The 71,668-nt window shown below is 38.8% G+C and overlaps 4 protein-coding genes, 1 long non-coding RNA gene and 1 other non-coding gene across 6 annotated transcripts; 3 read left to right on the forward strand and 3 right to left on the reverse strand.

Moving 5' to 3' along the window:
• Nucleotides 1–10,283: 10,283 nt before the first annotated feature.
• Nucleotides 10,284–15,233, forward strand: LOC116326659 (putative ferric-chelate reductase 1). The gene is made up of 7 exons (XM_039601744.1): nt 10,284–10,432; nt 11,033–11,132; nt 12,261–12,467; nt 13,042–13,152; nt 13,404–13,545; nt 13,694–13,848; nt 14,982–15,233. The coding sequence occupies exons 2-7, from the start codon at nt 11,034–11,036 to the stop codon at nt 15,216–15,218; spliced, it is 951 nt and encodes a 316-aa protein (XP_039457678.1). The 5' UTR covers nt 10,284–10,432; nt 11,033; the 3' UTR covers nt 15,219–15,233.
• Nucleotides 15,234–15,741: 508 nt separating this feature from the next.
• apol1 (apolipoprotein L, 1) lies at nt 15,742–19,671 on the forward strand. The gene is made up of 6 exons (XM_039601743.1): nt 15,742–15,874; nt 16,125–16,266; nt 16,415–16,540; nt 16,800–17,446; nt 17,589–17,640; nt 18,349–19,671. The coding sequence occupies exons 4-6, from the start codon at nt 17,386–17,388 to the stop codon at nt 19,328–19,330; spliced, it is 1,095 nt and encodes a 364-aa protein (XP_039457677.1). The 5' UTR covers nt 15,742–15,874; nt 16,125–16,266; nt 16,415–16,540; nt 16,800–17,385; the 3' UTR covers nt 19,331–19,671.
• Nucleotides 19,672–25,990: 6,319 nt separating this feature from the next.
• Nucleotides 25,991–27,895, reverse strand: LOC120434173. Its single transcript, XR_005608964.1, has 3 exons — nt 27,789–27,895; nt 27,119–27,223; nt 25,991–26,090 (listed from the first exon to the last, which is right to left on the reverse strand). It is a non-coding gene; the product is annotated as an uncharacterized LOC120434173 (long non-coding RNA).
• A 174-nt stretch (nt 27,896–28,069) lies between these two features.
• LOC120434172 (telomerase protein component 1-like) lies at nt 28,070–32,063 on the reverse strand. The gene is made up of 8 exons (XM_039601745.1): nt 30,973–32,063; nt 30,553–30,677; nt 30,363–30,462; nt 29,923–30,078; nt 29,490–29,702; nt 29,121–29,177; nt 28,607–28,742; nt 28,070–28,294 (listed from the first exon to the last, which is right to left on the reverse strand). The coding sequence occupies exons 1-8, from the start codon at nt 31,030–31,032 to the stop codon at nt 28,230–28,232; spliced, it is 912 nt and encodes a 303-aa protein (XP_039457679.1). The 5' UTR covers nt 31,033–32,063; the 3' UTR covers nt 28,070–28,229.
• An 8,493-nt stretch (nt 32,064–40,556) lies between these two features.
• LOC116326929 (transcriptional regulator ATRX homolog) lies at nt 40,557–58,887 on the reverse strand. Its single transcript, XM_039601742.1, has 25 exons — nt 57,965–58,887; nt 57,817–57,870; nt 55,621–55,692; nt 54,616–54,681; nt 54,094–54,153; nt 53,904–53,960; nt 52,878–52,946; nt 52,338–52,388; nt 52,187–52,243; nt 51,755–51,820; nt 51,630–51,677; nt 51,443–51,517; nt 50,707–50,778; nt 49,909–49,956; nt 49,548–49,619; nt 49,240–49,317; nt 49,078–49,137; nt 48,775–48,855; nt 47,913–48,002; nt 47,712–47,762; nt 44,444–44,488; nt 43,632–43,709; nt 43,510–43,546; nt 43,054–43,105; nt 40,557–42,322 (listed from the first exon to the last, which is right to left on the reverse strand). The coding sequence occupies exons 1-25, from the start codon at nt 57,965–57,967 to the stop codon at nt 41,380–41,382; spliced, it is 2,385 nt and encodes a 794-aa protein (XP_039457676.1). The 5' UTR covers nt 57,968–58,887; the 3' UTR covers nt 40,557–41,379.
• Nucleotides 52,492–52,610, forward strand: LOC116326958. Its single transcript, XR_004199965.2, has one exon. It is a non-coding gene; the product is annotated as a 5S ribosomal RNA (ribosomal RNA).
• Nucleotides 58,888–71,668: the final 12,781 nt, after the last annotated feature.

Raw genomic sequence — 71,668 nt, forward strand, 5'->3', positions numbered from 1 at the left:
GTCTTTGACCATCCTCAAGCTCTTCTAGAAAAATGTTATGCTGTTCCACAGTTCTTAATGGAAATTCTGTAGGATCAAGAGTTGCAATCTGATGTTTATCAATACTACAAAATCGACAAAACTTGTCGACATTAAAGGACTCAAAAAGCCTGCAAGGCTGTGAGCTAAGGTTACCTGCACAGACACAAAATACAGTTCCCTTTAAAAAACTATTTAAAGATTCAACATACACCCCTGTGCTTTCAAGACATTTTAAATCCTCAATGAGTGGATAAAGAAAAGCATCATACCCAAACTGTTTAACGTCTACACTTTTACCTAGAAGAGCAAGCTGTATTGAGGGCAATGTGGAACGAAACCTTGCAGATAAGTTGAGTACAACCCAATAAACGGCAGTTATTTTATGAATTTTTCGAGATGTTCCTAAAGGGTTGCATATTTCAAAGTCATCAATATACAAAGCTAAACTAATGCTAGTATCTTGCAATCCTAAAAGCTTGTTGTTTTTGAAATACTGCCCATCTCTAAATGATCTGTAACCTTCACTAATTTCTTTATCAAATGCTAACTTTTCAAAGAAACTTCTCTCTTTCAACAAGTTCTCCAAGACCTGGTTTACTGAGACATAAACAAATGTATTTCTAGTTCTCGCTTTGTAGGTGTACTCTTTAGGCTCAATTACATGAAAACTATTCTTGAAATAAATATTTCTCTTGTAACCAGTAGATAATGCACCTTTTGGTTCTGTTGAGATAATTAATGGGTTGGTTTTGAAAAGTGCGTCATTAATATTTTTAATTACATCATCATCTGCCTCAATGTTCTGTTCAGCAAGCACCTCTTTGATTCTTTGAAATGAATGAACCTGAGAAAATTTTAAAATGTCACTAATTTCCTCAATAATTCTCTGCAAAGCACTTTAAGAAACATGTAACAATGTTTGCATGCATAGAAAAAGTCTAGCTATTTTATGTTCAAGACATTGGTAATCTACCAACTCATTGTCCTCTTTATCACTTGATGCGACACCTGAACCACTTGGTAATGTCTCTGGCTCCTGAGAGGTATTTAAGGATTCATCAGGGGAGCTACTTTCACTAGGACATGCATTTGCATGAAAAATCAGTCTAATACAGTTTATGTCTTTTGAGTTTTTGTGCTTTCTGCTTGGGTGTGACGTAAAGGTTGATAAATTGTTGGTAGCATAGTCACATTTTTGGAAAGGACAGGATACAGTCTGATGTTTTTTTAAGTGCCTTAAAATATGTGAAATAAATGTATGCTGTGAGCAGTTTTCCTTAATTAACTCACAAAAATCACAAAAAAATGTTGAGATCTCCTGCCTTTTCTTAGCCCTGCTGTGTGATCTGCTGAGGTGAGACTTCAATGCCCCTCGTGTCCTTAACGAACAGACGCAGTCACTGTAAACACAGGGCAAATGAAATCCTCTTCTATGTCGTAGCTGGTGATGCCTTAAGAGTACTTCTTGGCTTGAACAGACAAAAGAGCAGAACTGGCACTGCATACAAAAACTATAATGAGAAGAGAGGAGAGGACAGTGTCAACAATTCAAAAGAAACCTGAATTAATCTCAAATTACCAAAGTTACATTACCTGATTATGTGTTTGGGGGCGGGGGGAGGCGCTCCTGTTCTGATTCTTCTCCTTACCAACTCTCCATCAGTCCCTCACAAATCAGGACAAGCAAGCAGTGGTCTGGAGTTGGCTTTTAATTCTCTAAATAAATAAAAATAGCAATTAGTTTTAAAATAAAATACCAGCTTCCTGACATTACTTAAGAATGTTTTTCTCCTGTCCTAATTGTTTTGGCTCACTAAACTGAGCTGATTCTGCCTTGTAAAATGCCACGCAAAACAGTGTAAAACAAATAATTTACAAAACATACATTACATCAAATGTTTAATTTATTAAATGTTTCATTTACTTGATTTATTATTAACAAATTGTATTCTACATGGAATGCACCAACAGTGTACTGGGATGTATTATGTATGCCAAGGATAATTTTGTGTGATTGATTTTACAACTTAGAATGACAAACATTGGATTGAGAGTATGAGTGGGATAAAACTCCTGAAGCATTTGTTTAAATTATCAGTGCATTTATTAATGATGCTCCATAAATAAACCAAAACAATGTTGTTTTTGTGCATAACAAAAAGCTCACAATTGTGCAGTCAAAATGTAAACTAAAAGATGCTGAGCATAATAACAAAGACAGATTTCACAGCTGCTCTGTTTCCAAGTTCTACTGCGCAACTGACAGCCTTGAGTTTGAAATCCTCTTTGTAACCGTGTCTCTTACAGGTGCCATTTATGGTCCCTACACACATAGTACAGTAATATTACGTTGAAGCAGAGTACGTATCACTCTGCGAGGCTCCTCGGTAGCCGTAATGCTCCAACAATCCATCAAGCAGTGCAGCTTCATAGCTTACCAAAGTCGTACCAAAACATTTTTGGACAGATTTTTTTTAAACTGTGTACCACATCAAATTGGTTCGAGGTCAGTAAGCACAACCAGAATTCATACATAAGGCACACTGTCGATTTTTGAGAAAATGAAAGGATTTGAGGCCGTGCGTCAACGCGTTAGCCCGGTTAGCTCGTTAACCCTGCCCAGCCCCACACGGGGTGATCCACGGTAACTAGTTAACGGAGATTTGCCCCTTTAATGCAGTTATGGCATTAACTTTACGCTGACAGCACTAAAATAGTAATCTTTAAATGTTTTCTTTTTACCGACCAGCTCCTCTTTGATAGCTGCCGTGTCCATCTTGTTGCCTGCAGGTGAAGCGATGGGGGAGGGGGAGTTGTGTCAGTGAAGGAGACAGCCGAGGCGGAGTAACGTTGCATAGAGACAAAAGTGGACGAAAGAGAGGCAAACTTGAGGCTCCACAAGTATAATTATAATGTAACATGGACTATATCAATATAAACGATATTGTTACATCTCATATCTCGTATAAAAATATATCAATACATTTAGAAACTCGATATGTCGCCCAGTCCTAATCACTTGTTCATCTGTTTTGTTCCAGCTTCATTACTGGATGCATAGTTCTAATGCATCTGTGTTTTTTAAGTTATTTAAAGTCTGTTTGATATGACTCTTGCAGACTCTAGTAGGCCATCGTATTTAAAATACCCCCATATTTACTGCTCTGTAGCTGCTTCTCTGATCTTCCTCTCTCAGGGGTTGCTGCCGTTGGTCATGAGCGAGACAGCCTATTTTGTTTCGTTCGGTGGTATGGCGGCCACAGACTGCACTTCATGAAATACACATAGGGGGTGTTGCGGAGGCTTATCAGATATGAGCGCGCCTCTTTAGTAGCGATGTTTGTCGGATTTTCATTGTTTTGTGACATGGCACGTAGTTTGTGACATGGAATCTTAAATGATATAGTAAACACATACCCATAAGCCACAAGGCTTCTTAGCCTAGAAAGTAATGCTATGCTAAGTTTCGGAAAAATACGAAGAACTTCAGTTGTGATATTTCTAAAAGACAAATTGAGACTGTTCAAACATATATTGTCTGATATAATAAAAGAAACATTACTTGCCTTTAGAAAGTTGAGATGAACGATCTATCCAGCTCCTGGTATAAAAACCCTCATGTTCTCGTTAAGGCAGACGGCCAGGTGGCTTTCAGTCCTTGCAAAAGTGCAAACTAGACCCCGTAGTATCCAAAAATATGAGATGCGCATGCGTGCTCAGGCACAGAAAGGCGCCAACAGTTTCAACTCACGTAAAACTTGAATTCATTCATTTTGCCAGCAATAAATTTCATCTGAGACCAACTTTTGCTCCAAAACGTTAAAGGATTAGTTGAAACCCTTAATGTATTTGAGTTTATGGGGCAACTCAACTTTTATTGTTGAATTGTGAAAGAAATGACTGTAAGCTCAGCAATTGCAAGTTTGATTTTTTACAGTGTATTTATGGGGGAAAGTGTTAACTCTCTGAGGCATGAATCAGTTTGTTCCTACTGAGAAAATTAGCTTGCAAGATTCAAATCAGCTCACAAGTAGAGATTGTAATTTACTATAGTAGAGATTACTATAAAGTGTATTTTAGCTGCACTGGAGCTTAATGGCAAAGAAGAAAAAGCTCAATCAGAATGTCAATACACAGTAAGTTACCAAGACTATGGTAAAGAAATAAAAACATAATCTATGACCAGATTGTTTTGTGGAGTTTGTAGAGTACCTGTTTCTTAGTGTCTCTGTCCCACAGCTTCACTGTCCGGTCGTAGGAGGCTGAGATGATGGTGCTGTCAGTGAGTCTCAACACACTGACCCTGCACTGTGAGCCTGCAGATAAAGCATCACAATTACTAGGAGGAAAGTTGTATATCGTGTCTGCTGTTTGCTTTCTTTTCTCTGTACATTTAAATCAAGATGACCAAATTTGATTTGTCTATAAATAAATTTAAAAAACCCAGAGGAAAAATTGCCAGATTTGGAATTTTACCTGCTGAAATATGAGAATTTTCAGCTTTTTTTGGCAGTTTTCTCTCTTTTTGCTTTGTTTAAAGACCTCAGACATTACTGGGAACTTATTAAGCTTTTTTCTTTTTTTTCTCTGTCAGACAGGCAGAAAATAAGAAAAAGTTTTTACAACAGTGAAGCTTGATATTAAGTGTATGGTCACCATTTGCCCAAATAATCAATGTGAGCCAAAAACTCAGGCTTCAGACTGAATTGTTCAGTTTCATACTGTAAGGACTAAAGAGCCGCATGCTGCTCTGGAGCCGCAGGTTGCCGACCCCTGATCTAAACCTTAAATAAAGGACTTATTTAAATCACATTAACATTTATACTAAATTGGTGACAGTGAAGTAACAGTTAGTTACTGTTGCAGTTGTGCCATTGGTTGAAAGCTGTAATTAAGTCATGTACTTTGATAATCAGATAATAGACTGCTTACACAGAACATAGACTTTAAAATTCCAGTTAGTTTAATCAAACTGTTTTGAATCCTATTGAACCACTGAGACACTTTCAGGTGTAGAGAACATGTATAATCAAAGGGACCTTTATTATTTATGATGCCTTAGAAATTCAGTGTAGCCTTAATCAGCCTTAGTCGTGTTTTTGGTTCTCAGGGCTACACTGATGCCTTGATGTTCTTGGTATGTTTCAGATAACATCACAAATGGTTTATTAGTTTTGTATATTTTAATGAAAAGAGCAAATAAAAAGAAGGTAACTGGACCGTGTTTTGCTGCAGTAGCTGTTTGGAACCCCTAGTTTGCTTACGTTTGTTTCAAACTAGTGAGTCTTTCCATTCAAACGGGCTGCTCCATTAAGCCTTCAGGAATGACTTGGCTGCAGGCAGTGTTAACAGTGTTTTAAAGCAGTAAAAGCTCTTTAGAGCCCGAAGCTACTGACTGTGTACACAGGAACTTAAGATCTATAACATCACTTCTAAAGTGAACAACTTTAGAGGGGGTGGTGTTAACTGCCTGTCCTTTTGTAAATTGTGTTGCAGTTATACATATATTCAGAATTGCATTTCTTTCAGTAAGTAGCAGCTCTTCATGTAGTTCAGTGCAGATGGAAAACATTTTATTTAGTATCCTGTTTTGTTTTCTTTAATTTGTGGTTTTTTGTTTTCCTTCCCAGTTTACATAATTGTTAAATAATATATTTCAAATCATGTTTTCACACTAACTCTAATATTCACAAAACTAAACTATCATAAAGTTATTTAATTTGGTTGTCACTACACTTCAAGGTTTTAACCAAGCTAAGTCTGAACTTATGAACATAAACAGTAGCAGAAAAGGACAAATATGAATGAAACCATTTGGTTTGTAATCATTTTTTTCTCTTTGGTGATTTCATTTTGTCCAGGAGGGTAAAAAAGACCGAGTCATTCTGTCCTGAGAAGATTCGCTTTTATTATTTTTATTAATTGAGAGTCGAGGGTTGACGAGCTGCCTGTACTGTAAGCTCTCATGGTGACAGCTCTGTGGTCTGTTTCATAACAGTTGTATTTATTTTTTTTCATATTCTGTGCTGGCTGAAGTTGATCGTTCAGTGATGGCGTCTTTGTGCAATATTCTGTTCAATATATGTAATAAATGTGAAATTAAAGGTCAGAAACAATTTCTGTTTGTGCATTTTGTTAAGCCTTTACTTGACTGGACATTTCTTCCTGCAAACAAACCACTGTGCAGTTACTGAGTTGGTATTTACTCAGGTAATAGCGATGATAAACCTTTCAGAAATCTCCTCCTGCGCTGTTTGCTTCTATTTAGAGTTTTCTGTGACTGAGCTGAATAGGTGAATTGTGTTGGCTGCACATGTCTCAGCATTTAGAAACCAAAAAGTTGCATTTTTAAAAAAGTGTTGTTTCATAATGTTGTTGTAGAGGATGACAGGCACACAGTATAAATAAAATATTACTTAATGTTAATGCTTTTTTGTAATTAATCACAGGTTTGTCATGGCAACAACGCCACACACTTACACAGAACATAAATCAACTGAATGGATAAATGCATCCCTCGGGTCCTCCAAGTCTTGTTTTTACTAATTACTGACTTTTATTGACTTCCAAAACACATTTTTTGATGGCTGTTGTAAATCTAAAAAGTTACATTCAATTTAATTTAAAAAAAATCTGTAAGGCCAGAGGCTGCAGCCAGTAAATTTCCACTGTTTATTGTTATTATTTTCTCTCTGAAAGTATCAGTGTTTGTTTTTCCACCAATGACAATGATTCAATTTTGACTTTAGGATTTAAAATACTTACATGATGTGAACACATATGAAACTGATGACTCAGAGTAGCTCCCAGAGGCAGGTATCCCTCAAAATGGCCACGCCCCTTTTTCAGGTGAGTTCACATCACTAAAATGAGAAAGGAGACAAAGAACTTACATCATCTGCATCGGGGAAAACCAGGTGAGAAAACAGGAACAGTTGTTTCATAAGTATTTACTGACGCAGATATTTTATATGACGAGAACGCTCCTGATTGAATAACAGATTATTTCCCTGTGATGATTTGAGGTACAGAAGCTGTTCAGGGCATGTTTTGGTTTGTTTAAGATACTTTTTCAACCAGCAAACAAATTTGCCTTTGGGTGGTGTCGAAATACTTGGGCTTACTGAATGAGACAGGCAAGTAGCACACATGAATACATGTGTTGATAACAAGTAAAGGAGGAGCTGATAATAAAAATGATATCGGCGTCATTAGGGATGGGTATCGTTTAGGTTTTATCCGATACCGGTGCCAAACCGGTACTTTTGAAACGGTGCCGGTGCTTAAACGGTGCTCAAACCGGTGCTTAAAGAATGGAGAACACAAAATTGGTCCAAAACCTCTCATGTTCAGCTGTTTTTTGTAAAAAGATAACAATGTTAGCCTTTTCTGCAGCTATAGGGCATATATGGTATCACTCTTGGCTGGAAGCAGTGCTTAAACAATGGAAAAACACAAACTTTGTTATCTTTTACAAAAAAACAGCTAAACATGAGAGGTTTTGGACAATGTTAGCTTTTTCTGCAGCTATGGGGCATATATGGTCTCACTCTTGGCTGGAAGCAGTGCTTAAACAATGGAAAAACACAAACTTTGTCCAAAAACCTCTCATGTTTAACTGTTTTCCACTTTTCTTTGGTCATTTTAGCCTTTTTGGCCAGGGTGAAGGGAGTATCTGCCATCAAACAAGAAGACAGCCACATGTAACTACGACAGTGTTTGCTAGTTCACCTTACATGCATTAATGTAATAATGTGGTTAGCGTACTCAACGTTACACACGAACAACATGAAGCTACTCACGGCTGCTGCTGCCATCATCATCCGTCATCATTTCTGCTACGCTGACAGGGCTACGGGCCAGGACTCTCCTCTTCGGGTTTTTGGGGGATGTTGCTAACTCCGGGTCCGATAACAGGCACCACACCCGCAGTAGATGTGCACGGTGTGAGGTCTTGCAGCAAGCTATCAAACACGGCGCATTTCTCGGCTTTAAAAAAAACCCGCTATGCGTCGCCAGGTGTCTCATCAGATTTGAGGTGTTACCTCCTTTGACAGTGTCACAGTATCAGCTTAAAGCACTTGTTGCAGGCTGCTGAGTTTGCATCTTTTGCTGTGAAGTACAGCCAGACTTTTGATCGCTTCGCCTTGGGCGTTTTTAATCTGTAGCTCTGCTCTAAAAGAACGTATGTACCTGGCCCCGCCTACTATCCTCGGAAACGTAAAATGATTGGCTAGAATTGGCTCAGGAAAAAAAAAACACCGAAATAAAGCACCGAAATGTGCGCTGCTTTTCGGTCTGGTTACTACCGTTTATGTCAGAACACCGGTACCCATCCCTAGGCGTCATTGCATACTTCTGTTTTTAAGGTTGTTTTTGTTAGCATGTGCATCTTTGCTTTTATTTCCTTTTCTATATATTAGAACAACACTGAGTGTAAGGTATAAGGTTTACCTGCTCTAAATTAACAGCACTGGCAATAATTATTTTTTATTTTAATGCTAAAATATAATTATTATTGCTAACCATGAATTTTCAAATGTACTGTTTTAGAAAATAGCAGAAAAAGAAGTAAAAAACGTAATTATTTTTTGATCAAGATGCGAAATTACAGCTATTTATTTGGATTCACTAAAAAAATTTAGTTTTAGTGGAAGTACAACATTATGCTTGATTCATTTCTGAATTCTAAATCTCGCACTTCCCCATATCAATGGTTAACGTGTTATATAAAAAGTCAAGAACTTCATCTGAATCAAATTACTAATGTAATGCCTTCAGCGAATGATAAAACATTACATTAGAAACACTGTTGTCATCATGGAAAGTTTTGTAACGCTGTTTATCGTATAACATAACTTTCATATACAAATGTATAGAGTCTAGACAGTAAAATAAAATAGACAAACATGGCCAAGTTTGTGACATGGACAAAATCATATGAAGTCCAATGAACTGTAGTAAAAATGGAATTTCTCTAGGACGAGAAAAGCAAGAAAGCTCATGAAGTGATGTCCTATATAAGATCCTATGGACTGGTAGTAATTCTAAATCTTGGACTTTTGTCAGATTTACTTTTTTAATTATTCTCTTTCTTTTAAAAGTCACACTAAGCAGGATGACATCGTCCTAATGGTAAACGGACTCATTCTTATACAGCACTTTGCTACTCTCCCAGACCACTCAAAGCACTTTCTACAACACGCCACCTTCACTTTCTTCTATGCTTTGTAAGTGCTTGCTACCTAACATTCACACGATGGATGCATCGGAGAGCAACTTGGGGTTAGTTTCTTGTCCAAGGATATTTGGCATGTACACTCAGGGATCAAACCAACAACCTTCCAATCAGTAGATGACCTCCCCTCCCTCCTGAGCTACACCCCATGTGACACCACATGTGACGTAATGACACACAAAGACTTCCAGAAACGAAAAAGAAATTCCTTGAAGAGGAAATAAAGAACACAAAAATGCAAAAAGTGTAACTAACCTGACAGGAAGGTCAGATCACGATACAACTGTGGTTACACCACAACATTCTTTATAAAGGTACCAAATAATCTGGGTGTTTGACATTGTCTCTAACTCCTTAAACGGGAATTGTTGTTTTCTTTGGGGAAATGTTCCTTTTATTAGTGCAAGCAAATGCGCAATATTGGACTTGCATGTTTAGCAACATAGCAAAAGCACTGATGTTTACTCCATCTAATATTAATTCAACTAATTGTAAAAGTTATACCTGTGAACTGCATTTCCTTTTTTGAATTTATCTCCACTTCTCAGAATAAAGCCCTGCTATAAAGTTCATTCTTGGTGTTTACGTGTATTTGCTGTGTGTCATTGACCTTACTGGCAGTAAAAACCACTTTGAATCTGCTTTATATTAAGAAAAGAAATGCAAAATGATGTTTTACATGTTTATGAAGTTGCTTATCTAAGCCCAATTTATATTACATTGTTATTTTAAGCAGAATCCAATGTGAGAACAATCATACAAACAGTCATACAATGATTGTCATTAATTAATTAATATTTGACTTTTATTTATATTTAATTTAGGTCCGCCAAACTATCTTCTCATGCGTGTTTTCTTTATTTCACAGCGTATTTAGTTATAAGCAGTAAACTTTGAACCAAAGTGAGTCAACTCCTAACGGAAAATCGTAAAAGAAGAAAAAACCAAGGACATTATTTCGTGTCAGCAGCAAGGCTTGTTCTACAGAAACTGCTTTAGTAATGCGAACAACTAATCCACACCCAGGCAGGTATACAGGTGTATTCTTATCAAGCCCCGCCCCTTATTCAACAAAAAGCTACTTCCACATTGTTCCATCACCAGAACTGCGGATCATCCCACAGACAGCAGAAAACAATCCTCCAACGCAGCATTTAAACTTCACAGCATCGAGTAAGTTTCTCCAAACTTTATTTAATTACATTTTAGATTTGGATTCTCCTGGATGCCTGCTTCTATTTCATTTGTTTTCATTATCCTTTAAAGCATAATCAGGTTAATTATGAGAATTCTAGAAATACTATTTAGATAATCTGACAGTCGATTTTTAGTTACACAAAGAAAAAACAAACCCTGCAAAAGACAAGGAACGATGCTCTGTTTTTAAATGAATAATTATTCTGTCAATATTCCAGTACAGATAAACCATAATGTGTTTTATTACCTTTTAAAGGACTGACTGTACTTAGTAAATTTGTGTATAAATGTGTTTTCAGCCCTGTGGACATGGCTTAAATGATTTTTTTTCTTTTCAATTCATTTTTTTTTTTTACAATCTTTGTACTTAACTGTATTTTAGAACAAAACATTTTGTTATAAGTGCTTACATTTACTCTTTTTTTTACATTACAAATTTTGAATTTACAAGTTGTTATAATAAAACTAAGGTAGAATGTAAAGGAGCTTAGTTTGTTCTGAAAAAAAAAAAGAGTCTGCAATCTTCTTATCTGCTCTTCTCTTATTTGCTCTCTCATTGTTTGCTTTCCTGGAAAGAATGGAGCGAGGCCTGAGCCTGCTGATTGCCGCAGTGATGCTTTTTGTGGCTCCGGGTGTCCAAGCAGCAGACAATTTCTCCTTTGCCACTAATGCAACGGTTGGTTTATATTTAACTTTGCCAGCACAATACCACTGTGACCATGGTGATTTACACAGATGGAGTGCATTTGTTAAGCATACAAATGCACTCTATTTAGGAGCTGAAATGAGTTTTACTGTACGAAATAGTGTCAGAATTTACAGCTAATTTTGTCTTTTTAAGTTAAGCATCTACAGTGTGGAGCAGAACAGCGCATGGTTAGCTTGGTTAAACGTTACTTTTATTTATATTTATACATTCTGAGAATTATTATTATCATGGGAGAAGAAGAAAAATGCTAGTGGGTCTAAAAAGTAGCCAGCAGGAGGAGAAGTGAAGAATGAAGTCTAATTATATAGAAATCTATGAAAAATGTCTCCCCATCGATGAACTCAGTAAGCGCGTTCCTTTATGCTTCATGATCTCAGATGCTAAGTTATGACTAATTTAATACATAATGAGTTCAGATCTTCTTTAGAGTAAAAGGCGGGTTACGGATTGTGAAATGGCGGTTGCAAAATGTTCAGAATGAGGCTTCAAGATGGGAGACAAGAATAGAGATGGGTGTGGTGGCTACTGCCATCTTTTACATACAGTCTAACAGTCACATATGGCTAAACAGTGGCGTTTATAAATTGTATAATTAATGGAATTTGTGTGATTTATACGTGTATGTGATTTTTTTTAAGGTAGAGTTTCACTTCCCATAAAGTCTTTAGTAACCTAATTTTAACTAATAGCAGCTGTTCCCAGTTCATGAGCTGGGATGCTGTTCTTCCTATTTCAGTATGTTTAGTTTTTAACAAGATTACTGTCAATACAAAAATAATTTTTCTAATTCACATGAGCGATTCTATATCAACACTGATGGTTTCATTTTACAAATAACTGATGCAGAATGTGCATTTTTGACCACCATAAGTTGTGTGAAATCAGTGGCAAACCCTTTTAATTCATCGCTGTAGCTTTGCATTCTCACGTGTTGAAACAAATATAGAAATAAAGAATCAGTAAGAAGTATTGACTTATTTAAATGCCATCTCACTACAGAACACAGTTAACAGAAGCAGTTTCGTCACCAAAGTGTTGACACAGAAGTTGAAGCTGTCTTGTGACTTGGATTATGCTCATGTGTCTCTCTACTAGGTAAACATTACAAATACAGGTTGTGGGAAGACTAAGCTGTGCATACAGACCCCAGACAACTGTGACCCTGCTGGGAACAGCAGCTGTTTCTTTGCATCAGTGGCTGCAGGCAACACTACAGCTCCTAACGGCACCGAGCTGATGTTCCAGCTCAGTGGGAACTCCACTGGGTACATCGCACTGGGGCTCACCGCCAATGCAACCCAGGTACCACAGCACACAAAACCAGAGCGGTGATTATGTAAAGTTTAACTTAGACCACAGTGTCCTCATAAAAATGTTAACCCAAAACAATTATTCACTGAAGAGTTATACTTATTTACACCTTAACTTTTCAGTAATCATAACTGATTTCCTATGTTATCAATTTCTTTTTTAATTAATTTCATTCAATTACTTTTCCATTACCTAGCCATTAATCCTCTGGCAGGAAATGTTTACTCACTGTCAGAGGGTTAATGAAATATTTGACGTTGAGAGAGGTTTATTTAATGAAAGCTACCACCTTGCTTAGTCAAATAGTCACACCAGGATGTGAAACTTTCACATCAAACTAAATGTAAATACTGTTGTTAAGGTACAAGTGATGAGGCCAAGTTAAGGATAAGGCACCTGGGAAATACTGTACCAAGGTTAATCAATTACATCTGTGTTTCTATAAGCTCACACAGACCTGCTTATGTCTTTATGTCTTTATTGGTCCAGGCCAAAGTAATGAGTTAAAGGTGAGACCAGTGAGTTAAGGAAGTATATAACCCTTAAACTGCTTGCTCTTTTTCAGGGTACCACTGCGCTTTACATCTGTGCTCAGAACAGCTCTAACAATGCATCATTCTTCTTCGCGGCTCGGCAGAGAGACAACATCAACAACACACTCTCTACATTTAATGCGGTGAGGCTGTAACTACTTTTAAAACGTATGCAGATAAACATTACCAAACAAGCTGAAACAGTTGAACGGCTGACAGATGATCAGAACACATTCCTAAAAGCTGCTAATCTAGAAATTATTTAATGCATACTCTGTAATTCAGTCATCAAAGCCCTAAAAAAACACAACAAAAACTGGGGTATTTAAAATGAAATACTTTACCTGATGGTGCTTTGCTGTATTTTAACTTCAAGTCAAACTGTTTTTACCAGACTGTGACAAAGATACGAGGCCAGGTAGTCAATGGAACGATCCAGTGTGAGTTCAGTGTCCCCAATTTGAATGCCACCAACACCAGGAGCGCTGATTCTACCACTTATGTTGTCATCCTTGGGTCTGGAACTTTGAATGGAAGTAAGTCCAGTGAAAGCAGCCTTCAACTATAACTTGTTGTGTACTCTTATCAACATAAATACACACGTTAGATGCTACATTATTTGTGAAGCTGTAAATGAAGGTTAAATTGAATCCTCAGAACTATTTTCAATGTTTTATTCTTCAGACGATTTTGGGACCTTTACAACTAACAAAACCACCGATCCTCTGAACCTCGCCAACCCAAGCGCCAATGTTGCAAACCCCACCACCGCATCACCTACTACTACAAAAAATTCGGCCAGTGCAGCAGACAATTTCTCCTTTGCCACTAATGCAACGGTTGGTTTATATTTAACTTTGCCAGCACAATACCACTGTGACCATGGTGATTTACACAGATGGAGTGCATTTGTTAAGCATACAAATGCACTCCATTTAGGAGCTGAAATGAGTTTTACTGTACGAAATAGTGTCAGAATTTACAGCTAATTTTGTCTTTTTAAGTTAAGCATCTACAGCGTGGAGCAAAACAGCGCATGGTTAGCTTGGTTAAACGTTACTTTTATTTATATTTATACATTCTGAGAATTATTATTATCATGGGAGAAGAAGAAAAAAATGCTAGTGGGTCTAAAAAGTAGCCAGCAGGAGGAGAAGTGAAGAATGAAGTCTAATTATATAGAAATCTATGAAAAATGTCTCCCCATCGATGAACTCAGTAAGCGCGTTCTTTTTGCGTTCACGATCTCAGATGCTAAGTTATGACTAATTTAATACATAATGAGTTCAGATCTTCTTTAGAGTAAAAGGGCGGGTTACGGATTGTGAAATGGCGGTTGCAAAAATGTTCAGAATGAGGCTTCAAGATGGGAGACAAGAATCGAGATGGGTGTGGTGGCTACTGCCATCTTTTACATACAGTCTAACAGTCACATATGGCTAAACAGTGGCGTTTATAAATTGTATAATTAATGGAATTTGTGTGATTTGTACGTGTATGTGATTTTTTTAAGGTAGAGTTTCACTTCCCATAAAGTCTTTAGTAACCTAATTTTAACTAATAGCAGCTGTTCCCAGTTCATGAGCTGGGATGCTGTTCTTCCTATTTCAGTATGTTTAGTTTTTAACAAGATTACTGTCAATACAAAAATAATTTTTCTAATTCACATGAGCGATTCTATATCAACACTGATGGTTTCATTTTACAAATAACTGATGCAGAATGTGCATTTTTGACCACCATAAGTTGTGTGAAATCAGTGGCAAACCCTTTTAATTCATCGCACTGTAGCTTTGCATTCTCACGTGTTGAAACAAATATAGAAATAAAGAATCAGTAAGAAGTATTGACTTGTTTAAATGCCATCTCACTACAGAACACAGTTAACAGAAGCATTTTCGTCGCCAAAGTGTTGACACAGAAGTTGAAGCTGTCTTGTGACTTGGATTATGCTCATGTGTCTCTCTACTAGGTAAACATTACAAATACAGGTTGTGGGAAGACTAAGCTGTGCATACAGACCCCAGACAACTGTGACCCTGCTGGGAACAGCAGCTGTTTCTTTGCATCAGTGGCTGCAGGCAACACTACAGCTCCTAACGGCACCGAGCTGATGTTCCAGCTCAGTGGGAACTCCACTGGGTACATCGCACTGGGGCTCACCGCCAATGCAACCCAGGTACCACAGCACACAAAACCAGAGCGGTGATTATGTAAAGTTTAACTTAGACCACAGTGTCCTCATAAAAATGTTAACCCAAAACAATTATTTACTGAAGAGTTATACTTATTTACACCTTAACTTTTCAGTAATCATAACTGATTTCCTATGTTATCAATTTCTTTTTTTAATTAATTTCATTCAATTACTTTTCCATTACCTAGCCATTAATCCTCTGGCAGGAAATGTTTACTCACTGTCAGAGGGTTAATGAAATATTTGACGTTGAGAGCGGTTTATTTAATGAAAGCTACCACCTTGCTTAGTCAAATAGTCACACCAGGATGTGAAACTTTCACATCAAACTAAATGTAAATACTGTTGTTAAGGTACAAGTGATAAGGCCAAGTTAAGGATAAGGCACCTGGGAAATACTGTACCAAGGTTAATCAATTACATCTGTGTTTCTATAAGCTCACACAGACCTGCTTATGTCTTTATGTCTTTATTGGTCCAGGCCAAAGTAATGAGTTAAAGGTGAGACCAGTGAGTTAAGGAAGTATATAACCCTTAAACTGCTTGCTCTTTTTCAGGGTACCACTAAACTTTACATCTGTGCTCAGAACAGCTCTAACAATGCATCATTCGTCTTCGCGGCTCGGCAGAGAAACAACATCAACAACACACTCTCTACATTTAATGCGGTGAGGCTGTAACTACTTTTAAAACGTATGCAGATAAACATTACCAAACAAGCTGAAACAGTTGAACGGCTGACAGATGATCAGAACACATTCCTAAAAGCTGCTAACCTAGAAATTATTTAATGCATACTCTGTAATTCAGTCATCAAAGCCCTAAAAAAAACACAACAAAAACTGGGGTATTTAAAATGAAATACTTTACCTGATGGTGCTTTGCTGTATTTTAACTTTGTCCAACTGTTTTTACCAGACTGTGACAAAGATACGAGGCCAGGTAGTCAATGGAACGATCCAGTGTGAGTTCAGTGTCCCCAATTTGAATGCCACCAACACCAGGAGCGCTGATTCTACCACTTATGTTGTCATCCTTGGGTCTGGAACTTTCAATGGAAGTAAGTCCAGTGAAAGCAGCCTTCAACTATAACTTGTTGTGTACTCTTATCAACATAAATACACATGTTAGATGCTACATTATTTGTGAAGCTGTAAATGAAGGTTAAATTGAATCCTCAGAACTATTTTCAATGTTTTATTCTTCAGACGATTTTGGGACCTTTACAACTAGCAAAACCACCGATCCTCTGAACCTCGCCAACGTTGCAAACCCCACCACCGCATCACCTACTACTACAAAAAATTCGGCCAGTGGCGCTCTTCACAGTCATGGTAAACACCACACTGACATTTATTCTCAGCTTCAGTTCTGAAGCAAATGCATGATCTTAAATTTGCTATACAACAGAAAGAGCAGAGATAATATGTAATTTTAGCCCCTATTGTCCTGGCTGAATTTTTCTTTAGCAATGACTATGATGCATAATTACACTTTGCACCATGTGGTATTAAAGATCTCTAAACTTTAACCAGCAGAAACCCTGACGGATTCTTTCTGAATAATTGCTTTATTGTCTTTTCTCTCTGCCAGCTTTGACAGTCCTGCTAACTGTCCTCACGCTGTTCATCCTGAAGACAGCTTGAAAGAGTGCAGAGAGGAAGAACCTGTGACCCGGTGAAGATGACTGGTTTGCAAAGCCAGAAAATCTGAGTGTCAAGCTATTTATGACGTGTTTACTGAACTAATAGTGAAATGTTTTATGTTCCCTTTGCACTTTTTGTATCTATTGAATTTGAAGATGTTATGTTGTTCAGTTTCAAAGTAATTGTGTGGATTTAGACACCAAATACATGTATATATATGTTTTATATTCATGCATGTGACTTACATACACACACCTACAAGTAAGCATACTTAGACAAATGGCAAGATGGTTTTGCTTAACAGATATATGTACTGATTGTAAATGATCTCTTAAAAGATAAACTTACTGAAACTGAAGCTAATTATAATAAAGTTAAACTATGGTCTTACCTCATGAGCTGCATCTCTGGACAGTGAAATCAACAAATCCTATCCCTTAAGATACAGTGTGACAATCTTTCCTGGTGGTGATGAGGGTGTGACTGTCTAAATGAACCTCATCTGGTTAAATTGAAAAACAAACATAACAAACATGGATCCTAATGATGTCTTTCAGGATGTGGATCTTATGGAATGGTGGGAAAATGTGGAACGTAAGTTGGAAATGAAATGTTTTGGATTTTTTCACATCCTTGGCTTTTATTTTTCTTAGATTTTGTGTTGGGGTTTGTTGGGGTTTAGGCGAGTAAGATACACAAAATGATGATAAATCCTTCTTTTTTCATTTTTTTTCAGAATGGAAAGACACACCTCAACATGGAGACATGACTGAAAAAGAAGAGGCCAAGTAAGTAAATGCTTTAACAGGTGTTTATGTTTCATTAAATGCTGTTTTTGGTCTTTCGGGGGTCTGTTCTCCTATACTTTTTTTTCTTTTACTCAATAGCTTACTTTGATTTAAATGCAACAATTTAGGGAGGAAGCACATTAAAATGTTTGTGGTGTGTCTCTTAAAAGGATGGTAGGATTTTATTTTGATTTCTTAATTAATCATTAATTCATGGCTGTTAATTCCTTGTCACCTGCTATTTTGCCAGATAGCAAGTCTGCTGGAATGGCTAAAGTTGAGGAGATGAAATAAAAATATTCCTTTGGTATCGTACTAAGTTGCTATATTGTAATCATATTATAATGTGAATAAAATGTACCAAGTGACTCAGGAGCTGCTTAAATATTGCCAGGCCTGCCATTGGATAACGCAAAATTTTGCATCATCAACTCTCACCCAAAAACAACACTTAATTATCCCTCTGCAGGAGAGACGTTAATTCCAAAGAACGGTGGTCTAAAAATTATTTTAAAAAGTCTAAAAGAAATCTAAACAAAAGTTTGTTGATTTCACAATGTTTTGAAAAAACAAAATATTCTACTGGCCTCAAAATCACCAGTTGGATATCAAGATTTTGGTTAATTAACACTTATTCCGTTTGTGTAAATGAGACAAAATGGCTTTTTAAGATGGAGTTACTGATAAGACTTAAATTTCTTTTCTCAGGGCGTTTGCTTTGACCGCTGACAAGCTGCAGAAGGGCATCAGAGTCTTCAACAAACTGTTCACTGAGCGGGCAGAGAGCCTCTGGCAGCACGTCATCGACCTCAACGCCATCGCCGATGGGCTCGACAAGTTCAGCAAGAACACGAAGATCGCTCAAATCACAGGCGGCTCCACCAGCGCCATTGGGGGCGTTGCCACTGTTACTGGCCTTGCTCTGGCTCCAGTCACCATGGGAACTTCCTTGATTGTGACTGCAGTGGGACTGGGCATTGCCGCGGCAGGCGGTCTGACATCAGCAGGTGCCGGCATCTCCAACCAGGTCAACAACACCATGGACCGCAAGAAGGTGGAGAAGATCGTGCAGGACTACCAGGAGAAGATGGAAGACCTGAACAAGTGCCTGACGTTCATCAAACAGGGTATTGAGAACCTGCGCAGGTTTGACCTGATCAAGATGAAGAATAGTGCATACAATCAGGACTTCCCTGCACTTACTAGCAGATTCTATGAAGATGGCGCCATGGCAGGAAAGGCGATCCTCGTCAATGCCAATGAGATCATGCGTTTTGTCCAGATCGCCCATGTAGCAGGTAGCACCGCAGCCAGAGCGGTCCAGATTGCTAGTATGGCAACTGGTGTGCTCACCGGACTGTTTGTAGTTATGGATATCTACTTTGTGTCCAAAGACTCCAAAGAACTCAAGAAAGGGGCAAAATCAGAGTTTGCTGCCAAAATCAGGGAGGTGGCGCAACAGCTGCACGACGGTCTGGTGGAGCTGAACTCAATACACCAAGAGCTGCAGTTCAACTCACCAGAAAAAGACTCTGAGAAAGCCACAGAAGATCTGGACAGTGAAAAGAAAGAGAAGGATGGAAAAGATTTGGACAGTGAAAAGAAAGATGATGACAGCTCAGATGAAGATGAAATCGACCGCATTAAAAAAGCCATCAAAAAGGAGCTTGAGAACCGAGAATATGTTTGACACATAACTAGGAAATACTTTCAGCTTTGCTTCCTTAGACAGCTTATTAGTCACAAGCAAATGTTTTGTATTTTACTGTCTATGAAGTATTTGGTGCCAGATTTTTAAAGTTAAACTGCAATCAGGCGTATTTTAATTGTCCAAAAAGGAGCCTTTTAAAAGTTAAAATATAATGTTAAATATCTAAACCAGGGGTCAGCAACCTTTAACACCCAGAGAGCCGTTTGGACCCAGTTTCCACGGAAAAGAAAACACTGGGAACCGCAAATACTTTTTGACATCTAAAATAAAGATAACACTGTTATTGTTTTTTACCTTTATGCTTCGTATAAACAACTAAAGTGTGTTGCTTATGAAATCCATGAAGTGCTACAGAGAAAATAAAATGTTATTTATGTAATGAACACATTTTGAACTCTTAAAAAATATAACAAAAAGGAAAAACACCCAGTTGAAGGTCTCTTTTAAATGAATTAAAAAGCTGAACTTAAATTATTCATATACCAAACAAAAACTGTAGTGAGCCGTCATCATTATATCACTTTTGGAATTTCGCAGCCTGTAGCGGAGCCTTAAACCTGAATTTTAAAAATAATTGGAAAAAAGCACTATGCTGCTAAAAAATTAAAAATAGATATTTTGCATATTGCATATCTGCATAAATATTTATTTTACGTGGTTAATTTGTGTGGCAGGGCGTGGTCTGCAGTGCATCCACAATCACGCCTCGCCGCCTTAAAGTCTGTGGGGCTGTGAGCTACAAAACTACAGCTGGCTGTGGGTACAGCAACCATGTTTGAAAAGTGGTCAATAAAGAAAAAAGCATGTTCATGCGAACATCGTCGGGTCTGCCGTGGTATGTTGACAATGGGACTTCTGCTCCCGACCGTCTGCGCACAGCATCTGCAGACCGGGGCTGTACGAAGTCGCTAGTAAGCTGTCATCTGTGAGGCGTGAGCAGTGTTTGTTGTTACCATAGTTCATGGAGGAGAATAGCTGCTCACATACGTATGTGGATCCGAAGATCCATACTTGGCCTGCCTGGGGTTGAAAGTCTCCATAAATGCAGGGCATTTTGGCGGGTCTGGTTTATGCGAGTGTGGCGCTTATTTTGAGCGATGAAAAATAATAACATAATTTTATTTTTACATTTCAAGATCCCAATATTCTTCCAATTTAGAACTACAAGTTTAAAAAAGAACTAACACAAATAAAATACACTTCAGTTAAATACTTATAATTTTTTTTTCCAAACCATGTGGAGCAGCAGTATATATGTTCATGTCAGTCACACTCTTCTCTCACTCTTGAACTCTTACAGGTTTTCTTTTGCTCCATGAGGACAGTTCTGGTGGGCGATTGAACCACATGTTGCCCTCTGCATCTCCACACACCACAAAATCTAAAATAGACAAACATTTCAGGTGTGATAGAATCTCCATGTACACATAGAACATGCTTGATATTGCAATGTTTTCATGTGTAAACCAGTTTTGTTTTGTGCTCTGAACTTTTCAGAGTTTGGAAGTTATATGGATTTGCTAATGATGTCTGACTCCTAATGCACGTGTCCAAGATACTCATTAATCAGATTAACCTCAGTAGTCCTCTGATTGGCTGATGGGATCATTGGGACATTTCCTATATGTGTATATATGGTATGGGAGAGCAGAGGTGTTGCCTAGTTACCTTATTTGCTTAGTTACCTTATTAATTTAACCAACAGGAAGCAAAACAGTGTGGTGGAATTCTACTTAACCATCTTCTTATTTACAGTATTTGAATACCCTGCATCATGTTGACCATTATTTTTAAAGCAAGGGTGCAAAACCTAGGCAGTGATGCATAGGAATACAATGTTTTAGTCATATGCTGCAGAAAAGTGAATATCTTGACTATTTTTCTGAGACCAAATTAGCATGAAAAATCAACTGAAGTAAACATCTTTTACTTCCAGGTCTGATGTTTACCGCTATCCATTATCACCGCTGTTATCAGGATCCTCTTCTTCCCCTCCTCCTCTTCCTCGTCACATTTCATGTTCAGTTCACTGAAAGTTGTTTGAAGGGATGTTTTATAACTCATGGGAAACTGAAAATTAAGAGGATATGATTGTCAGCTTCTGTCTTTTCATCGGTGTCTTATTACTCAGTGTTATCACCGGTGCCTCAACGGTCATGTCAGTGGGGGGATCCGGGGGTTTCTCTGTGATTTTCACATTCCTGTGGCAGTGTGCTAGGTGGTTGCTCAGATTTGAAGTTTAAATTTTCGCTGTAGAAAGAAGTTTTCTTCCCACGCAGAGTGTACAGTGGACGCTAATGTTTTTGTCACTTTTTATGGAATCAAACTCAAAGTAATGTCAGTACTTCCACGCTTTAAACGCTGCGTGGTCGTACTCTCTCCCGCACTCATGTTATCCATTGTTGATATACAAACGTCTGTTGCTGGCACAGACATTGCACGCGCTTACGTCATTGTCATGAGACACTCTCACAAACAAAAATCAGGGTTTAGTAACGCAGTGTGCGTACGGGAAAGTAACAGTAATCTAATTACATGTTTTGCAATAGTAATCCATTACATTACTCGGTACTTGAAAAAGTAATCAGATTACAGTACAACAACAATCTTTATTTATAGAGCACATTTAAAAACCAGCGGTATACCAAAGTGCTTAACATAAGAGACAGAGAAGTAACACGAGTATTATAAGGCCTTAGCAAAGTATCAAATATACTCACAGGTCAATGCCACTAATACACAGGGGTAATATAAAATGCATATCAAAGTAAAAACATAATAAAAGCACAAGCCATAAAAATATGTATAAGAAAAAATAGAGTAAGTCTAAAAGTCAGGTGCGAGCATTAACAAGCAGGGAAGGCAAGATTAAACAAATAGGTTTTTAACCGTGATTTAAAAGATTGGATGGAATCAGACGCCTGGATCACAATCGGAAGGTTATTCCACAACTCTGGTGCAGCCAGACAGTAACATGTTACTGCCCATCTCTGCCTATAGACATGTACTAAATCTGTTCACAAGAGATGATGAGTGTCCACGGTTCAAGGGAGGGGATCATTTCCTTCTTGAAAGCACTTTTAGTTTGTCTTTTAGATGAGGAACATGCTCAAATCCAGTTTTTGTTCTGATCTGGGGAACTCACTATAATACAGGAACTAAAGGGGTAATTCTGTATTCAAAATTAATAATATGTACAGTTTTTTGTTTTCATTTATATACGAGACATCTTCCAACTGTTCATAATTTCAGTTATCTTAAATTTTAAAATGGTGCTTGCAGCAGTTCTAAAATACCAATTTTTTTCATCTTCAGAATGGTTTTGATGGTGAATTAATGCTTAATGTGGAGTAATGCTGGTTAGTATACTCACAAGGAAGCCGATGTAAATCTCTCCCTTTGATTCGCCCACCAGCCACACGCTTTTCTTATCATTGTGGATCACGCAGTGAAATTCAACTTCATAGAGCCAACTGATAACAAGAGACAACCCACATTTAGAGTTACCAAAAACAAGCAACAAGGAACGCGTCACAGAGCTGTTGAGCTGAACTGGATTTTGGTCATGCAAATATCAAAAATAAGCATTTTGATCCAAGGTCTGCTACAGTTTCATTTTCTGTCATATAACTGTGCAGCACATCAGAGCTATGATTTAGTTTGAGCTTTATTTGTTTTTTTATTGAAGATACTTCAAGGATGAAACTAAAACTCCATAAAACTGATTAAACATGCAGTCTTCATTAAAATATTCTATTTTATCTACTTTATTTTCTGTCACGTATATAGACTGCGACAATGGTGGGTGCCTATTTTAAGCATGGACAACATTTCAAAGACGGGATTGTTTTTTATATGGTTCAAGTTGGAGGAAAGAAGCTAAAACAGCTTGTGTTAGAATGTAGTCCAGTATGAGAGGATTATTATGCTGAATGGCTAATTTTTTTTAAAAAGCATGAAAAATACATTACTTGTTGACTTTATTGTGCCAGTTGCCCTCACTGTTCTTGGGTGCCACATCAAATGCTTCACCCCAAATAAAGCAGTGCAGTAGAAGAGGTGCACCACTGGTTCACTGACTTTGTAGGTGGTTACCTTCACCAAGCTGGAAGCAACAGAGACAACGATTAAAGAAGAACTAGTTAGTGTGAAGACTGAAACTTGTAATAGCTCATGTGATGTCATACACTCCCTCCACTGCTGATGCTCTGAAGCTCAGCATCAGTACTCAATACAAAACAGCTTTAACATGTCACTTTACCACCATGCTTAGGCAGTCATATGATTTTTATCAAGCAAACTACACAAAATTAGCTTTTGTCATTAACTTTATAGGATTACCTTGCTGTGTCATGTTGTTTATTCCACACCAGCTTCCAAACAGTGGTAAGTTTCACACTCGCCACAGCGATCTGATTATCAGGCATGGAACAGACTGCTGTAATGGGGTCGTGCAATACCTGACACACACACACAAAAAGATGGATGGCATCTTTTTGGTGGTCAAAACAAACACACAAAAAGAGTTAAAAACAATTTTTCTTTCTACACTTCTTCACCTGCTTGTGGCCAACCACTGAGTTGTTTTGCCACAACTCGAGCAAACCAGATTCATACCAGGCGAGGAGCAGGTCATCATTCTGACAGAAGCACAGAGCTGTGACTGAGCCTTTCAGGTTTGGAGGACTTGCTGTGGAGAGAATAAGAAACAGTTTTCATCACAAAAGCCGTAAAATTACACTTAATAACAGTGTAATTACTTTAAATTACATAGGGCACCAGTTTAGCTCACAGTAAGTGTTCAGTGGCACTTACTTTTATATCCATCTAGATCAAAAAATCTTCTTTGATTAGTTCAACACATGAAGATAAGAGCCTCAATTACAATTTCTTCAATCTTTTTCACCAACATTGAATTATTATTAATAATTTACACTTTAAAAAGTTACAGTAAGTTCTTTTGAGGCTTTTTTAATAGAAAAAACCCAATACTGTCCTCATAAATATACATTGATTTGTGTGTAATTGCGTCTTAAACCAAAATGAAGCATTCTCATAAACTTTGAATACAGCCATTATAAATACATAGATGTGGGTGCTGGATTGTGGACACACCATCACATTGCTTTAATATATGTGGGTAAAGATTTCCTGAACTGAAGTCAAGGCTCTAACACATGAAAACATGCATAAACATGCTCATAATTTTCATTTTCTTTACAAAATCATGTTTAAAAATTACATGTGCACTCTAATATTTTATAAGGAGTTTTAAAGACATTTCAGGTAGTTAATCTTCAGATAGTTAATTATTTTTTCAAATATTCATTAACTGATTGCAGATGATAAATATTGACTTTTTAACATAGTAAAAAAAATAAATACTGAGCATTAAATCCATTTTCAAATGCGAGATGTTTCTACTGGCTTACTGTGCCAATTTATGAAAAGCTGGAGCCAAACAGCTCGGACTGAAATAAGAAAAACTAAAGACTGCAGACAGTTAAAGACAGCGACCTGACATCCTCCTTGAGTGAGAATCGATGCTGATCTCACTGAGACATTTTTACCTGTTGTCCATGTCCAGCATCGCAGCGAGCGGTCTTCAGAAACAGGGAAGAATTGTGCTACTCTTTCCTTGCAAACGACTCCATGAATCGCACCGCTGTGACCGCGAAAGGTGCTAAAGTGCTCCACCTGGAAATAAAGAGACACATTCAGTCAGTGAGAAAACACAACTGAAGAAGCAGAGCATTTTAAAAATTCAGAGCATTTTTTATTTGCTTGAGAGACCTGTAAGGGTTTCCACTGTGCCATCATCAGACGCTGTGAAAACGGACATTTCTTCTGACTTCACTTTTTTCCCCTCATCTTAAAAACAAAGAGCAGATTTACAGATATTAAATATTAATATCAAAATATGCAGTACTAACTAACTAACTCACTACAGCGTACTGAATGAAGGAAAGAGGAGGAGACTGTGTGTGTAATCAGTTCCCAGCATGTTTTCTCAGGAGTGGTACCTGTATTTGGGAGGAGAGAGCAGTGGTGTATGCGTGTCACGTGAGCAGAAATATGGCAGATTTCAGTGTTTAAAGGAGCTTGGAAAGAAAAGCGTCTGGACTTCTTTAAGTTGCTTGAAGACGTTTCACCTCTCATCCGAGAAGCTTCTTCAGTTCTAAGGTCAAATGGCCGAGAGTCCCAGATTTAAACCCAGTGGGAGTATCCCCAAGGAAGGACAAAGGACCCCTGGTGATCCTCTAATCACATGCGCCAAGGTGTGAAAGCGGGTGTGGGACCTAATCAGCCAGGGTTTCGGGTGAGCTCATTGTGAAACCTGGCCCCACCTTGTCATGTGAATTCCTGATGTCAGATGGCCCAGGATGTGAGTGGGCGTTAAGGCGTCTGGGGAGGGAACTCAAAACTGGATTATAGATGGCAGACAGTTGGTGTCGTAAACCGCCGCCTCTGTTCAAAGATGGTCGCTCACAGTGGACATAGATGGCCTCTTTCACTCCTCTTTCAAACCATCTGTCCTCTCTGTCCAATATGTGAACATTGGCATCCTTGAAAGAGTGACCTTTATCCTTAAGGATGCCAAGCTTGTTTACTTAAAGCTGCATAAGTGACTCACCAGACAGCAGACAGAGGTAAGTGGACTTGTCCAGGAGATTTCCCTCAGACACTGCCCAGCCTGAAGGCCCCACAAACAAAGTCTGCCATCGTTTGAAGAGCTTAACTGGAACAAAAACAAAAAACAAACTTCTCAAAGCATTGCTATGTTATTTAGATATAATGAAGTGGGTCTGTGTATTGCTCCCATAAAGTATGGATGCAACTTGCCCACCAAGCTTAGCTGATGAATTAGCCCAAATATTTGCACTTCATGTCCAAAGAAAAGAAAGTGAAAGTAAAAAAGAAAACAAGCACACACACAACCTTCTTCTACATGTGACAAATTTTCCTAAAATTCTGTGGATCTGTTCCACAGTTTCTCACATTGTAGCTGTACAAACAGTCTAACTATCATGAACACAAAACATACAACTGGAGAATTTTTACACGAAATCTCGTGACGCCATCTGCTGCCTTTCCTTAGTTGCCCTGCTGAATTTGATCTTATTGTACTGTGGGGTAGCAGTGCAATATGGAGTCAGATGTGAGATTTTTAGGGCCAGTGACCCTAAACAGGGTAGAAAAATTTCAAAGCAAACCTCATAACCCTGACAAGGATCAGGCATAGGACCTGCCACTATTTGTATTTTTCCTTCTACTGGCCTACGATAACTATGATTGTTGTAAAGAAGGTCCCCAATCCCTGGGCCACGGAGCGGTACCGGTCTGTGAGTTGTTCGGTACCGGGCCGCGAGAGTTGAGGCTCCGGTGTGAAATTTATGATTTTCAGGGTTTTTATTGGTTTTTAGCATTAACGTGGTTTCCCTGGGTCTTTTCCCATGTGTTATGAATAAATCTTCTTCTTTTTGATACTTGTACTGGTTTTATTTTGTTGTATTTATCTGCGACACCTTAAAGGCTGGTCTGTGATTTATATTGTCGGACATAAACCGGTCTGTGGCGCAAAAAAGTTTGGGGACCACTGCAGTAAAGGACACAATATGCTTGTTTGGTTGGTCTCGACATGCCCCCATCCCCATTTTAATATTACATCACAGCTTTGTGTATATAATTATTTTGATCCCTTCGCTGTGGGTCAAAGATCCCACTTTCAGAACCACTGGTTTATGACACAAACAAAATAAGACCCACCACACAGTCTGGAGTCCAAACGCAGCCTGTGATCCAGTCTCGGTGAGCATGAGGCAGAGTCTTAGAACGAACAGCAGGAGCAGTCACATCCCACACCATCAGAGCCTGAAACAATCAAATGTTTATGATAACAGGTGAAGAGAAAATCAATGTAGCTCTCTACAGAGGTGGAATATAACAAGTGCATTTAATCAGCTACTGTTAGTGTTTATGTTTTATGTACTTTATTTTTCTGCATTCCACAGTGAAACACTACACTTTTAATTACACTACATGAGTTTTAGTTACCTTATAAGGTAATTTAAGTGTACCAAAAAAGCTCACAAGTTTAACTCCATGATAAAGGCACATATGCACACTGTGCCAAATTGGGCAGTATCCCTAATCTGAATCTATGAAGCACTGCAACTACATGATATTATTATTATTTTTTATTTTTTTAAAGTAAGAATAACCCAGATTTCATGATTTCACCTTCTCAAATGAGACAATGTTCTCCCCACTCTCATAATGAATTCACAGTTGTAACCTTTTATTGAGGTACTCTCAGGAGGTTCAACAAAATAAGCACTGGTTTCACGTCTCTGGGTAACTGTGATGGCATTTCTCAACATTTTCTGAAAGCCGAAGGGGGAAAAAATCTGCCAATTCCTTCCATTAGCACAGGTACCTGATCTTTTCCACCAGACAGCAGCTGTGCACCATCTGGACTGAAAGCCAGACACGTGACTCCTCCACTGTGGCCCCTCAGTATTGAATTTGGCTGGATCGGAGGGCCACAGGTTAGATCAGACAATAACCACAGTCCAATGGTAAAGTCATCTAATTGAAAGAGCAATATTATAAAACATTTTTAGACATAATTCAAACTGACTGGAACTTGAGGAACTTTTGATAATGCATCACTACCACCAATCACACCTACCTGAAGCTGTCGCCAGATACGTGGAGTTTTGTGCCAGTGCCTGGATGGTGCCCGATTGCACACCAAACATTCCCACCATTTCCAGGACTTCCATCATTCCCTCCTCTTCTTGTTTTCTCTTCCACAGCCGCAGACATTTGTCACTTCCTCCAGACACCAGCAGATCGGTGTCGGTCTGCTCTGCTTCTAAAACGACCCACAGCATGCACGGTACAGACACGTCCAGGTCCACGGAGGACAAAGCTTCTCACCTGAAAAATTGATTTTGGTACAGTTTGTTTCTTTAATAGTGCACACACTTAAAAAGAGCAAGAAAGGAAAAAACCTAGAGGAGATGCTTTGAATTTTAATGCCAGAGATGTCTTTTTTCAGCAACTGGCCCCACTTTATATACACATATCTATATATCTATCTCTATCCATCTATATACACACACATACATATATACACACACACACACACACACACACACACACACACACACACACACACACATACACACACTTTCTTCTAGTGATTCCATCTGTTAAAGATTTCTGAAACATTCGTAGCTCATAACACACCTGATCTGAGGCTGAAAAGTTTGATGCCATCAGCGTGGTATCCCACAGCAACATAGTCTCCATTCACAGCCACACACAGAGCAGCAGGCTGAGACGTTACAGCCTTTAGCTTTTTCAGAGGAGGTTCCTGCATCCACTAAAAAAAAGAAAGAAAAGAAACATGAACATGAATATGCTAAAAGAGGGCATCTCCACTAGAACATGTAGAACTACATGAATATATGAATGACCAGGTTTTTCCTTTAATAGAGCCCCACCTTAACACTTAACATCATCAGTACAAGATCCTTGTAAATGTGCAAAATAAACAATAAAAGGTGAATCAGATGGACCATTACGGCAAGGCTGGGATGGTCCATTTGGTAAAGTAAATCCGTTGGGCATCTTTCTTTGCCTTTAGACAATAATTCTGATGGCAAAAGAACCAAACGGGACAGGTTTAAAAAAAAAAAAAAAAAGTAAATGTGCAGCATCATTAAAGTTAAAAGTGGTCCAGCAAAATATTAGAACTTACATCATCACATTTTAATACAGTGACAGAACGTCCAAGTCCTCCAGACCAGAGGTTGAGCTGTTTGAACAGAAAAAACAGAAATGGGAGGTGGTGATGATTAGCTTTATGATCACTGAAATCTTTGTTTGTGAGAAGATGCTGGTGCCTGTTCCTGCACTGACTTTCTCCTGATAACTGCACTATGACTGCTTCAGAGGTGGTGCTTTTTGAGGTCGTTTTTGAGAAAATAAACAGCAGTGTCAAATCAATTATCTCAGATAGATCAGAAAACAACCAAAGCCTATGTTATACAAAATAAAATGGTGATTAAAATAAGCAACATTTGAAGGGAAAAGAAGAAGCTTTATTATGTGGTGACTGATGTCTCACCATGTGATCAGAGCCAGCGCTCAGAAGCATGGATCCTTCCTCCAGGAAGGTGAGGGACTCTGTGGCTTCACAGTGAGCCTGGAAACATCCCACACAGGTGGAGGTAGGCACTGACCACACCCTCACCTCCCCAGACATGGAGCCAGAGCAGAGCATGGAGGAGTAGGGAGAAAAAGAGAGGCTGCGCACTGATCGTGTGTGGCCGCACAGGGGCTGATGGAGAGAGAGAGAAACAGTGAGTGCATTATCTGAAATAGTTCTTCTTTCAGCTGTTCTCTGTCTCTCTGTTCAGTTATTCCATAACTAAGTTATATTTATGTATGTATTATATTTATTCTCCTGAAGATTTTTAGCAGAACTGATTCATGTATTTTTAACATACATTCATTGTGAAAATGAAATAACATGCAACATTCAGCAGTATTGAGCTCACTGTTAGGTTTTTATTCTTGAGCCAGTTCCACATGATCACATTTCCATTCCAACAGCCAGCAGCCAAAAGGTGACCCTTAGGGTCAAAGGTCACACAATTCATAGGGCTTCTGCGGAGCACGGAGGACACTTCAGTACCTTTATCAGAAGACCACACCTGAAGAGCAGAAACAGGTTTGGTTAATACAGTCAAAGAACAATGTCAAACCTGGCACTGCAGCATCAGGCTGTAAACCATGACAAAGCAGCTGCACGAATGACTAACAACACATCCCTCAGGGAGACAGACTAGAGTTGGAGAACAATTTCAACTTCCAATGATTAGGAAAAAAAAGAAAGCAAAGTTACTTTTTTATGAGGTCCTATTTCAAATGATACTGAATCAAGAAAGAAGTCGAGGCAGAAAAACACAAACATGAAGAGTTTTCTTTTTAGTGTTACTTTAATCATGCAGTCGAGGGAAACCGTGGCAAGGTGCTTCTTGTCTGCAGTGACATCACTTCCTGTTATTGTATTAGTGTGGCCATCAATAAGAGCAGTCCTACACAAACACAAGTAAAATGATTTTAAAGATTCGGTGCTATATTTGGAAAGTTTTAAATCTAAACCTTTCTTTTAACCCTTCTCTCACCTGCATCCATTTTCAATGTCCCACACTTCTATTCGCCCATCAAATGAGGTGGTAGCAAGATGTCCGTCCTTCAGGAAGACACAGCTCGAGATGCTGTCACAGCTGCTTATCAGAGACTTCACCTCCTGCTCGCAGCCAGGAGAAAGTACATATTAGACATTTTTAAAGGCTTCTTATTCTCAGCAAGTGTGACAGCACATTATTTATGTATTAATTCATTTTGTTTAATCAGGGTAGAAAATGTCTCAGCTAGAAAAAACAGCAAACGCATAAAGTTCACATTAATGACAATAAATATCAACTGGAAATTAACTACACACAAACATGGACAATGACTCCAGTCAGCTACTGATCTCACAAATTCAAAGCATGAATACAAGCTGCTGAGTTGATCCATAACATTATAAAATGTGTTTGTACCCGTCCAGTCTGCGTGTGGATGAAATGCAGAGTTCCCTCTCCGGTGCCAACCACCATCATCTGGTCATCCTGGCTCACAACCAGAGAGGTGGGCTCCGAGGGGAAGGTCGACAGCAGCTCACTGAGTTCAGGAGTTAAAACGCACAAGAATTTCAACACAATAAAACAATATAGACTAGATTATCCTACATATACATTCATATTATATGTTTTGTACTTCTGCATCCCACTGCTAGTACCACTGATCCCCAAGTGCATTTACTAATGTGAACTACCAATATTACTGTGAAGTAAATTTTTTAGGTAATTTATTATAATATGAGCATCCACAATTTACAGTATATGTTGCAGAAAGATGATTTTACTTAACCCCCATAGAAATATGTACCAAGTTGAATTAAAGGCCCTGCGTATAGGATTTAAGGTCAACTAGTGATGAATTTATAGATTTCAACCAACGGACTGAGAGTGACCGTTTCAAGTATTTGACTGTCCCTTCCCAGTAGTAGTTTTCATATATAGTAAACTACTTCGAAGCACGGAGCCATCACATCATTTAAGTCTAGAGTGCTTTTAGCACGTCCACAGACGCCACCTATCAGCCACCTACAATGCAATCTTCCCAGGTGTTTCAGGGCCCACTCAAACCTTGACCCATGTGGCCTGAATAGCTCAAGTGACAGTAAATACCCAGGAATTTCCATAAGTTGTTTTTAAAACTGAAGAAGCCTATTGGATGACAGAAAAAAGGTCTTCACAAACAAACAAACACCAAACAAACAAACAAGTCCAGTTGCCTTTTTGTTGGTATGCTGGTGACCTCTAGTGGTCAGGAGATACCATCAAGTTCTGCAGAGCTACTGCAGAAACATGGCAGTACAACACAATCGATTGGCCTTTGTAGATATAAAGCTTGTTCCTGGAAACCAAAACACTTACTTATTAAATTATTATACTCCAATTAAGACAGAAATATGAACATTATCTTTTATTTCTGTATACGTCTTAAAAATACTGCATAATGTTCTTTTAAAGCAGGGGTCGGCAATCCTGGGCGTGCGCCAGAAGGGTTAACTGATGGCACGACCATAGCTGGACTGGCCATGGTGGCTGATGGTGATTTTTCGTTTTTATGGGCCGATGATTTTTTTTTTTTGTAACGGTATACACAATGAAAGGTGGTGGATTGGCCAGATGCTGGCCGATGTGTAAAAATAAGTCAGTTGTTTGGAGGTGGCTATGGCGGAGCTTCCACAGAGACCAGCAGGTGGATGAGGGAAAGGGGAGGCAGGAGGAGGAGAGAACCAAGTGTCAGGTGAACTGAACTTCAGGTAAGAAGTTATGACCTGCAGTCTATCTGGGTCAGATATAAACCAAGTTTAGGTGGAGTTTATTTTCGTTGTGCTGACTTTTTACAGTCAGTTACAATAACTCGTACTGCTACTAGCTAGCATGACGGAGTTTCTGTACAGCTGGGTGGGTGCTATGATGTTACTGAGAGTAAACTTTATTTTATTCATAAGGTTAGTTAGTAGAGTTGTCAACCGTCCCGTAAAAAACGGATTCGTCCTGTATTCAGAGAAAATATTACGCTTTTCGTATTGAGCTGAAAATGAACGCAGTTTGTCCCGGACTTCAGCTAGGATGGAAAAAGCCACAAAGCTGGAGTTATTCTGTCGTTACGCTGCACAGCTGCCTCTTCTTCTCTCATTCTCCCCCCCCTCCCTCTCCTGTTGCTACTTCAATCATGACACTGATCAATGATCAGCTGATCAGTATTTCTGTTGCAAGTCTCTCTTGCTTGTCTATCGCCCACTTTGCGCCAGAAAGAAGAAGCGGATAAACAACAGCAGCACGTTTAAGCTTGATAAGCTGTTGTTAGAATTTATTTAATAATATCGAGTATCAGCTGATGTTTGCTGGAGCCACAGCTGTAAAGCTGCTGGTCATGATATCGGTTTGGATATGTGGTGAGAGGGAAACATGAAGATGAAACCAGGAGATGTCCTTACTGAATCTTCAGAGCTGAACAGGTGATGGAGAAACAGGTTTACCTTTTAGGTGACATGAATGAGTTGAAGGGAAGTTATGAACTGTTTCTAAGAGACAAATAACACCAGGGCCCGTATCCCTAAAGAATCTTTGTGCAAAAAGTGGCTCCTAGCGGCCAAATTCTAAGAAAATTCTCAGAGTCATGACGTTTTCTTAGAATTTCCCCAAAAAGTGACACGACAATCCCAGTTAATATAAAAGCTATTCCTCAAGATCCCTAGCGCTTAAAAGGGCTCCTAAGGCGAGATCTGCTAAGAGCAGGGAAGAGGACTTTTAGTGGCTTAGGAGTTCCCCTAAGCAGCTGCACAAAATGGCCAACAGAAGAGGCAGGAGAGATGTCCTGCAAACACTGGATGACAGGGAATTATTGAGATGCTACAGATTGGATCGTGCAGGAATCATGTTTGTGGTGGATCTCCTTAGAGATGCAATTACTTCACCAACTCGACGCCACAACGCTATTACACCGGAGACGAAAGTAATCACAACCCTGAGGTATTTGGCAACCGGGAAAATGCAACAATGCAGCAGTGATGACTTGGGTCTGTCCCAATCCTCCGTCAGCAGAGTCATCACCCAAACACTGACAGCTTTGTCACAACCTAATATTGTGACACAATTTGTTTCATTCCCGCTGGATGCCCGCACTTTACACACACATAAAGGGCATTTATGGACATTGCAGGATTCCCTGGCGTTGTGGGTGTAATTGATGGAACACATGTGAGAATAATTGCGCCATCAGAGGACGAGGCTGTCTTTGTTAACAGGAGGAATTTCCACAGCATCAATGTGCAAATAGTGTTCAATGCGGCCTGTAAGATTTTGGACATTGTGGCGAAATGGCCAGGCTCCACACATGATGCGAGAATGCTCTCCGAGAGTGGCATCAGACAGCTTTTGAGAGACGCTATGTGCCAGCTAATTGCCACTTGTTAGGGGACAGTGGCTACCCATGCAAACCATGGCTCCTTACACCTTACCTCCAGCCATGCCAAGGGCCCCAACTAAACTATAACAGGTAAGCCAAACAATACAAAAATCATGGAAATGAAATGCAAGCAATATGTTAGAGCATCCAAGTAGTGCAATATTTCCATCAAATAATTAAAGGTCTCTGTATTCTATTGTAGGGCCCACAAGACAACAAGAGCGGTGGTGGAGCGTGGCATAGGCCAGCTTAAGAGGCGCTTTCATGTTCTCCACGGAGAGGTGCGGCTGAGGCCTGAAAAAGTCAGCAAAGTCATCATAGCCTGTGCAATATTACACAATATTTGCAAGGTTAGACAGATTCCAGAACCTCTGGAGGATGGCAATGAGGATGAGGATGAAGACAACGATGAGGATGGTGGTGAAGAAGATATTTACATTCCACAGGGGAACCTAGCCCAGAGTGGACTGCCTTACAGGGCAAACTTCACAAATTTACATTTCAGGCAAGCTGTAGCCCCATGTCTTTTGAGAACTTGTGATGGTATTAAGAACTACCACAGTTTTACTGCACATCACCTGCAATTGTTAAATGCAAGACACAGAACACAATCTGTAAATGGTTTATTTTTTAGGTGTTCAATTTTAAGGCGGTAGTACTCTCCTGAAGGAAAAGGACTTTTGTTGTTGTTCAAACACATCAATTGTGAGTTGCAATCTGCTCTCCTGCAGGGATGCTGACGGAGCAGGTGCTGCGGATGGGAATGGTGTTTGATCCGCCGGGCTATCCTGAGTAGCAGCTGCAGATGGTTCAGGCGGCAATCTCATCGCCAAAGCTCCATGCTACAGAAATACATAGGCCTAGTTTAATTATTGTTTTGATTAAATTAATTTGATACAATGAGCATGGATAACACATTAAATTGCTTCTGCAATGAATATACACTGTAGATATGAATAACCCTGTGTCCTACCTTTGCTGCACTTCAAGGGCCTGCATCATTGATGTGTCAGTGCCTGTTGGCAGCCCGGTGACACTGACCTCAGAGTGTCCCAGGACTTGAAAGACAGTGTCGGCCACCTGGGACAGCCGCTTTGCGGGTGGTCCACCCCCTAGAAAGAAACAGTCAATGAACACAGTACTTGGGCATGTAAATTGACTTTGCCAGCAGGAGCAAGTTGCCAGATTATGTGGTAGGCTATAATATTTTGCTCACCTGTGAGTGAGGATTCCCGCTTGTGTGCTGCAATCTCGTCTTTTGCCTTGGACTGTAGCACATACCACCTTTTCTCACAATCGTCGCCTGTCCGCACCACCAGTGGAAAAGAGGCATTGATTGTTTGGGATATTGTGTCCCAGGCGCGCTCTTGCCTTGGCTAGTGACAGTTGGGCCAAATTTTCCTCGTAACATACCTTTATGTTCGTTCACCAACTGGGCCAGCAACAAACCTTGCTCCTCAGTCCAGTTCGCTTATGAGTCCTTTTTTTCTCCATTTTCTGTGTTTGTAGGATATTTGTTAACAAGCCTTTATAAATAGACCAGCCAGCAATGACAGACATTGATAAAAGCTGAGCCGTGTTACCCTCGTTAAGACCACACTGGACTTGTAACGTTGTGATTTCTACTTCATTAGGGACAGCCCCTTGAGATAGGCCATCTTGTTTTCAATGGGGTCCATATGGGAGTGAAAGTACAAAATATGCCAGCTAGGATATTAATATGAGCAAATAAGACACGAATCATTATTTGAACAGGGTGTAATGAGTTTAAGTTTTCACATATTTTAGATTCTAATGTTAGGCTATAACCCCTACAGCTTACTATTCATTTTCCAGATATTTTCTTGAATGTGAAATATTATTTACAATTAGTCAGCATAAGATTAGAGTGTATAATTATGTTTATTGATTTGAGGGTACATCCTTTGCTCATTCTCACCAAAAGCTCATTTCCATCAAACTTGTAGGATCAACCAATCACGGCTTTTGAAATGATGACTCATACCTAGCAACGGGGTCAACCACACCTCCTCACTAAGATAGGATTTTCCATCCATTCCTTGCTCAGAGTTCACTGAAAATGGCAGGGAGGTTGTTCCATCCTTGCAGAAGTCCACTCTGCAGGTGGGGGAGAGACACAGGAGAGGTGGAGAATAAACCTAACCTGGGTGTCTGTTGTCTTGTGTAGTCTGGAGACGATTGAATGTTGGGGTGGGTATAGTTTCCTCTGCGGTGGGGTGGGGTGGGCTTCCCCAGGTCCTGTGGGGCTTAGCGGCCCCGGTCTGGATGGGCCTGGGCTCCCTTGCCTTGGTGGGTACTAGAGGACGGGGGTGCCTACTGGGGTCAGCGGGGAGCTGGCCCTAAGGAGGCATCTTGCCCTCCCTTCTTTTCCTCCCATCCCCGGCTGCCTCCCTCTTCCCGCTCCGCCACACCCACCCACACAGGTAGGGCCTTGGGGTGCGGGTGTGTCACCAGGGTGCAGGGGAGGCATTCCCCCCCCCTCTGTCCCCTTCTGGCCACCTGTGCCTCAATTTTATTTCACAACTTAGACATCCACATTACTCACACTCTCATAACACACACACATATATATATAGGGCCTTGGGGTGCGGGTGTGTCACCAGGGTGCAGGGAGGCATTCCCCCGTCCCCTTCTGGCCACCTGTGCCTCAATTTTATTTCACAACTTAGACATCCACATTATTCACACTCTCATAACACACACACACACATATATATTTAGGGCCTTGAGGGTGACCACGTTAACGGCGTCCAGAGGACGGTCTGTGTATTCAACCCTACCTCTGGCGCCGGTGCCCACCTCTCAATTTTAAAATCCATGTAGACATTGAGGGTTCTCGGGAGGGCCGTGCTAACACCTGCTGCTCTCTGGCAGCAGCACCATGCCCTCCCTTGTTTTAAATGCACTTTAGAACAACACGCAGCAACACTACACATGAGCGGGAGGAGGGAGGTATGGGGTCTTCACACACCCCTGCTCTCTACTAGCCATCGGGGCGGGGGCTGGGAGGAGGTGTTGGCTGTCCGATTGGCCTCCCTGCTGCTGCGGAGCCTGGGCGGTCTGCTTGCCTCCACCCCGGGAAAGGGTCACATCTCTTGGGTCTGGGTGCCGTTTAAGCCCTCCGGGGCGAGTGTACCTGGACCCGGGGCATAGAGTATGTTTGGGAGTATGATTGTGTGCACATGTCTATGTATGTCTGTCCCTACGTTGGGTGAGTGCTGAGTGTTTGTATATGTGTGCATGAGGGTGGGAAAGCATGTTTGTGTCTGTGTGTGCCTGTTTGTCTGTGTCTATATGTCAGGTCGGGTCTTAGACTCCACCTCCTGGGAACACCCAGGCCCTCCAAAGTGTGGAGACCTATCTCCCTCACCACACTCCCTGCTGGTAACTGATGCCCTCAGGGGTTAGTGCATTGGTGGTTCTTGGTGTCCGGGCTGGGCGCTCAGGTATACACCAGCTCACTCCCGGTGGCTACTTGGCAGGGCCTGGTGCCTGTCGCTCGGTCAGGCCTCTTCCGGGGCAAAGGGGCCTCGGCCTCGGCCTCGGGCCTGCAACTCGGTTCACTCTGGCACAGCTGGCTGCCGGCAGAGCCGGCGGGCACGCCAGTGCAGCCCTCTCTGGCTTCTGCTCCGTGGCTACTGGGTGACCCCTCGTCTGGGGATCTCCTCAGCCCTTCCCAGGAAGGTGGCACGGATGCCCCTCCGTGGTACTCCTTGGGCTCGCACTCTGGGGCCTCTGGATGTCTGGAGCCTGGATCTCCTCCATGCCTACTTCATGCCCTGGGGACGGGGCTATGGCCTCCCACACCCTCTAGCAGACCATTACCTGGGAAACCTTTTGTATACAAGCGCTGTTGATCCACACAGGTGTGCACACGGTGTTCACTGTTCGTAGACATAAACTACACCTTTCATAGCTGCTAATTCAAAGCACATTGTGCGCTGTCTGTCCTGCGTGTTGCACAACAACTTTCAATATTTAGTATTTACTGCTGTTCACACTTAGTTAGATTAACGTGATGGTGCTGTGTTTAGTATGTTGCTTTGTTTTTGTTTGGTTTTTTTTTGCTTGCTTGTCTTCTCTTCTTTTCTCTCAACAGGTGATCCAGGAGATTTTTTTTTTTTTTCTTCTCTTTCTCTTTGTAAATGCCCTTTCTCACTGTCCCTTTTTCCTTCTGTTTTTCTTTTCCTCCTTCTCTTTCTCTCTCCTTTACTATTCCCCAGTCATGTCTGTCCCATCTGTAACAACTGAAAATAAAATAAAATAAATAATAACGACAAGGTTGATCAAATGGACCAATACGGCAATGCCATGATGATCCATTTGGCAGAATAAATCCATTTGGTGTCCTTGTTGGTCTTCAGACAACAATTCTGACGGCTAAAGAACCAAATGGGACAGGCAAAAAAAAAAAAAAAAAAAAAAAAAAAAAAAAAAAAAAGAGTTCACTGAAAATGTTCTGGAATCACTTCTAAGCTAAAACTCCTGGCAAGGAATTTTTAGGTTAAGTTAGGAGCTCTCTGAGAGGATTCTCAGAATCTTTAGGGATACGGGCCCAGGATCCTTTTCTAAGTAGCTGACAGCTGGTAACTGTGCAGGGGCGGGTCTAGCAAAGTTTTGCCAGGGGGCCAGGTAGGGCATTAACAGGGAAAGGGGGGCACAAAGAAATACTTTTCTTTCTTATTTTCATTTAAAATGTTAAATAATTATCTGAATCTTACAACCAAACTTTTTATCTGATGTAAAATGTATAGAAATTATACATATACCAACAAGACAGTGTACATCACTGTCACAACAGTGTTTGCTTTCATTCAAAGGCTTTATGGCTTTTCCTATAATACATGGTGGGCCGGTCTCTAGTCAAAAAGCTTGGGCCGATTTTTTGTCCCAGTCCAGCCCTGGGCACGACACGCAGTGAATTAATCTGAGAAGCTGCATTAAATAAATAAATGGCCGGGCCAGCGGTGCACATTGCAAATTAGCTCGCATAGTCACATTAGTTGTGCCGCTTCTTAATGACGGTATCTTAGCTAACAACCCCAACTACCAGATTCAACTTGTAATTGGCTAAAAATAACCGGTGAGAGGGACGTTGCTAGCTGGCAGTTTTTTCAAGTGATGTTGAAATTTCCACATTCCAACACTTCAAATGTTTCAGGAGCTGTCCGCTCAGCGCTGCATCAGCACCGCAGAAATACACGGATACATCCGTAGACTCGAGACTGATCAAACCAGAAAGCTTTAATGAGCAGCTGGATTTGTCTCACATTAACTGGCATTAACTGGCTGAGTTAATGCCAGTTAATGCGACATCGAAATGCAGCTGATTGAACTGAAAAGCTCGACTCTGTGGGGGTCAAAGTTTGCAGAACTACGAACGCAGCTGGAATCCATAGCTGTGCGTGTTCATGGAGCTTGCATTTTCACCTGCTGGACATCACTACCTGACAAGTTTAACTGTCTTCAGAACATTGCAGAGGCCTTATTGACAGTACTGGGCTCTACATATCTGTGTCAGCAGATTTTCTCTCACATGAACAGTGTCCTCAGGTAGCCGTCTGAATGCTTGGAGACCTGTGTCTCCAAGTGGGAGACCAGAGATCACATTAACATGTGTATCTCTGTATTAACAAACATGCCATATTGGCCCAGTTTATTTTTCTTATCATTGTTGTGAGGAGACCATAAATAGCATTTACATTTTCAGTTGTACAGTTCATTTGCTGTTATGGAGTTCTTGTTATGGATAAAAAGTGTCTTTTTTTGTTTCAAAATAGCTGATAACTATTCGCTGATAGCTGCAAACATCTGCAAACAAATATAATTCTATAAAGTTGTTCTATATAGTGTGTAACTGTTAATATAGAGTGTTATTAAATTTATTGCTAATGCAATCATATGGCACATTGACTTCTGAGGAAATTTTAGATGGCACTCATCATCAGAAAGGTTGCTGACCCCTGATCTAAACTATGTTAAAGTTAATATAGTTTTGCATGAAAACATGATTTGAAATATATTATTTATCAATTATGTATACTGGGAAGGAAAACAAAATACAACAACAACAACAACAAAAAACTAAATAGAGAATTAAAATAAAATTTTTCCATCAGTGCTAAACTGCATAATACCAACTGAAAGAAATGGATTTCTTAATATATGTATACCGTATTTTTTGGAACATAAGGCGGACCGGATTATAAGGCGCAGTAAGCAAACAAAACAGTCAGATAAGTCAAACTTTACTCAACTCATTCTTCTTGCTTCCTCCACTTCCCTACTATTGTTCATTAATGTTGAATTCTCTCGCAGCTGCTCTATTCCCATGTTCTACTGCGTGACTGATAGCCTTGAGTTTGAAATCTGCTTAGTAAGTCTCTTAACATGTGCCATTTTGTGGTCCTTATACACACAATATGGTAATATTATGTTGAACCACAGTACATATTACTCCACGAGGCTCCTGACTACGGTAGCCGTAATGCTCCGACAATCCATCAAGCGGTGTGGCTTCGTAGCTTAGCAAAGTTGTACTAAAACATTTCTTGACAGATTTTTGAGCATCGTGTACCATATAAAATCGGTTCGAGATCAGTAAGATCAACCAGAATTCATACATAAGGCACACCGGATTATAAGGTGCATTTTTGAGAAAATTAAAGGATTTTAAGTGCGCCTTATAGTCCGAAAAATACGGTAACTGCAACACATTTACAAAAGGACAGGCAGTTAACATATCACCACAACAACAACCACCACAAATTGTTCGCTTTGGAAATAATGTTATAGATTGTAAGTCCCTGTGCACACGCTCAGTAGCTTCTAGCTCTACAGAGGTTCGACTGTTTTAAAACACTGCGAGCAGCTAAGTCATTCCTGAAGGTAAATGGGGCAGCCAGTTTTTATGGAATGACTCACTAGATTGAAACAAGCTATAAACTTAAGCAAAGTCCAAACTAGGGTTTCCAAACAGCTGCTGCAGCAGTACAAAATCCAGTTACCTTTTTTTAAATTAGCTCTTTTCATTAAAATATACAAAACTAATAAGCTATTCTTGATGTTATCTGAAACACCAATATCATCAAGGCAAATGCATCTTTAAAGAAGTCGGATCCTTTATTGCAGGTTTAGATATTTAACTTAATATTTTAACCTTTAAGGGCTCCTTTTGGACAATTAAAATACGCCTGATTGCAGTTTTACTTTAAAAATCTGGCACCAACCACCTCATAGATAGTAAAATACAAAACATTTGTTTGTCTTTTGGGAATTGGACTGAGTTTTCCTTTAACCCTTAACAAGGAAGCAAAGCTGAAAGTACTTCCTAGTTATGTGTCAAACATTCTCTGTTCTCAAGGTCCTTTTTGATGGCTTTTTTAATGCGGTCGATTTCATCTTTATCTGAGCTTGTCATTGTCCTTCTTTTCACTGTTCAAATCTTTTCCATCCTTCTCTTTCTTTTCTTTGTTGTCTTTCTCTCTTTTCTTACTGTCCAGATCTTTGGTGGTCTTCTCTGCATTATTTTCTGGCGAGTTGAACTGCAGCTCTTGGTGTATTGAGTTCAGCTCCACCAGACCGTCGTGCAGCTGTTGCGCCACCTCCCTGATTTTGGCAGCAAACTCTGATTTTGCCCCTTTCTTGAGTTCTTTGGAGTCTTTGGACACAAAGTAGATATCCATAACTACAAAGAGTCCAGTAAGCACACCAGTTGCCATACTAGCAATCTGGACCGCTCTGGCTGCGGTGCTACCTGCTACATGGGCAAACTGGACAAAACGCATGATCTCATTGGCATTGACGAGGATCGCCTTTCCTGCCATGGCGCCATCTTCATAGAATCTGCTAGTAAGTGCAGGAAAGTCCTGATTGTATGCACTATTCTTCATCTTGATCAGGTCAAATCTGCGCAGGTTCTCAATACCCTGTTTGATGAACGTCAGGCACTTGTTCAGGTCTTCCATCTTCTCCTGGTAGTCCTGCACGATCTTCTCCACCTTTTTGCGGTCCATGGTGTTGTTGACCTGGTTGGAGATGCCGGCACCTGCTGATGTCAGACCGCCTGCCGCGGCAATGCCCAGTCCCACTGCAGTCACAATCAAGGAAGTTCCCATGGTGAAGGGAGCCAGAGCAAGGCCAGCAACAGTGGCGACGCCCCCAATGGCGCTGGTGGAGCCGCCTGTGATTTGAGCGATCTTCGTGTTCTTGCTGAACTTGTCGAGCCCATCTGCGATGCTGTTGAGGTCGATGACATGCTGCCAGAGGCTCTCTGCCCGCTCAGTGAAGAGTTTGTTGAACACTCTGATGCCCTTCTGCAGCTTGTCAGCGGTCGAAGCAAACGCCCTGAGAAAAGAAATTTGAGTCCTATTATACAAAGTAACTCCATCAAAAAAGGCCATTTTGTCTCATTTACACCAACAGAAGTTAGTAAGTGTTAATTAATCAAAATCTTGATATTTAACTAGTGATTTTGAGGAAAGCAGAATGTTTTGTTTCTCAAAGCATGACAAAACATCAAACCTTTTTTTAAAGATTATTCACGCCACTGTTTTCATTGGAATTGATTATTGATTATCATTCTGCAGGAGAAAAGTTAAGTGTTGTTGTTTCGGGGTATGAGCTTCTTCAGTTCTCCATGGTGGATGTTTATGATGCAGATATATTATAAATTTTGTGGCCTAGCAATATTTGAGCAGCTCCTGAATAACTTTTTACATTTTATTCACATCACAATATGATAACAATATGGCAACAAAGAAAGATACCAAAGCAATATTTTTATATTCAACTCTTGAATCTTAACCATCAGAGCAGACTAAACCTTCTGGCAAAGATAGCAGGCGACAAGGAATTAGCAGCCTCGATTTAATGCTTAATAAGGAAATCAACATAAAATGCTACCATCTTCTTAAGAGACACCGCAAAGACATTTTAATGTGCTGCCTCCCTAAATTGTTGCATTTAAATCAAGATAATATATTGTAAAAAGAAGTATAGGAGAACAGACCCCTGAAAGACCAAAAACAGCATTTAATGAAGCATAAACACTTATATTAAAGCATATTAAAGCTTACTTGGCCTCTTCTTTTTCTGTCATGTCTTTATGTTGAGGTGGGTCTTTCCATTCTGAAAAAAAATGACAAAAGAATGATTTATCATCGTTTTGTGCATCTTAGCGGCCCAAAAGTATGTGAATGCAAAACTATTACACTCATGCGTGATATTAATCTGCTGCTATAACAGCATCAACACTTAAAAAAAGACCTTCTACCAGATTTTAACATCTGGCTGAAAGAATTTGGTCCCATTTCACCACAAGAACATGAGTGAAGTTAGTTTCTAATGCTGAGGGATAAGAATTACTCAGCAGTTGATGTTTCAAAAGGTGCTTAATGGGATAAATCTAGTCTAAAATAATTTCTTTGGTTGGTTAAAAATTAACAAGCAAAAAAGCCTTCACATTCTAAGAAAAATAAAAGCAAAAAAAAATGCCCCCCCCCCCAAAAAAACCCATTTCATTTTCAACTTACGCTCCACAGTTTCCCACCATTCCATAAGAACCACATCCTGAAAGACATCATTAGGTTCCATGTTTGTTATATTTGCTTTCCAAATAATGAGTGAAGACTGCACTAAAATGTCAAAAACCTACATTACTATCTTCAGCTGAGGCAGTGCCAATACGGTAGTCCTCTAGCTGGTCAAACACAGACCTGTTTGCACCTTCACTCTGAGATGAAAAAAATAGTAAATAATAAAATTACATATCAAAACCACCATTTTAATCATAATTACTTCAACAAAAGATTGTGTCTGCAGTGAAACTGAAAAAAATACACAGTACTTGAGCATGAATGACATTATCATGCAACACATTTGGTCAGTTTCATTTTTTACATGGCTGTTGCACATATAAAGAGGAGGAAGTTTTGGTGAAAGGGATTCTGGGAATAATGACTTATTTCTGCTGTTTTTGCAGAAGTTAAATGACTCAACAGGGGAAAAGGAAGCAGAGAAAGAAGTCTGGGCATATTGTAGCCTAATCTCATCTCATCTTCCATGGTATAGACATGCACAAACACTGCGCGGCTGTTGTGTGTGGGTTTCATGTCAGCACTGGAAAGGGGAAAAACATGTAGACTACAATAGAGGCTGTTGGAAGGTGAGCAGACACTCTAGAGACAAGTTCTGCAAAGACTGTAAGTCTTTGTTTTCAGAGTGGAGGAAGGAGGCATTAGGTGACAAAAACAGGCTTTTTGTAATGGTAATTTGTAAGTCCTGAACAACAGTGGTTAAACCAGCAAAATGTCAATGTAGTGGGCAAATACAGTGATACTCTGAGATTTTAAAAAAAAGGTTAAAAAGTTACTTTTGGTTTTAAAGTTTGATGTGCGAGGGCTGAGAGGGAGAAGGAAAGAAAAGAAAGAAAGTTTCTTGATATATTATTTTGATTATATTGTCTACCTCTGCTTGGGCTGTTTCTTGTGCACGTCTCTGTATCAATTTGGCCTGAAATAAACAAACACAGACACACAGTTCAATCATTTGTAATACCAACACAGGACTTATCTGGACGTTTTATGATCTTAGACATAAAATAAATAAATAATTTAAATAAGTAATTTTTCTTCAAGGAAAAAAATAGCTGAAAAAGGAAAAAACATACAACTTCTTCCTTTTCACTTTCTTTGGTATTCAGGTTTAAGACTAGGTCAGTGAATTGCTCAAGAAGGCAGGCCATGGAAATTCATTTATGTAAGCTTACCTGCCAAAACAACACAGAAATACTCCTTTGCTTAAGAACAGCAGAGAAATTTGGAGCTAGTTTGTTTATTCATTTCTCAAAGAAATAAATAAACAAATTCTGTTTGTGTAACAGTATATCAGAAGGTCTTTTTACCACCTTAATCAAAATTCTTTATGAGCTCAAACAGAGTTCAGTGCTCAAGATTTTAAGGGAGAAGCAATTTTGGAGACATCGTAGTTAGAGCCAAGTTACACGATTCTATTTCTGTCTTTGGGTCATTTTTATGCCATTCAAAGCTCATGCAAGATTGAAAGCTTGGGGGAAGCTTCACCACTTGTTAATAGCAGAGGTCACTGGGGTAGTTGAAAAGCTCGCTGATGGCAAGGCAACAGGTTTAGATGAGATCTGCCACCAGATACAGGCTCTGGACCAGGCGTCTCCACTCCAGTCCTACTAGAGTAGTCCAGCTATAGCTTTTAGATGTATCCCTACTCCAACACAGTTGAAAATGGGAAAATGGTCGAATTACCTCTTCAGCATGCCATCAAGTTTGGCAATGGCCTGGTAACAAGCCATTCATTTGATTCAGGTTTACTGGAACAAGGATGCATCTAAAAGCTGCAGGACAGTAGCTCTCCAGGACTGGAGTTGGAGACCCCTGCTCTGGACAATGTAGGGCTGTCTTGGTTGACCATGCTTCTTTAACTTTATGTCACAGTGCGGTGGTGGTTTTCAAAAAGGGGTTTGGAGGGTGTGGTCTAGTTATTGGGGTATCACACTGTTCAGCCACCATAGCACAGTTTATTTCAGAATGTTGCACAGGCTAACTGTCAAACCTTGGATTTAGGAGGAGGAATGCTTATTCTGTCCTGGACATGGAACAGTAGACCAGATCTTTACTATCGGACAACTTCTAGAGGGATTGTGGGAGTTTGACTTAGACTCTATATGTGCTTTGTAGACCTGGAGAAAGTTTATGACTGGGTTTGTCTCAGGAACCTGTGGAATTCTTGGCAGTATATGGTTTCAGATCTGTTGTTACAGGCCATTAGATCTTTGGGAGAGCTGAGAACTGTCAGTCCCTGACATAAAGTCAAGCATATTTTCAGCTATCTTGATGCATGCTCAATTATCTAGGTAAGTAAATCTCAAAAGGTAGCGCTTTCAGTGGGAGAAACGTTTCGTTACTCATCCAAGTGACTTCTTCAGTCTCAGCTGACTGCAGGTTTCCCCAACCTTATAAACAGTACATTTGCACAATGACTGCAACTAGCCCACTGAATGAACAATGGGCTGTGAGGTCAGTTCCTTGATCATTAATATGCAAACTGTCATGATCATTGATCAACAACCACCAATCAAAGACCACTGATCATTGATCAAAGACCATTGAGCAATGGCCATGAGTACCATTCACAGAGAGCTGGGGAATGGCTGCAATCACAGCATCCACTGGAGCACAAACTGGGTGTCATCAGGACATCAGGACAACATAGAGCGAACCACAGACACAGCGGCCAGGGAAGCAGAAGAACATCACATTAAGAAGGCCCTGAGTAAATGTGGTTACCCCATCTGGACATCTGTCAAAGCTGGCAAATCAAATTCAAATTCAAGTTTTATTTGTCACACACACACACACAACCATACACAGCATGACATGAGGTGAAATGCTTATTGCTGTGCCCGACAAGTGATAGTAAGAATTGACAGTAATATTTACAGATTAACTTTTTACAGCACGATGTGCAAATAACAGTTTACATAAGAAATTATTAATAAAAAGAAATTATAAATTGTACGAAGTGTGCAAAAGGAAAAACCAGACTGCGTGTGGAGATGAGATGTGTAAAAGAGTCCAGTCCTACAGTGATGTGATGTGTGTGGGGGGGTTCAGTCCTACACCTGGTTCAGTGCCCGAATAGCCTGGGGAAAGAAGCTCCTCCTCATTCTCTCTGTTTTGGTCTTAAGGGCGCGGAAGCGCTTCCCAGACCTCAACAGTGAGCAGAGTCCATTGTTGGGATGGGAGAGGTCCATCATAATCTTCCTGGCTTTGGTCTTGCACCACTTGGTGTAGATGGACAGCAGGTCAGGAAGCTCTGATCGAATGATGCATTTGGCCGAGTGCACCACTCTTTGCAGATCTCGTCTGTCCTGCTTGGTGCTGTTCCCAAACCAGGTGCAGATGTTTGCCGTCAGGGCGCTCTCAGTGGTGCAGGATTAAAAGTTTTTAATTACCCTCAGTGGCAGATGGAAGTCTCTAAGTCTTCTGAGGAAGAAGAGACGCTGGCGGGCTTTCTTAATCAGGGTGTTAATGTGGCAGGACCAGTGATGGGAATAACGGCGTTACTAACGGTGTTACTTTTTTCAGTAATGAGTAATCTAACTAATTACTATTCCTATCGTTACATGTAATGGTGTTACCGTTACTAACAAGAAAACTATTTTTCAACAAACAGACGGTTGAAGCTGTGTTCAGCTTACTGCACCTTATATCAGTTGCATGGAAGTAGCTGTCTACGTAAGTAATCTGGGCGCTACAGTTTTAAGCAGCTGAGCGCGCTCCCGCAGACGGCAATCACTTTCTGGCAGACGATCACTTTTTTGCACAACACCTGTAGCTAAGAGGGCAAAACAATCGAATGAGTGCTGCTGTTTGACTGAGGAAGAACACAGAGTAATATAGTATTTGCTGTTAAGTGCCAGGAGGATTGCCATTCTGATCATTAGATTTCTCTAATGATAATTAGCACAGAATAAATGGGTGGATACGCTTTTCATGAAAGTGGCATGTAGCATGATGTCAGGTTGGATCAGTCTGCTCAAATTCTGGTTTCTCCAGCTCAGTGTCAGCTCCACAAAAGGTACAGAGCCATTCTCGTGACGACCCCCCCCCCAAAAAAACCTGACTGATTAGCTTTGGTTGTGCTGTGTAAACCAAAATGGAAGAGAACTGTTTGTGCATGTTGCATGTTTGAATGTTACCTTTACATCAGGCATGAACGGGTTGTGCTTCTTTTTTTTCTTGACTTTGGTCTAAAAGAAAAAAATAAAATAAAAACAAAAAAGATCTCAGAATTATTGTAAAGGTCAAATACTGAAATACTCCTGCAGTAAAATGAATAAATGTTTGTGCCAACTAAAAACAAAAGCTGTTCATGAACAGAAGGAATGTAGTTTAACAACCTCCATTTTTTCCTTGACCTCTTCTTCATTCTTTTCCTCCTTGGATGCAGATTCCTCATCTGCATTCACCCCTACATCATCCGATGCAGCCTGAAGTAAAAAAGAAAAACAAAACAAAAAGGTCAACATGAGCATGAAATAATAATCATCACGTCCTGGTTTTTGCTAGTCACAACCCCAGACCTTTCTATTTCTCTACTGATGAGTATAGATATAATTCCAATTCCTAGGCCGCATCCTTCGGAGGCCGCAATTGAAGGCCTATTACGGTACAGCGACGTGACGAAGGCCGTCTTTGGCTACAGCAGATTCAACTCCTTTTACACCTTCTTCACCTGATGGTCTCTGCCACAAATTAAACTAATCAGTTAATTGCAATGTTTTTTTTTTTGTATTGTGCAGGAATGTACTGAAGTAGCAGATGATGATATGAATCAGGTTAGCCAAACGTTCGATCAGTTATATCTTATCCCACACGTTTGCTCACATGCTAAAATGAAACGTAAGGAGAAACTTCAATTCTTCACAAGAATAAAGACATTTCTGACTAATTTCATCTAAGTTTTTCATCTTTTTTGTAGCGGCGATAAGAAACAACCATGCTTCATAGTTAACTTCTGATAATCAGTTGATAATCAATACTTCTCTAAAATAACATTAAACCCTTTTTTAGAGTCTAATCGTTGTACTGTATGAAAATGTTAATACCCGTTGGTTGTTCTGCTCTTGTCGACTGTGTCTAATTATTCTGTTCAGCTCCGAAAATAAACCACAGTAGTTTTCTAAACGATAAGGGTTTAAAGTAGTGCTTTAATACACATCATCACAGACAGAAACTATTCCCTAAACTCAGGGAGCTCACCTCTTCTGATGGTCGAGCAGGAACTGCAGGAGGCTTAGCAGGTTTTTCTTTCTTCTCTGTGGAGGTCATGTCTTTGCCTTCCTGTACAGGACAAAAATAAAATACTTGTTTCAAAGCTGAAACTGAATGTGAAACAGCCAGTTAATGCCAAGTACTGGCTTTCTATTTATACAAAGCAGTGCATTTTAAACATTTTGATTCTTTAAAAGCCACTCAAATGATCTAACAGTATTCTAACAGCTTCCCTCAAACATAATAAAACTCTGGGCAATTAACGTAAAACCTGAGAAATGCAAACCGTACATTGTTATCCTCACTTCTTCTTGGTTTTACTTTGTCATGTGACGACGTCCCCTTCACCTCCTGCTCAACAAAATCACATCAACAAAGAGAGCAGAAGTTAGAATATTCCAACAAAGGCCACACGTCACAAAAAGAGGCAGCTGTGTTTGACTGCATGTGAACCTCCTGAGTTGGTCTGGATGGGACCAGGATAGCTGCACTCCTTTCCCTTCTTTCGTACTGGTTCATGTTACTTTTGACCTCACACACACACACACACACACACACACACACACACACACACACACACACACACACACACACACACACAGTGTAACTGAAGGCACTAGCGCATGACGATGGGGAGGTTTCATAAGAGGAAGCCATGCAGGGAGGAGAAGAAGGAAGTGGTGAAAGGTATGGAATAAGAAGAAGTCTGATTATTTTTGACTGCATGTATGTGGGCGGGGGGGGGTAAATTGAGGACTCACGGGTGATGCATTAAATTTTTCTCCCACTTGTTTTTCATTCTCCTTGAGTGTTTTTGCATCTTCTGTGTCTTTCTGAACAAAAGGAAAATAAATATTAGGCTTATGAATATAAAAATGAGGTGGCATTTTCATGAAATTAGGGAACCAATTGGAAAAAGTACACCCCACACCAGCACTTTTTGTAGTCTGCAAAATCTGTGGGATAAATAGTACCATCTACCATCTATACCACTGCCACCATCCCTAATGTGTGCAAAACATTGTTACTGCTAAAACTGAACAATCACCAAAAAACAGCCACGATCACAAGTGCCTCAGTAACACCTTGACCAACATCAAACATATTTAGCAGTGTAGTTACTTTTTGGCGGAAAGATATCAGTTTGGACATGGCTCCAACCACGGCATTCTCGGAGGGAGAAAACATCAGGAGAATATTGAAGCTTAAAGTTAATAAAGCTTTTATTTGTGTGGTGTCTGAGACTATATTTAGATCTCCATATTTAAATTCTGTGGAAGCCTTATGGCCACAGCAGGGTGGCATTCCTGGTTTTGTTTTATCTTAGTCCTTTTTTTAAATCATATTTTGAGGGGGACTTTTAAGCCTTTTTTGAGACAGGACAGTGGAGAGAAGACAGGGAATAAGTGGAGAGAGGGCAGGGGAAAGACATGTAGTAAATGGCCTCAGGGCACTACCTTTATAAAACATGGGTCACCTCCTCAACCCGGTGAACTACACCTCTTTTGTTGTCCTTTTTTTTCCTAGTGAGTGAGTTGTTGTAAATGAAGGCACAATAAATGACAAAAATGGTTTGAGAACACTGAGTCTGGCTGATTACGGATATTCAAGAAGTTTTGTCTCAGCAACATTTAATTTAAAGACTTAATGTAGGAAGATCTCAACAAGCCTGACAGGAAAAATGAGGCAGGACTGCAGACAGGGCCTATGGGAACAACTGCTTGTTCCCATAGGCCCCACCACCATATTTACGTCAATGGTGGTGAAACTAAACCCAACTTTTGACTGAATCAACAGGAAGCAGCAAGCTTCCTACTAAAAAAGGCTTCCCCTCAGTGTCTGTCAAACGTAACTTGAATTAAATAAACAGAAATGTCAAAGAAATGTACTTTAAACATGGAAAAATATCTATAACCGTACCTCCTTTTGGCCTGATGACTTCTTGTTGCTGACAGTTGAATCTTCTTCTATTGAGCCCGCCTCCTTTTCATTCTGTTCATTCAGAACAGACAGAAATCAACGGACGAACGCTGCTGTACAATCCTCAGATTTTTTTCCCCCAAGGGTGAATCAAGAGCATCCTTACTTTGTTTGCATATCGAAATGGATTCAGCTCCGTCATTCCCACTGTTTGTTAATTTTATCTTGTGCTTTTGTTTTTATTGTTCTTCATTTTGTCATCTCTATTATGTGTTTTATTCTATTGTTAAGTGTCCTTGGATGTCTTCAAAGGTGCTTTTTAAATAAAATGTATTATCATTATTATTATTATTATTATTACTGTTAATAACCAACTTTTCACAACACTGTAATCATTTTAAAATGCTTTTGAGGCATTCGTTCTCTCCATGTCTCACATATTTTAAGCGATCTCTCACCTGTTTGTCACTGTAGAGCATGCTCTTCATCATTTGACTGAAACCATTATGAGGTAAAACAAAAACAGCTACCGTTTAGAGTAAATCATCAAGCCAAACTGTTGTTTTTCTTACTTCCAAAAAATTAAAACACTGTTATATTCGTGCATCCTCTGATTAAGCACGGGGAAAGGTTAAAATAATGAGGTCAGTGTATATCATCAATCACTGTGAGGCAAAATCTCAGGGTTAAGGCTCCTTTAAAGAGAGCTTAAATTCAGCTTGGTGAAACAACCAACCTCCTTGGTTTTGGGCTTCCCTGTGGCAGAACTGTTCTCCTGTGAGTCTCCTGAGTGGCCAGTCTTTTCTTTATCCTGGTAACATACAAAGTATGTATATCACAAACAAGAAAGCATAATCACATGTGCATCGCACAGGCAGGTAGAGTACGTGATATGACGTGATATTACTGAGAGAGGAAATAACCTGAGAGGAGGAAGTGAAGGGACTCCTCAAGACCTTTGCAACGCCACCCTGACAGAATTCAGAGCAATTAAGGTTAGAAACTGATCGTATTTCCTGTATATTGTAACAGTAACATTATCACTTACTTTTGAAGACTTCTCCCCGGCACTGTCATTACCAGCAAGGAGTTCATCATCGACAGACAAATCATCCTTAACAAAAGGGAAATAGTAATCAAACAAAAAAGTCAGTCAGACAAAAACAGCAGTGTTAACTCCAAAACAACCCAGCATCAAAATGATTCATCGTTAAAGTCATACAAGCAATGTCCTTACATTTGAGCCCTGCAACAAATCAACAAATCACTTTTGAAAATGAAACAAAAGTGATCAATCTTTTTTTCTAATGCCATGCTTTGTGTCTGGCATAAAAAAAGAGCATTTGGGGGTCGACTATACATAGTCTTAAACATGACTGGAGTGACAATTAGTGACACCTGTGTCACCTTATTTACTTATGGTAGCTAACCTTTGTTTTGTTTGTTTTTTTCAAACAGGGAAAAAAAAACAACAACTCACCTTTGCGTGGTTCTTGTCATTGCTGCCAGAGAGCTCATCTGGTGCAGCAAAATCCTCCTGAAGGTCAGAAAAAAAAGTTTAAAAACTTTCTCAATGACAATACTCATAATAGTCCAGAAAATGGACTGAAACATTGCTATGAATCTCTTACCTGAGGGTTTGGGGATTTTTTAAACATACTGCTAAACATCCCACCTGCCTCCTAAAGAAAAAAATCAAATCATATTAAAATTGGTGTTTGGCAAGGATTTGACGCTGCGCGCTACCTTAACAAGAATCACTTGGAAGCATCACGGCGTGGTACGGCTTACGGCCATACCACCCTGAACACGCCCGATCTCGTCTGATCTCGGAAGCTATGCAGGGTTGGGCTTGGTTAGTACTTGAATGGGAGACCGCCTGGGAATACCAGGTGCTGTGAGCTTTTGGGTGGCTGTAGCTCAAGAGGTAGAGCAGGTCATCTACTGATCGGAAGGTTGGTGGTTCCAAGACTGGCTCTGCCATGACAAGTATCCTTGGGCAAGATACTAACCCCAAGTTGCTCTCCGACGCATCCATCAGAGTGTGAATGTACTTAGAAAGCACTATGTATAGAGAAAGTGATTGGGTGAATGTGGCATGTTGTATAGAGCGCTTTGAGTACTCTGGGAGAGTAGAAAAGCGCTATATAAGAATCAGTCCATTTACTCACCTTAGTGTTGCTGTTCACAGGCAGATTGTCGTTGCTGCCTGAGATCTTAACGGTTGTGGACAAATCCTCCTAACAAGAGAAACAAAAGCTTTTGACCACTTATTACTTATTTCAACATAGGTGAAACTAAGAGGAGTGAGACCCCTTTTGGAGTCCTTTTTTACATTTTTTTTTTTTTAAATTCTACTTGTCATCCACCTGACTCCTAAAAGTAACAAAAAGAGATGTGCAAAGATATATAAAGAGTTGTATAAAAAAACACTTTTTTCAGTTTTAAATGAATAAAGTAGCAGTTATCTTTGTTTAAACTGGCGCATCAGTCACATGGACAGGGAGGGTTCAGTGCCCCAAACATTTGCCAGCACTTTTTCCACATAGCTGATGCATGCAGGTTTTTCCCCCTCGTACAAACACACACAAAAAAACCTGTCCACTCAGGCACACAGCTACTGTAGCTCAAAATCACCAACGTATTGTAAGTCACTAATAAAGCACATTTTGATTTTCCAGGGGATGATACTAGAAAAATCATACATAAAGATTTCAAAACATAACCATTTCATAAATCTCTGAAAAACATGTTCTTGCCCAGTACATTTATCTGTGGTTAAACTGAAATTTATCAGGTCGCTTTTTTCCTTTGGTGTTTGAAGTTACCATTAAAATTCAATCAAATAAATTCATTCATTCAGCTTGGATACTTTTTTGTATTATGAAGTGTTAAATGCACTTTTAATAACAATCGACAGAGCCTGTTAGTTAACTGGAGAAATAATCAGTAGAAGGAGGCATTGTCATTCCCTATACTGTTATTTAAATGATAATATTACCATTTTTATTAAGATGTATTTCTTTGTTGCATTTCTTATGTTGTAGAGTTTTGATTGTATCTCTTGTAGAGATTTTGACTAATGCTTTTTGATGTTAGCATGGACCTCTCATCGATGTAATGTAGTTTTGTTAATAAAGACATAAATGGGAACTTTAAAAGGGAATCTCAAATTGCTGTTTGCTGATCAGACCTACCTTTGCATTGGTGTCCTCAGACAGATTGTCATTACTGGCTGAAATGTCCTTTAGATCCTGAAGCACACAAGAATGCACAGTAAATAACAAATAACACAATAATACACAGTTTAGCCAGTTAGCCATTAGTAGTATTTCCTGCATGAACCTCCAGTGAGTGGAGGACATGTAATAAAAGATTGTGTTTAACCTGCACATGTCTTGGTTTGGGAGATAGTTTCTGTAATCCACCCAGCACACCTGATTTATCCTAAAGAGAAATGTACAGAAAAGAATTTCAAAACATAACACTAGGTAGGAAATCCACAGAGATTACATGAATTTGGGTAGTCGTTGTTCTCTGTGAAGTACAACTAAAACCCAAATCATTTATATGTATTAAATATTTAACAGTCCAGCTTAATGATTGGCTAAAAGCAAATCATAGCAGCAGCTATTTTAATGAACTACATTGCAATTATTTTTAAATAATGTATTTTTTAAAACTCTGTTTCATTGTAGCTTTGAAGATTTTCCCAAGTTATAAACATTTAGTGGAGTTTTGTAGCTTTAGTTTATACATATATAAGATCTGCAGGTAATTAAATAGGGACAGGATTGAAAACTAGCAATTGCTATAAATTCTGCACATCATCATTTCTATGCTTATGTTAAACTACAAGCAAAATTTGAATTAAAAAATATGTATATCAGAGAGAGAGAGCAAATTTACCTTTGACTTGCTGGTTAAACTGTCATTGCTGGCAGACAGTTCAGGATTTTGTAATGTCAAGGCGGCCTGCAAAAACAAAAAAGGTGTTTTTGGTTATATGAAACTAAGAAAATTAAAGCCACAAAGGCAGAAAACTTTTATTCCCTGTTATCTTATAAATATTTAAAAACATGACCAACAAAACAAAGAGAAACCTGAAGCAAAAGAGGAAACAAACAGGAAAATATTACTTTTATCAATGCATGTGGTACTGATTATCCAAACTTACTGTTAGGGCTTAATCTTTGACAGTTCAAAACATCCTCAAACTTTTGAAAATAGTTTATCTTCCTTATTCTATCTTTTATAAAACGTTGTATTTTGAGGGGGGGGGGGTCATTTGACCTATGGAAGATTTTTTTGGTTAATTTTTTTTTCCTGATAATGCTAAATCCTTTTGACATTGAAAAGACTGTTGTTCATCAATGTTTGCTTGTTTTGCTCTCTATATTTTTTTCTTCTGTATAAAAACTTAAGAACTAATTTTGGTTTAGAGAAAGTTCCTGTGGGATCATTTTAATTACATTACTTGTTTGGGATATTCATAACATAAAGTTTTGACTTGACAGGATTTGTATTTGTAGTATAATGCCATATCTGATCCTCTTTGGCAGATTTTTAGGCATTCCTTTAAGCATTCCAGCATAATTACAACCACAAATATGAAAAAAACAATAATAATAATAGATTTTAAAACATTACTCACTGAACTAATAAATTAAATATCAAATTAATGAATAATATGGTTCATTAATTGGACATACAAGTGTGTAATTATTAAAAAAAAGTTGTTTTAAATTTAATTACAAATACATCAATTTGATTGTTTCAAGTTAATTAATTAAAATTAGTTACAGCTAATTGCTGCAATCTGTTGGAAGTCAGTCCTCGATCCAAGCTTTTGAAAAGACAACAAAATAAATAAACAAATAAGCACAATAAGGATAATTAAAGCTGCAACATTACCTGTGCAGATGGAAGCAGTTCTTTAGACTTGGAGGATTTTTTGAATATCCCACTGACTAATGAGGCTTTTTGCTGATTGAAAATTTTAAAAAGAGACATTCATTTACTGAAATCCATCTCAAAGTAACATTGCCATTAAAAGATGTAAATCTGCAGTATAAAAAAATGCCTCGCTGATTACAGTTCTGCTGTCAGGACTCAAAACTGGAAAGATTTTAACTAATGCAATTGTTACTAATGCACTTACACATTTTAAGGATCTCACTCCAATCTCACGTTTGAATGTAAAATCTGGAATTGAAGCTGATTTCATGTCTGGACTTGGAAAACATCATAAGTGATTTTTATATTTACAGCATGTGTAGGTACAAGTTAAAAGTAGACCACAATGCTTCTGGCTTCTGACCACTTAAGTGAAGCAAAGTCTTCCTTTGGGCCTCACGGTAAACTTGCAGAGCAGCTCAGACATAATCAGATTGTTTAATATTTATTCCAGTATATTACAGGTGACATGTCAGAGAAAAGTTAGTCATTTTCTGTGTTTTGTACCACTTTGTTTAGTACAGAACTTCATACTGTCCAGGTTGTGCATTACACTAGTAGCACATAAAACCATAAAAGTGTCCAAAATCAAATATAGTATAATAAAGTCTTTGACTTTGAAAGAAAAAAAATAATAATAAACAAAAGAATTAATAAATTACTAACAGTTTTTGTTATAAGTTTAATTTATTTTAACTTAAAATCCTTGTTAAGTAATTTGTATATATCTATATCAAATATAATGGACACGCATGTGTTAGTATATTAAAGACTAGAATGTGAATGTACTACAACTATATCTCAACCAGTCGTGGGAACATGCACAGTCACCACCCCAACTTGGAGTTTTGAAAAAGTCTGATAAGGGAAATGGGCATTATTTTACACAGTATATTTTACATAGTGCTGGACATGAGCCCAGTGGATCTACTCGAATGTTCTGGCTGAAGAAAACAGCAGGCCTGGAAATATTCTTCTACGTCACAGGAAAAAAAAACCAAACATGTTTGTTCATTATTGTGAATGTGCTCTTTGTAGATTAGTTGGGGCAAGGTCCTTCTGGGCAAGTCATGCTGTCTTGGTGACACATTCAGGCAGTTATTTATTCCAGAGGGAAGATATTATTCCAAGGTCAGCTGTTGTAAGAAACTGGCTTTATTGGGCATGACGCAGGATCATGTATCATACAAGTGCCACCTTTTGTGATAGTCACCATAGATTTGGACTGCTATTCTTTAAGTTAAACATCACTAGTTTAGTGAATGGTACATACTCACTGGGGTAATGTTAGAGGACATTTAAATCAACGTCTCAGAATTGTAGGAGTAGGGGAAAGAATTGATTTAGAACAGTATCACGATATTTTGCATGGAGATCTGGTATTGATGCAGGGAGACCAAACATCAATATTTTATTAAATATATTAAAATAGTACTCTGTGGATACTACGAACAAGGGAGCTCATTTTGGCTGACAGACAACTGGTTGTATTATGGTCATATTCCTATAGAACAGAAAGGTTGCTGTGTACAAATGAGACAATTCATGTGAATTTCTGTTAAATGCAAATTTATGTCCACATAGCAAGATGTGATTTTTTTCAACAAATAGTTTATATCTAAATTATCAGAAACAGATTGTATGCAATTGCTAACTTGACCCTGTTCAGTTGCGGACTGATAGCAGACCACTGCGTCTTGGTGTTGGTGTGCTTAACAATCTCTCGTGTAAAAAAGTGAGAAAACTTTTGAATTTAAAAAAAAAAAAAAAACGTATGTTTGAGCTTTGAGCAACCTAAGCAGATTTTTCTTTTACCTTTACTCACTATTTTTTTTAATGAGTTTTATGAGTTTGTCCTAGCGGACAAACCTGAAGTATGGCAGTTTAACAGTGAAAGGCAGAGCTAACGAGAGATCCGGAGGGTTATTTTCGCCTTCGATCACCCGAGTAAGTTACAGTCGCTTAAAAATAAACCCTTAAAGTAACCTCGCAGGGGTTACTTTGAGGTCTCTTCGCGCTGAAGAGCAAGCGTGAACTCTCCGCATACTTACGCGTGTTTGCGGTCGCACAGTTTGCGGTACAGTGTTGAACATGCTTACTGGCTGACTTCAGGAAGAAACAAAACAAACCTCGACAAACTAAAGTTGTACTCACAGAGACAGCTCCTCCATCACACTCCAGGTCCAAATCAAGGTTACCGTACCGCTCCTGTAACAGACAGGAGGTTACATATTTACTGTATCAACGCTATTTTTATAAAGGCGTTCACCATAAAGGGCGAAACGTGTAACGGCCACCGTACCATTACAGGGAACTGCTGTCTCCGTTACAGTGAACTTGTCCCGTTTGTTGTCAGAGGTTAGCGGATATAAATATAAAAGTCCCTCAGAAGGACTTTGTGTCCTCTACTTGTTGTCTGTCGGTTGTTTTCACTCAGCGAGCTGCGCAGGTCAGGATCCTCCTTCCTTTCTAGGAAAACAAATTACAAAACAGAAGGAAAAAGAAACTGGCTGGGTATACTTCCCACAGATCTGGGTTATCGCTTGAAACTGGCGGAGGTTGTCCGCTTCACCTATACCCCGTTGTCCAGGTGAGGGTGAGTCTTCGTCTCATCTGGGAGCGGTCAACCCGATTCTGCTGCATTCGGGAGCAGTTCGGAAATTCCCTTTACAGCCTTAGGGTATAAAAATACAACTAGAAGGATATCAGCAGGTTAAGTACTTAAGTTAATGTCTCTCAAATAACTGTAAAAAAAAAATTGTCTGTGTACTAAAAATAAAAGCACCTATTATACCATCAGCAGCTTTGGCAAGCACGCTTACTGTACATTTTAACCCTTTTCTTAATCAATATCTGACATTTAAAGCTATATTCAAACAATGTTTGGAGTTTTAGAATTTGTGTAAATTTACAAAAATATAGCTCATTACATATGGTGCGTTTTTTTAAACTTAAACTTTCAAACTTAAAACTTAGATACATTTAGAGAAAATCCCTTCAAAAAGTATAGTCTGTGTTGAAAACCATTAATACCGAAACCACTTTTGATCCCTCTATATACTGACTCTTTGAGGAGGTCAAAAGAAGTCACTGTACAAACATTAATTAAAAATATCCGGGGGTCTCTGCTAGAATTGTCATTAAAACGTGAGTAAATAAAATGTGTTTCTTTTTTTAATAGGTAAAACAACTGTGAAACTAGAAAAATTTGCATTTCCTGCGAAAATGCAGTGTGGATGCTGGAACGCTGAAGCTGTCTGCTGAAACTAGCAGAAAAAGCTGAAAAGTTGCAGAATTTGTAAAAACTTTGCAGAAGCAAAGGAACTTTGCTAAAATGTAGTAACTTAGCAGAACTGCAATATCTTAGAGGAAACATAATACTTGGCAGAAATACAATAGCATAGCAGAACTTAGCAGAAATATTGTAACTTACCAGAAACACGATAACTTCTCAAAAATACAAGAATTTAGGAGAAATAGTATAAGATAACAGAAAGAATATATTTAGCCAAACATTCTTAAACATTACAGAAATACTATGATTTAGAAAAGCAGTACAACATAGCAGAAATGCTGCGATTTACCAGAGACACTGTAATTTACTATTAATATTGAAATTTAAAAAAAAAAAATACTATGTTTTAGCACAAATACTGTAATTTGACAGAAATACTATCATTTGGCAGAAATACTATGTTTCAGCAGAAATACTCTGGTTTAGCACAAATATTATAACATAGCAGTAATACAATTATATAGCAGAAATGCTATATTTAGAAAGAAAAATATAATATAGTAGAAATACTATGACTTAGCAGAAATACTACTATTGAGCAGAAGTACTAAGATGTAGTAAAAGTACTTTGATTTAACAGAAATACAATTATGGAGGAGTAATACTTTAAAATGGGAGAAATATTGATACACACACACATTCACAGAGCCTAAAGGGAAGAGTATTTGTGCCATGGAGTGTTAACAAGAATCTGAGGTCCATATTAGAAAAGCTGCTAAAATCATAAAAGTTGGCAGAATTGTAATAAATGATGAATATGAATTAGTGGTCTGTGATAGTGTATTAATTTGTAGGGAAAAAACACATGTTGCCCAAGGTGTAATTGAACCCACGACCTTTGGGTTGCAGACCTGTGTCATTACCAACTGCGCCACTGGGAAAGAGAGCGGCGCCTGGAAAACAGGCTGATGAGCAGTCAGAATTAGATTGCGGTGAGAGGCGAAAACGCTGTTTTTGGAGTTACAAAACGTCGTGTAACTCAAAAACTAGGTGGACTAGAAGCATAATTTTGTACTGGGTGAATCAGCGGACTTTGGTGTACTTTGACTGTGATTGGCATTGCTCTTTGTACATCTGTCGCTGAGATATGACGAGAGAAGAAAGGGCAGACCTCAGATATGATTGGCTGGCTGGGAAGCCGTGCAGGCCCTGATATGTAAATTTTATATGTATCAGTCCTCACAGAGGATTAGCTGCCTGGGGACCTGGCAGAAATATATACAAATAGTATGATTAAGCATAAATACTACATTTAGTAGAAATACTATGTTTTAGCACAAATACTATAAAATGGCAGAAATACTATAATTAAGCAGAAATACTATATTTGGCAGAAATACTATATTAAGCAATATAAATATCCTCTAAAATCCTATAAAAAGCAGTAAAACTGTACTATGATTTGGTAGAAAAACCCTAATTAATCAAAATACTAAATTTGGCAGAAATAGCAGAAACACTATATTTAGCACAAATCTTATGAAATAGCAGAAAGAGTATGATTTAGCAGAAATGCTGTATTTAGCACAAATTCTGAAAAGCAGCAGAAATGCTATAACTCAACACAATAGTAATAACTTAAATAGAAAAATTGGAAAAGCAAAGTGGACAGCTGAAAGAATCCTGAACATGCTAAGGGTCCCTCAAATGTAATTGTTAAATGAAAAAAATCAGCAAAAAAAAGTATAACAGTGACACAATCACAAATATGGACACATATGGAAACACACATGCACAGAGAGACACACACAGGATCAAATTCAGTCAACCAGTCTAAATATATTGAATTTAAATCATATAATAAGATGCTCCCATAAAACTCTCTCTCTCGCCTCCTTTCTCTCTCTCTCACACACACACACACACACACACACACACACACACACACACACACACACACACACACACAGGGAGAGACAAGCAAGTTTCTAGGTCAGTCAAGCAGCCTGGGAGCTGCTAAATTTGAATCCACCAATCAGAGAGGCTGTGTACTTTTTCCCGCCAAAACAGGTGCAGCCGTTTTTACACACTCAGCACAGAGAGACAGGATTTCTGCAGTGTATTTCTCATAGTGAGGATTCCTCTCAAACAAATGGCCATAATTTCCTAACCGTAGGGGCTAGAACGGTCATTCTTACACCGTTTGTTCAGAAGAGATGGGGAATCTTCAAGTGTTAACAATTTATCATTAAAATATGAATTATTAAAGATATTTGACTTGTAATGCACCATAACTGAGTAGAGGCGAAGCAAAACTGCCTTGACCTGCCCTCAAACAACGCTTTCTAACTCAAAATCTATTTGGAGTATCGATATAATTCTTTCACCGTAAGAGACAGCAGGCTTTGGTGAACAGTCATGGAAATTTTCAGGTCTTTGTGGAAATCTATCAAAAGATATGACGAGAGAAGAAAGGGCAGACCCCAGATATGATTGACTGGCTGGGACGCCGTGCAGGCCCTGATATGTATTTGTATGTATCAGTCCTCACAGAGGATTAGCTGCCTGGGGACCTGGCAGAAATATATAGAAATAGTATGATTAAGCATAAATACTACATTTTTTAGAAAACTATATTAAGCACAAATCCTATAAAAAGCAGAAATACTATATTAAGCAATATAAATATCCTCTAAAAATCCTATAAAAAGCAGTAAAACTGTACTATGATTTGGTAGAAAACCCTAATTAATCAAAAATACTAAATTTGGCAGAAATAGCAGAAACACTATTTAGCACAAATCTTATGAAATAGCAGAAAGAGTATGATTTAGCAGAAATGCTGTATTTAGCACAAATCTCATAAAATAGCAGACATAGTATGATTTTGCAGAAATGCTGTATTTAGCACAAATACTGAAAAGCAGCAGAAATGCTATGACTCAACACAATAGTAATAACTTAAATAGAAAAATTGGAAAAGCAAAATGGACAGCTGAAATAATCCTGAACATGCTAAGGGTCCCTCAAATGTAATTGTTAAATGAAAAAAAATCAGCAAAAAGTATAACAGTGACACAATCACAAATATGGACACATATGGAAACACACATGCACAGAGAGACACACACAGGATCAAATTCAGTCAACCAGTCTAAATATATTGAATTTAAATCATATAATAAGATGCTCCCATAAAAACTCTCTCTCCCCCTCCCTTTCTCTCTCTCTCTCACACACACACACACACACACACACACACACACACACACACACACACACACGGAGAGACAAGCAAGTTTCTAGGTCAGTCAAGCAGCCTGGGAGCTGCTAAATTTGAATCCACCAATCAGAGAGGCTGTATACTTTTTCCGCCAAAACAGGTGCACCAGCTTACACACACACACAGAGAGAGACAGGATTTGTGCAGTCTATTTTCCATAGTGAGGACTCCCCAAACAAATGGCTATAATTTCCTAACCGTAGGGGGGCTAGAACGGTCATTCTTACACCGCTTTTGTTCAGAAGAGATAGGGGAATCTTAAAGTGTTGACAATTTATCATTAAAATATGAGTTATTGAATATATTTGACTTCTAATGCACCATAACTGAGTAGAGGCGGTTTAAAACTGCCTTGACTTGCCCTCAAACAACGCTTTCTAACTCTAAATCTATTTGGAGTATCGATATCATTCTTTCACCGTGAGAGACAGCAGACTTTGGTGAACAGTCATGGAAATTTTCAGGTCTCTGTGGAAATCTATCAAAAAGATATGACGATAGAAAAAAGTGCCTCATTTCAAGAGTTTGAAATCTGAAGAAATCTGAGCGAGGGACAAATTTCCTACCCTCAAACAAACCCAATTCATGGCCAAATGGTAATAGATGAGAAAAAAATTCTTGAATTGTGAGCGTCAGGAGTGTCTGAAGATATATTGGCACAAGCCTCATGTCTTAACTTCGCTTTGTTAGGGAGATATGACGATTCGAATATGCCTCTCATTACAGAAATCCAGCGGTGATTTTGAACAAACTCTCCATTGACTTTCTATGGAGATTTTTGAGACTTTGTGTTGGTCTGAGGAGATTTGCCAAAATTCTATAAATCTCACAACAATGATAGTGACATTTTCTGAAAGCCAGCAAAAATACCTACGTTTTGATGTATAAATTGTGGAAGTGGAGTGAAAATTGAGGAAGTAGCAAGAAGTTGTTCGGACATGAAGAGAAAATTGCCAAAGGTACAGTGGCTCACTTAGAACCAAGTGCATAGCAACCATAACAACGCATGTATTTTGTGAAAAATCACAAAAATGAAACTCAAAACTTAAAGAGGGACAATATGAAAATGGTAACACATATGAAAAAGCTGAATCATTCATGAATAGCCCAATAATTTGTGAACATTTTAAAGTTTGAATGGTTGTTCTAGGTGAAAGTAGGAAAAAGTAGTTAAGTTTCAAAAACAAGCAACTTTTAGCAGAATTTTGGAAGTTTTCCATTCATTTCAATGGGACAAAAAATTGCATAAAAAGCTTAATATTTTAAAAAGTATAACAGTTAAAAATACCAAAAGTCATAGCAGTCGTTAGCAGAAAAAGCTGAATAGTTTAAAATTTGAACGGTGAAAATCGGCTGAAAATTGTTTAAGTAGTTAAAGTCCAAAAAAGCGTCACGGAAGCAACTAGAACTAGAAAATTTGCATTTCCTGCGAAAATGCAGTGTGGATGCTTTAAAGCTGAAGCTGTCTGCTGAAACTAGCAGAAAAAGCTGAAAAGTTGCAAAATTGTAAAACTTTGCAGAAGCAAAGGAACTTTGCTAAAATGTAGTATCTTAGAACTGCAATATCTTAGAAGAAATAGAATACTTGGGAGAAATACAATAGCATAGCAGAACTTAGCAGAAATATTGTAACTTATCAGAAACACGATAACTTCTCAAAAATACAAGAATTTAGGAGAAATAGTATAAGATAACAGAAAGAATATATTTAGCCAAACATTCTTAAACATTACAGAAATACTATGATTTAGAAAAACAGTACAACATAGCAGAAATGCTGTGATTTACCAGAGACACTGTAATATACTATGAATATTGTAATTTTAAATAAATACTATGTTTTAGCAAAAATACTCCAGTTTAGCATAAATATTATAACATAGCAGAAATACTACTCTATAGCAGAAATGCTATATTTAGAAAGAAAAATATAATATAGTAGAAATACTATGATTTAGCAGAAATCCTACAATATAGCTTAATAACAATGATTTAGAACAGATACTATGATTGAGCAGAATAGTAATAACTTAAGTGAAAATATTGGAAAGGTAAAATGACAAGCTGAATAAAAAGTAACATGATTAAGTTCACTCAAAACTAATTTTTGTTCAATTGTGAAAAAATAAAATAAAAATACATTTAGAAATACAAATAAGAACAGCCAACAGATACACACAAAATCAAATATGGATACACAAATTAACAAATACACACAAAATCAAATATGGATACACAAATGTACAGAGAGACACACACACACACAGGGTCTATGCCAGTCAACCAGTCTGAATATATTATATTTTTATCCAACAATGAGATGCTGCCCTAAAAGGGTCTTTGTGCGTGTCTTTCTCTCTCTCTCTCTCTCTCTCTCTCTCTCTCTCTCTCTCTCACACACACACACACACACACACACATTTAGGCTCGCACACACACACACACACACACACACACAGCATCAGCAAGTGAACAGGGGCTGTTAACAGCATGTTTCTAGGTCAGTCAAACAGCTGTGAGATTCTCAATTTGAATCCACCAATCAGAGGGGCTGTGTGCTTTTTCCTGCCAAAACTGGTGCATCAAGTGCAGGCTTTTACAGCACAGAGAGAGACAGGATTTTTGCAGTCTATTTCTCATAGTGAGGACTCCTCAAACAAACAGCCATAAATTCCTAACTCAGGGGCTAAAACGGTCATTCTTAGACCGTTGTGTTCAGAAGACATGGGAGAATCTTGAAATGTTGACGATTTAAAATAAAAATATGAAATATCATAGATATATGACATAGATGATTGGTTGTCTTAGAAGCCATGAATGCCCCAATATGCAAATTTGAATGTGCAAGGCCTCAGATATGATTGGCTGGCTGGGAAGCCATGACGGCAACAATATGCAAATTTGAATGTGCAAGCCCTCGGATATGATTGGTTGTCTTAGAAGCCATATAAAAAGCAGTAAAACTGTACTATGATTTGGTAGAAAACTATAATTAATCAAAATACTACATTTGGCAGAAATACTATATTTAGCACAAATCTTATGAAATAGCAGAAATAGTATGATTTAGCACAAATGCTGTATTTAGCACAAATACTGAAAAGCAGCACAAATGCTATGACTTAGCACAATAGTAATAACCTAAATAGAAAAATTGGAAAAGCAAAATGGACAGCGGAAAAAATGCTGAACATGCAAAGGGTCTCTCACATGTAATTGTTAAATGAAAAGAAAAATCAGGAAAAAAGTATAACAGTCACACAATCACAAATATGGACACATATGGAAACACACATGCACAGAGAGACACACACACACAAGATCCAATTCAGTCAACCAGTCTAAATATATTGAATTTGAATCTCACAATGAGATCATCCCATAAAAAGGCTTTCTCTCTCTCTCTCTCTCTCTCTCTCTGTCACACACACACACACACACACACACACGATCCAATTCAGTCAACCAGTCTAAATATATTGAATTTGAATCTTACAATGAGATCATCCCATAAAAAGGCTTTCTCTCTCTCTCTCTCTCTCTCTCACACACACACACACACACACACACACACACACACACACACACAGATCCAATTCAGTCAACCAGTCTAAATATATTGAATTTGAATCTTACAATGAGATCATCCCATAAAAAGGCTTTCTCTCTCTCTCTCTCTCTCTCTCTCACACACACACACACACACACACACACACACACACACACACACACAAGATCCAATTCAGTCAACCAGTCTAAATATATTGAATTTGAATCTTACAATGAGATCATCCCATAAAAGTCTCTCTCTCTCTCTCTCTCTCTCTCTGTCACACACACACACACACACACACACACACACACACTCACAAGATCCAATTCAGTCAACCAGTCTAAATATATTGAATTTAAATCTTACAATGAGATCATCCCATAAAAGCCTTTCTCTCTCTCTCTCTCTCTCTCTCTCTCTCTCTGTCACACACACACACACACACACACACACACACACACACACACACACACACACACACACACACAGATCCAATTCAGTCAACCAGTCTAAATATATTGAATTTAAATCTTACAATGAGATCATCCCATAAAAGCCTTTCTCTCTCTCGCTCTCTCTCTCTCTCTCTCTCTCTCTCTCACACACACACACACACACACACACACACACACAAGATCCAATTCAGTCAACCAGTCTAAATATATTGAATTTGAATCTTACAATGAGATCATCCCATAAAAAGGCTTTCTCTCTCTCTCTCTCTCTCTCTCACACACACACACACACACACACACACACACACACACACACACACACACACACACACAAGATCCAATTCAGTCAACCAGTCTAAATATATTGAATTTGAATCTTACAATGAGATCATCCCATAAAAGGCTTTCTCTCTCTCTCTCTCTCTCTCTCTCTCTCTCTCACACACACACACACACACACACACACACACACAAGATCCAATTCAGTCAACCAGTCTAAATATATTGAATTTGAATCTTACAATGAGATCATCCCATAAAAGGCTTTCTCTCTCTCTCTCTCTCTCTCTCTCTCTGTCACACACACACACACACACACACACACAAGATCCAATTCAGCCAACCAGTCTAAATATGCTAAGGGTCCCTCAAATGTAATTGTGAAATGAAAAAAAAATCAGCAAAAAAAAGTATAACAGTCACACAATCACAAATATGGAAACATATGGAAACACACATGCACAGAGAGACACACACAGGATCAAATTCAGTCAACCAGTCTAAATATATTGAATTTAAATGACAGACAGACAGACAGACAGACAGACAGCAGCATCAGAAAGTGAACAGGGGCTGTTAACAGCATGTTTCTAGGTCAGTCAAACAGCTGTGAGCTTCTCAATTTGAATCCACCAATCAGAGAGGCTGTGTGCTTTTTCCCGCCAAAACTGGTTCACTAAGTGCAGGCTTTTACACATGCAGCACAGAGAGAGACAGGATTGTTGCAGTCTATTTCTCATAGTGAGAATTCCCCTCAAACAAACAGCCATAAATTTCTAACCATAGGGGCTAAAACAATCATTCTTAGACCATTTTATTCAGAAGACATAGGGGAATCTTGAAAAGCTGACCATTTAAAATAAAAATATGAAATATTAGAGATATATGACATAGATGATTGGTGGGCCTAGAAGCCAATGAAAGGTCCCAATATGCAAATTTAAATGTGCCAGGACTCAGATATGATTGGCTGGCTGGGAAGCCATGAATGCCCCAATATGCAAATTTAAATGTGCCAGGACTCAGATATGATTGGCTGGCTGAGAAGCCATGAAGGTCCCAATATGCAAATTTAAATGTGCCAGGACTCAGATATGATTGGCTGGCTGGGAAGCCATGAATGCCCCAATATGCAAATTTAAATGTGCCAGGACTCAGATATGATTGGCTGGCTGAGAAGCCATGAAGGTCCCAATATGCAAATTTGAATGTGCCAGGACTCAGATATGATTGGCTGGCTGAGAAGCCATGAAGGTCCCAATATGCAAATTTGAATGTGCCAGGACTCAGATATGATTGGCTTGCTGGGAAGCCATGAAGGCAACAATATGCAAATTTGAATGTGCCAGGACTCAGATATGATTGGCTGGGTGGGAAGCCATGAAGGTCCCAATATGCAAATTTAAATGTGCCAGGACTCAGATATGATTGGCTGGCTGAGAAGCCATATAAAAAGCAGTAAAACTGTACTATGATTTGGTAGAAAAACTATAATTAATCAAAAATACTATATTTGGCAGAAATACTATTTTTTAGCAGAAACACTATATTTAGCACAAATCTTATGAAATAGCAGAAATAGTATGATTTAGCAGAAATGCTGTATTTAGCACAAATACTGAAAAGCAGCACAAATGCTATGACTTAGCACAATAGTAATAACTTAAATAGAAAAATTGGAAAAGCAAAATGGACAGCTGAAAAAATCCTGAACATGCTAAGGGTCCCTCAAATGTAATTGTGAAATGAAAACAAATCAGCAAAAAAAAGTATAACAGTCACACAATTACAAATATGGAAACATATGGAAACACACATGCACAGAGAGACACACACAGGATCAAATTCAGTCAACCAGTCTAAATATATTGAATTTAAATGACAGACAGACAGACAGACAGACAGCAGCATCAGCAAGTGAACAGGGGCTGTTAACAGCATGTTTCTAGGTCAGTCAAACAGCTGTGAGCTTCTCAATTTGAATCCACCAATCAGAGAGGCTGTGTGCTTTTTCCCCGCCAAAACTGGTGCACTAAGTGCAGGCTTTTACACATGCAGCACAGAGAGAGACAGGATTTTTGCAGTCTGTTTCTCATAGTGAGAATTCCCCTCAAACAAACAGCCATAAATTTCTAACCGTAGGGGCTAAAACAGTCATTCTTAGACCATTTTATTCAGAAGACATAGGGGAATCTTGAAATGCTGACCATTTAAAATAAAAATATGAAATATTAGAGATATATGACATAGATGATTGGTGGGCTTAGAAGCCAGGAAGGTCCCAATATGCAAATTTAAATGTGCCAGGACTCAGATATGATTGGCTGGCTGGGAAGCCATGAAGGTCCCAATATGCAAATTTGAATGTGCCAGGACTCAGATATGATTGGCTGGCTGGGAAGCCATGAAGGCAACAATATGCAAATTTGAATGTGCCAGGACTCAGATATGATTGGCTGGGTGGGAAGCCATGAATGCCCCAATATGCAAATTTAAATGTGCCAGGACTCAGATATGATTGGCTGGCTGAGAAGCCATGAAGGTCCCAATATGCAAATTTGAATGTGCCAGGACTCAGATATGATTGGCTGGCTGAGAAGCCATGAAGGTCCCAATATGCAAATTTGAATGTGCCAGGACTCAGATATGATTGGCTGGCTGGGAAGCCGTCCAGGTGCTGATATGTAAATTTGAATATTAGGACTGACTCCTGGGGACCTGGCAGAAATATATAGAAATACAATGATTACCCAGAAATACTGCATTTAGTAGAAATACTATGTTTTAGCACAAATACTATAAAATGGCAGAAATACTATAATTAAGCAGAAATATTATATTAAGTACAAATCCTATAAAATAGCAGAAATAGTATGATTTAGCAGAAATGCTGTATTTAGCACAAATCTTATAAAATAGCAGAAATAGTATGATTTAGCAGAAATGCTGTATTTAGCACAAATACTGAAAAGCAGCACAAATGCTATGACTTAGCACAATAGTAATAACTTAAATAGAAAAATTGGAAAAGCAAAATGGACAGCTGCAAAAAGTCCCACAAGCACAGAGAGACACACACAGGATCAAATTCAGTCAACCAGTCTAAATATATTGAATTTGAATCTTACAATGAGATCATCCCATAAAAAGGCTCTCTCTCTCTCTCTCTCTCTCTGTCACACACACACACACACACACACACACACACAGGGAGAGAGAAGTAAGTTTCTAGGTCAGTCAAGCAGCCTGGGAGCTGCTAAATTTGAATCCACCAATCAGAGAGCCTGTGCACTTTTTCCGCCAAAACAGGTGCACGCAGCACAGAGAGACACAGGATTTTTGCAGTCTATTTCTCATAATGACGACTCCCCTCAAACAAATGACCATAATTTCCTAACCGTAGGGGCTAGAACGGTCATTCTTACACCGCTTTGTTCAGAAGAGATGGGGAATCTTAAAGTGTTGACAATTTATCATTAAAATATGAATTATTAAAGATATTTGACTTGTAATGCACCATAACTGAGTAGAGCAAAGCAAAACTGCCTTGACTTGCCCTCAAACAACGCTTTCTAACTCTAAATCTATTTGGAGTATCAATATCATTCTTTCACCGTAAGAGACAGCAGGCTTTGGTGAACAATCATGGAAATTTTCAGGTCTCTGTGGAAATCCATTAAAAAGATATGACGAGAGAAAAAGTGGTTCATTTCAGAGTTTGAAATCTGAAGAAATCTGAGCGAAGTACAATTTCCTACCCTCAAACAAGTCTAACTCATTTCAGAACGGTAATAGGTGAGAAAGAAATTCTTGAATTGTGAGCGTCAGGAGTGTCTGAAGATATACGGGGACAAGCCTCATGTTTTAACTTCGCTTCATTAAGGAGATATGACGATTCGAATATGCCTCTCATTACAGAAATCAAGCGGTGATTTTGAACAAGCTCTCCATTGACTTTCTATGGAGAGTTTTATGACTTTGTGTTGGTCTGAGGAGATTTGCCAAAATTCTATAAATCTCACAACCATGATAGTGACATTTTCGGAAAGCCAGCAAAAATACCTACGTTTTGATGTATAATTTGTGGAAGTTGAGTGCAAATTGAGCAAGTAGCAAGAAGTTGTTCGGACATGAAGAGAAGACTGCAAAACCTACAGTGGCACACTTAGAACCAACTGCATAGCAACCATAACAACGCATGTATTTTGTGAAAATCACAAAATGAAACTCAAAACTTAAAGAGGGATAAGATGAAAACTGTAACAGATATGAAAAAGCTGATTTATACCTGAATAGCCCAATAATTTGAGAACATTTTAAAGTTTGAATGGTTGTTCTACGTGAAAGTAGGAAAAAGTAGTTAAGTTTCAAAAATTAGCAAGTTTTAGCAGAATTTTGGAAGTTTTCCATTCATTTCAATGGGACAAAAAATTGCATAAAAAGCTTAATATTTTAAAAAGTATAACAGTATAAAATACCAAAAGATATAGCCATCATTAGCAGAAATAGCAGAATAGTTTAAAATTTGAATGGTGAAAATCGGCTGAAAATTGTGGAAGTAGATCCACGCAGTAAAAACGACGGAAGCAACTTGAAGAATAACTAGAAAAATTTGCATTTCCTGCGAAAATGCAGTGTGGATGCTGGAACGCTGAAGCTGTCAGCTGAAAATAGCTGAAAAAGCTGAAAAATTGCAGAAATTGTAAAAAGTTTGCAGAAGCAAAGGAACGTTGCTAAAATGTAGTAACTTAGCAGAACTGCAATATCTTAGAGGAAACATAATACTTGGCAGAAATACAATAGCATAGCAGAACTTAGCAGAAATATTGTAACTTAGCAGAAACACGATAACTTCTCAAAAATACACGAATTTAGGAGAAATAGTATAAGATAACAGAAAGAATATATTTAGCCAAACATTCTTAAACATTACAGAAATACTGTGATTTAGAAAAACAGTACAACATAGCAGAAATGCTGTGATTTACCAGAGACACTGTAATATACTATCAATATTGTAATTTTAAATAAATACTATGTTTTAGCAAAAATACTCCAGTTTAGCATAAATATTATAAATTAGCAGAAATACTACTCTATAGCAGAAAAGATATATTTAGAAAGAAAAATATAATATAGTAGAAATACTATGACTTAGCAGAAATCCTACAATATAGCTTAATAACAATGATTTAGAAGAG

Source organism: Oreochromis aureus, linkage group 18, assembly GCF_013358895.1.
Source record: "Oreochromis aureus strain Israel breed Guangdong linkage group 18, ZZ_aureus, whole genome shotgun sequence".
Classification (NCBI taxonomy): domain Eukaryota; kingdom Metazoa; phylum Chordata; class Actinopteri; order Cichliformes; family Cichlidae; genus Oreochromis; species Oreochromis aureus.

Excerpts from the sequence above, each read along its gene's own strand:
- LOC116326659 (XM_039601744.1), top strand. The coding sequence starts at position 11,034 with ATGGAGCGAGGCCTGAGCCTGCTGATTGCCGCAGTGATGCTTTTTGTG. Across the intron at positions 12,468-13,041 it reads TCACCGCCAATGCAACCCAG|GGTACCACTGCGCTTTACAT; the intron begins GTACCACAGCAC and ends GCTCTTTTTCAG. Across the intron at positions 13,849-14,981 it reads CCTTTGCCACTAATGCAACG|GTAAACATTACAAATACAGG; the intron begins GTTGGTTTATAT and ends TCTCTCTACTAG.
- apol1 (XM_039601743.1), top strand. The coding sequence starts at position 17,386 with ATGGATCCTAATGATGTCTTTCAGGATGTGGATCTTATGGAATGGTGG. Across the intron at positions 17,447-17,588 it reads ATGGTGGGAAAATGTGGAAC|AATGGAAAGACACACCTCAA; the intron begins GTAAGTTGGAAA and ends ATTTTTTTTCAG. Across the intron at positions 17,641-18,348 it reads ACTGAAAAAGAAGAGGCCAA|GGCGTTTGCTTTGACCGCTG; the intron begins GTAAGTAAATGC and ends TTCTTTTCTCAG.
- LOC120434172 (XM_039601745.1), bottom strand. The coding sequence starts at position 31,032 with ATGATGGTGGTTGGCACCGGAGAGGGAACTCTGCATTTCATCCACACG. Across the intron at positions 30,079-30,362 it reads CCCTCGACTGCATGATTAAA|GTGTGGTCTTCTGATAAAGG; the intron begins GTAACACTAAAA and ends TCTGCTCTTCAG. Across the intron at positions 29,178-29,489 it reads GCGCTGGCTCTGATCACATG|CTCAACCTCTGGTCTGGAGG; the intron begins GTGAGACATCAG and ends CTGTTCAAACAG.
- LOC116326929 (XM_039601742.1), bottom strand. Across the intron at positions 51,821-52,186 it reads ATGACAAGAACCACGCAAAG|GATGATTTGTCTGTCGATGA; the intron begins GTGAGTTGTTGT and ends CCTTTTGTTAAG. Across the intron at positions 49,138-49,239 it reads CATCCAGACCAACTCAGGAG|GAGGTGAAGGGGACGTCGTC; the intron begins GTTCACATGCAG and ends TTTGTTGAGCAG.